Raw genomic sequence first — 57,358 nt, 5'->3', positions numbered from 1 at the left:
TTGCTCATTTTGTAACTGTATGAATTTTCCCTTCTCCAAGTTGGGAATGTCCTATTTGTCTGTAGGTCAAACCTAACACACCCACCTGGCCTGTAAGCAATTCGGTCCTCTTGTGTGTGGTGCATCTAGGTTACATATTTACACTTTATTTTATCTTTTCCAGAATGTGTCTGATCAACCAATGGAAATATGTAATATGAAAATGGGGCTGTGGGGGCTGTGGGGGCTCTAGACTCACCCTGTGCCTGTGCAGTGCAGTTCTTCCACGAAGGAGCGAGGGCATCTCAGCATGCAGACTCCATACTGGACCCATGTGGGTCAAACCCTCCAGATCTACACTGTGCCACAGAGACTCATCAAGCCTCACACACACACAGGGAGGGTGCGCAGTAAATGAAGACACTCCAAAGTAAATAACATGCAACTCCTTTTAGCCTTTCACATTTACCATGGTCAGTACATATATAAAGATTCAGCTGTGGAAATCTATTTAGACTCTAGAAGCTTCTTAGGGTCAGTTTCAGTGTTAATGGACTTTGAACACAAGGATGCATCACTTCATGTACTTATCTTTTCTTTTATCCAGACGTTAGAAACCAGATTGCCACAGAAAGCCAAAAGCTTGCCATCACTAGATGGCACTTAAAAGTGTCCACGAACAAGGACAGTGGGTCTAAGTTAAGCAGAATGAAGTATAAGGTGCAGCAATCCTAAAATGTAATGTCCTCATATGAGGACGCAGGGTCTCGGGGCTAATTATGTTACGTTACAGCAAATGCTATCGCATCAGGAGAAGATATACATCTGTTAATGAGCAGAAAGGCACATGCTTCTATAAAGGGATAAAGAGGACAATGTTATAATCAAGAGAAACAACAATAAAATGAGCAAAAAAATGAGTTTCATAAGGGCTTGTGTACGTTTGCCTTAACTGTATATATTGCTTGACTTTTATGCATCACTTGCCAGAGCCTAAATTCATAAATCTGCTTGTCACGTTGGGTTTGCTCCATCAGAGTAAGAGATTTTTAAAATATTTGGTGCAAATCCCATCAGTGTTCTCCCATTTTCTCCCTCTATGCATATCAGAATCCAGCCACTACCTACCAGCTGCACTTAATCATCATGGAAATGCATGGAGAAACTGGTTCTTAATACCGTGCTGCCAGCAGAGCTGGACTCGCACCAATATGCCTCCAGGGCCAAATGAGGGACATGCCTTCTCCACTTCCTCCTCCAATATCTGAAATCACCAGGACACATCACCAGAATCATCACTGTGGACTTTGAGCAGCTCTACCTTTGCCACCAGATGATCATGAAGACACTCGAGCCTCAACATCCCTCCACTCCTCACTTCATCCAAGTTTCCCCAGCAACAGACCACAAGCTATAAGCATCACCATAGCTAGGCAAGATGTAAGACATCCCTTCTCCTTTCGCTGTCATCTGCAGAGCTACTGTATGGACAGTGCAGGATTTTGGTGGGCTAGTCTGAATCATAAGTACCCTCTTATAGGGGTTAACAAATGTAAACATGTAACTATTAAGTAACACATTACTGCCCCTATTCTCAGATAAAAATATTTCCCAATAAATCCCTATACAGATGCCACTATTGTGATCTTCAGTGTCCAGATGTGGATCTGTGTTAGAGCAAGAGTGCTTTGCCTGTCAGAACCCCCGAAACCACCCCCACCCCCCACCGATGAGGATGATGATGACGATGAAATGCAGATGGGAGTTTCTGGGAGTCACACTGATGGGTAGTAAATAGGACATTGTCCAAAAGTTGACAGGTTACATTTTGGAAAGATTTTTATTGTGGATCACAATGGATAGACAAGGGTTGTGTCTGTAATCATAAAACACATTTGATCAAGTTGGAGGTTCACAAAGGAGAGACCAAGAAATATTCAAAAACAATAGTAGATATTTCCATACCCACATTTTAAATCAACTCTTATTTAAGATGTCAGCTGATTTCAACTTCACTACTATGAGTGACAAGTTCCATTTAAGTGTATTTTGTGTCTTGATGGGTCCACATTAACAATAAGAACAGTGTAGTTTATTTTATATTGTAATTGAATTCAAAACTCATTCAAGGTCACAGAGTGACTGGATTTGTCTGAAGCACCTGTGAAGCTCAAGACCTCAGTTAGTTTCACTGGGTGAATACCCATAACATTAAGACCCATTTGACAAGTTTATTTCATACAGTTTCAATATCTTTCATCATTTTACATAAAATAACTGTATATACATCAGATAATTTAAATATCATTAATTTGCATTAGGACCATTTAAATATGACTAATTTCAATGTAAAACAGATTACACAGAATTTGATTTAGTTACATCTGATTCCAACACTAGTGTTGAGTGAATATTTACACTCCTACAAAAGAGAAATTAGAGGCCATGTGTAAAAAAACACAGTCAAATCCAGACAAAATAAAATTAGAAAGCGTGCAAAATGGCTTTCATTCAAAAAAAAAAAAGAAAGACTGAAATGTAATAGTCAAGTGTTGCAAATAGATAGTAAAAACCAGAAAACTCATCCAGTGGCACTTCCTTGTGCCAGTAATCTACAGTTTTTGTATAAATGTAATAACCACCACACCACTGACCACACCGGTTCATCCTGGTGGCGTTTGTGATCACTGAAGCTTACATACAGTTCCAGTTTAGCCAACTCGGCTCACATTGTGGTGTACATGAATGTACCCTTTGTAAACATATTTGGCTTCAAGTAAAACTGAAGACGGGAGCTCCACATGTTTGTGTGCTCGTCTGTAAGGCTCTGGGTGAAGCTGGGGCTTAAGAGGCCTGGAGCTGCCTTGGTCCAAACTTACGGGCTCCTACCATAAGCCACTATAGGGAAGCTACGAGACAATAACAATACCCGGGTGCAGCTAAAGCCATTCAGGTCAACACCTAATAACAGTGTTCAAAAAGCTAATGCCACTATAACCTCATCTATACAGACAGAAATTATTTGAAGGTAGATGTGCATGTAGGCAGAGAATCCCATTATTTAACGGTTTAAATGCATTAATGTAACTTCACATGGTCTGTTTACTTGGAGGAAGCCAGGTCAAGGTGTTTGAGTACTCCTCCCACCAAGTGGAGGCTTCCAGTGACAAGGATGTGTATCTCTGCTGCGTCGCAGAGCGGAGCAGCTTTGGCCATGATGCTGGGTTTTACCGGTAAGACACTCTTGGCTGGGTCTGCCAGCACTGAATCCCTGCGCTGGGTGATCCACTGAAGGGCACTGAGGATGCAGGGGAAGACCAGGGTGTCTGCTTTCTTCTCAGGGACCAGGGGCAGGCTGCTCTCGATTAACAGCTGTGGACCTTTGTTATCCCCCATTCTGTTATGGAGATGCCAGCTCCTCTCGTTGTCCAAGCAGCGGGTCAACATGTTCTCCACTGACACATTGAAGTTCTGCTGGTCTGAGAAGTATGAGAATAAGAAGGACCATTTTCAAATCTCTTCTTAGTGTAAAAGCAATAACTCAACATTATAGGGAATGTGCTTATTGTCTTTCTTTATTGTAGTGTAAATAGAAATGTAAAAATGACAGTTTGTGGGGTTTTTCCATGCTTCAACTATTTTTCCGGCAAACAACAGTTGGGTGCAGTGACTTAGCAGTTTCCTCAACTTTTGTTGGCAAACTGAAGCTTGTGATGAAGAATAGCAGAGTGCACAAGTCCAAAATCTTAGACAATATAAAAAACGTGCACAGTACTGATGAAAATCAAAAAACAGATAAAACACCGGCAACTCGTTGTAGACTTCACTTATTTAGTATAGGCAGCAACGGGAGCAATGTGGCACTGTCAATCAGTGCTTAATTTGTAAAATTAGAAGTAGGGGAACACTTTGGGCCTCTGAGAGAGCAGTGTTCCCCCACTCTCAAAAGTGGGGGAACACTTTTTTAGGTGGCACCCGAGCTGCCTCACTGCGCGACTCCAAATGGAATGGTTGTGACATCTAGTGTTGTCACCGTACCAAAATTGGGACCCACGGTACGATACCAGTGAAAGTATCACGGTTCTGAGTAGTATCAGGATACCACGGCAAAAATGAGGCAGATGTGCCTTTTGTCATTTATAACAAGATAAATCACTTTTCTATAATACATCAATGATATTTCAATGGAATAAATTACTTATTGTCTTATTCATACTTCAAAAACAGCATCAATAAGTGATTAACATAGGGGGGATCAAAATAAAATAAAATAAATAAATAAATAAAATAAAAATCAACCTGCCACCCTCCTCCCCTGACAAGTAAAGACCAGTCCCTTCATAAGTAAAGAACAGTCCCTAAAGTGCGGTGAGGTTTGTGGGCCATTACCTGCCACAGAGAGAAATGTGAATGGCTCGTTTCTCCTCTGACACGCCACATACCTGTGTGCCACCACGGCTCGATTGCCCAGGTACTACTGGGCAGTCATGACACTAAGAAGAGGAAATTACTGGACCTGGAGTCGGACTCGCCGGTAAGCTGTTATGTTGCGACGCAGAGCACTATGAGCCTCCGCCGTATTTGACCGCCGCATCCTGTCTGTGACCCCCGTTCAACCCACAACCTGCATGATTCGCCTTTCGTTTCTGCTGCTGGTTGAAATCTGTACTCACACAGTGAGCTGAATGATTTAATTTGTGTGCACAAAACTATGTTTAGTCGCAAATGCGAGTAAAATGCTCGCACGTAGAGCTCTGTGGAAAACAAATCATTGCCGACAAGTAAAAATAAATAAATAATAACTTTCACTGCTCAAAGATACTCACATGCCTGGAAAACAAACCACTACAGCAGCATATTGAGTGCCAGGTGGCCAGCGCGTGCCGTTATTGACCAGCGTGCGCCGGGACGGCGCATGGACACTCACCGTCTTGCGATTGGACTTTGAACTATCATATGTAGGCTACTGTGGAGTTTTAGTACCACGGTCTACCATTACCAGTATACCCTGCAACACTAGTGACATCAGCCAATACTGTATGTAGTTTTTAGATGCGAAAAGTTCTAGACCCATGCAAATTTGTTCCGGAATGCACCAGGGCCTTTTCTGAAAAGATCCTGGTACGCGTTCCAGTACGTTCCGGCTCAAATTAAGCACTGCTGTCAATACAATAACATGAAAAATACAAGTAATTCAGAAAAGTATATACTTAGCTCTTAAATTACTTTAATACTTGCTACATATCCCAGTCTTTGTCTTTTGAAGAAATTCCTATAAGAAAGGTGTCTTAAGCTTCATTTCTTGGTAGCATTTTTCCCGATAAGGGTCATAAATATTATATACTAGGAGATTAAGATGTTTTTTCATTATTCTATGAAAGTATTCAGGGCTCCTTTATACATATTATATTTACTGATACTATACTATTTCTTTGTATTTATGATTGTTAATGTGCATTCATTGATTCATTAATTAATGACTCTGGATCCTATAGCTCCTTATTTATAGTTTCTCGTTATTGTTTCCAGTCCTGTGCATCTGTTTTTTACCCCTCAGCCTGTGTTACTGGCTGCTGGTGGTCTTCTTGGTTGTTATGGACACTCCTCCCATTTGTGAGAGGCTAATATTTTGCAGGTCATTCATACACAGATAGAACTTATCACTTAATTATGTATTCTCTATCCTGATTGGGGTTTGAACCTCACCTGTGGGTATATAATTTGCCATTCATTATTGTTTTGTTATGCTGACAATGGGTCTTTAGCTGAAACATGTCCACACAATATTTTTGCCCATATTAAATAAGTGAATTCTACTATGAGTGCAGGTATTCTGTTTTTGTCAAACTGGGGTTGCCGGGTTTATCTGGCAACCCTTCGCTACAGAGACAATCGCCAAAGAGCACTGGGGGAATGGATCAATGTTTGTCAAGAACTAGTTCCAACACATAATCTCCTGAAACCACAGACATTTTTACATTTCAGTTTGTTTAAAAAAAAAGAGATATGATATGTTTTGATCTTTGGACAGATTCAGGCTTGCGATTTCCCTCTGCTTCTAGTTATTATGCTAAGCTAGGCTAACCCTGTCCTGACTCCAGCTCTGTCCTTAAAGAGATAGTTTAGGGCTGTATGAGGGACTTATCTATAGTCAGTGTATTACCTACTGTAGATGTCATTCAGCATGCCCCCAGTTTGGAGTAGCAGGCTGGAGCACTACCATGGAGGCTAAGCAATGTCCTGCTGAGGAGGGGGGTCAGCAGCAAACTAACTTTAACCACCTGAAAAAAGTCTCATCTGAAAGAATAAATAACAGTTTAAGCTAACACTATACTGGGATTATATTTACCACTTCACCTTGTTGCAGACAGGCCTTTCTGACAGGTTAACAGCTTCAGTTCCACATCTATGCTCTTGTCAAAGCCACCAGATATTGACCAAATCAGTCATTTTAAGTCGCTGAACAAGGGAACTGCTGATCTGCCACTGTCTAATTCAGTTAGTTTGTTCGTTATTGTGTGACTTTGGTGAATGCAAACTAACCACTTTAAAACACCAAAATCACACATTAACACAAACAAACTAAATGATATGGGCAGTGGTGGACCAGCAGCTTCTGTGTTGAGCACAATAATGTTTTTGTCAATGGAGCCTGGCTTTGAAGAGAGCAATCTGGTGGCTTTAGTTCCCTGTTAGAAATCCGTCTGACAGCAAAGTCAAGCGGTAAAAATATTCTAAATACAGAGTACGCTTAGACTGTTCATTTCTTTTAAGGGGGCCAAAATACATGTTGTTGCTGACCCCTCCACAGCAGTACATTGCTTAGCTTTGTGTCAGACTCCAGCCTGTTTCACCAAACTGGGGGCATGCTGTCTAAATTACTCTGTCTAATGATCCAATGATTGTTGTCAACAGCAACAGGTTAAATGACCTCACCTGCATTACATGAAGCAATGGCCTCAGTGATGTTTGGGCAGAACACAGCAAAGTCAAAATGACATGGCTGAAAAGAGACAGGTAAAAAAAGACATGAATAAGTAACAGTAAGTCCATTCAACCACATGGATACAACCCCAAAACTGTAAGAATCTTGCAGGCATGTCAACTTCAGCTAATATTCTTAACTGCGGGGCGTCGGTGGCTTAGTGGATAGAGCAGGCGCCCCATATACAAGGCTGTTGCCGCAGCGGCCCTTTGCTGCATGTCACTCCCTCTCTTTCTCCCCCTTTCACACTTGTCTGTCCTATCCATTAAAGGCTAAAAATACCCCCAAAAAATATTTAAAAAAATAAATAAATATTCTAAACTGCATCAAGTGCTGCCCATATAAATAATGAGAGATGTTTTTATGGGTCAAGGGGCAGTCTGAATATGTGAGTTTTCAGTTTGCTACAGAAGATGATTATTTTCATTTTATTTGTGTGGAATCCAGTAGCCATTAACATGACAAATAATCTAAAATATTACTAATCTATCTATATAAACTGCAAAAAGGTATGAAAAAAAAAAGAATTGGCTGGACTGGAAAAGAAAACCAAGCTTTGCACATTTCCTCTACATACACACTGCAATACCCACAACAGCATTGTGCTTATTAGCTTTAAGGACAATGCCCCTTTTCCCTGTGTTGCTGAAAGCAGATGTACTTACCACCAGTAGTTTAAGCATGGCTGCTGAGTCTCTCTCTCCTGTGGCATTGAACAGCAAAACTCTAGCCACAGGTCCACTGCAACACAAACATGCCAAGACTTTACATCACCACTGTTCAGCTGTTTGAGAAAAGGTCTCAAGTGTCTCTATAAAAGTAAAAGTTATGAAGCACAGGGACCTCCCTGTCACATCTTAAAACCAATATGGATGATTATCAGCTTAAGCCAGGTTCACATTACACGATTTTCACCCTGATTTTGCGTCACGGAGACTTTCATAATCTTTTGAGTGTTCATACCTGGCGACGTGCGTTTCTGTCAGGGGGAGTCTCACGAACTGCGTTACGACCTGTGTGTGCACACCACAAGATTTCTCCACCGAGCCCTCGCCAACAGAGCCCCAGATAACGTGGTGACGTCACCAAACTACGTTTTTTTTTAAACTTTGAGATGACACATCCTAAAAAGGCATGGATATGATTCCCACTGTTGAATCAGATCTGCCTCCAGGGCCTGGGTCCAAACACAACATGCTTCCCGTGATCCCGTGGATGCCGCCATTGTTGTTGTTGCTTGCCGGCTTGTCAGTGTTGCCAGATCTTGGGAGAGGAACAAGCAACCAGGGCTATGGAAACAAGCCCAAAAGACGCGACTATCATGTAGGGATGCACGATAACTTTTCTTTTAAACCGATACCGATAACCGATAACACACACACACACACACACACACACATATACATTATATATATATATATTTTCGAAAAGATATCAAACAAAAAAACTATTTGATATCTCAAATGAACATCAATTTAAATAAGGTGCATTACTTACTGATATAAAAATAAAGGCCCCTTGAACTGATGCAAATACATGCATCGGGATTACAAACTGAAAAAGTTCATTCCAGAAGTTCAAAAAAATAAATATATATAGAAAATGATTGCACTGAACAAGTTAGACTTGTCTATGTAAACAAACTGAAAAAGTGCATTCCATAGTAACAAAAAAAATAAGTTTAAAGAATTTTGGCTTATGGTTCCATTCAAATGAATACCTTTTCACTAAAGCCCAGCATACACTGTACGAATTTTTGACCGGATTTGACCCGATTTTTGAGACGCACGACCTGCTGACGCTCGGGCCAGATTTCCGCTTCGTCGTGTGTCTTTAGCCGTGCAGTGTACGGGGGCGGGGGGCAAGGGCCGATCATCTGTTCCAGAACCACGGTCGGACGGTCAGATGAATTTCTGACATGTCAGAAATTTTGGTCGGCCAGCACAGACATTCGCACAGTTGAAGCAGACCCACGAGCCGATTCGCCAACGTCTGTGCATTTATCCCTCACTGCGCCTGCGCGAAGACATAGATCACCATGGCGACGCGTTGGTGGACTGTAAATATGGAGGCCAGGTTGGTTGAGCTGTGGCAACAGCATGAGTGCCTGTTCGACGTTTCTTCTTCCACCTACCACGACCGCTATCAACGAGAGAAACGCTGGCAGGAGATAGCCAATATTCTTCAGCTGCCTGGTAAGTTTTTTCTGCTCTCATTTTCAAGCAAGCGCAACAAACATACAAGCTAGCGCGCTAGATGTGGTACAACACACACACACACACACACACACACACACACACACACACACACACACACACAGAGGGTGCACCCGGCTGTAGCCGGCTTACCTCCAACTCTCGTTGTAAAATGGACAAACCATACTGTCCACGTCTCTCAAGCCATCTGTGAGTCCATATGTGCCGACGCCTCTTCTTTTTGGACGTTTCGGCACACAGTATAGCGCAAATCACCAAAGCAAACCGCTTGTCCTGCTTCGTTGACAACAACGGCACTTCCGGAACAAATCGGAGATTTCAAATGTATCTTTATTGACAGCTGTCAATGGGCAGGACAGTCAGCAGGGGCCGACGAGCCGTTTTCACCCGTACAGTGTGAGCTCTTTGATCGTGCTTGATGATCGGAACGTACAGTGTGAGCACATAAATCGTGAGCTTTGGCCGCACATTGCAGACGATTCACTTGTACAGTGTGAGCTGGTATTAACAACAAGATTTTAAAAATCGTACAGTATATGCTGGGCTTAAGGTAAATGAGGTTCAGTTGTTCTTTTATCTCATATTAGAAGAGAGAGAGAGAGAGAGAGAGAGAGCAGAGAGAGAGAGAGAGAGAGAGAGAGAGAGAGAGCGAGAGAGCACGTCTGTGTGTGTGTGTGAGATAGTGTTGTCACGGTACCAAAATTGGGACCCACGGTACGATACCAGTGACAGTATCACAGTTCTGAGTAGTATCACGATACCACAGCAAAAATGACGCAGATGTGCCTTTTCTATAATACATCACTGATATTTCAAAGGAATAAATTACTTTTTGACTTATTCATACTTCAAAAACAGCATCAATAAGTGATTAACATAGGGGGGATCAAAATAAAATAAAATAAATAAATAAATAAATAAAATAAAAATCAACCTGCCACCCTCCTCCCCCGTCGCCGGTAAGCCATTAAGTTGTGCCGCGGAGCACTATGGCCGCTGTATTTGACAGGAATACGTATTCCTGTCTGTGTCTGTGACCCCCGTTCAACCCACAACTGGCAGGATTCGCCGTTATTGGACAGCGTGCGCCGTTATTGGACGACGCATGGACACTCACCCTCTTGCGACTGGACTTTGAACTTATCCCACAGCAGTGGTACCTGAGGTACCGTAGTACTATGGTACTCCAACATTATGGTATCATATGTACTGTGGAGTTTTAGTGCCGCGGTCTACCGTTGGTACCAGTATACCGTGCAAAGTGTGAGAGAGAGCGTGCGCGTGCGTGCGTGCATGCGTGCGTGTGTGTAGAGAGAGAGAGAGAGAGAGAGAGAGAGAGAGAGAGAGAGAGAGAGAGAGAGAGAGAGTGTGTGTGTGTGTGTGTGTGTGTGTGTGTGTGAGAGAGAGAGAGAGAGAGAGAGAGAGAGAGAGAGAGAGAGAGAGAGAGAGAGAGAGAGAGAGAGAGAGAGAGTGTGCGCGTCTGTGTGAAATTATGACCGACTTAATGAGTTGTTTTCCGACATGAGGGAGTATTCTTGAATTTTCCCAGTCAGAAAGAGTTTTTCTGATTATGCCGACGTCACTTGAACGCAGCATTCACTGCAGGCCATTCAGGTCTCATAGTGGGAGTGGGACACTGCCGTGCTGACAAAATTATATATGTTATCGGGGCTATTCGTCATGTTATCAGACTTATCGGAATGACGTAATAATTTCCTGTTATCTGCCCGATAGTTATTGTGCACCCCTACTATCATGCGTTTAAATAACTTATTAGACAGATATACACAGAGAAAGGTGACGTTTAGAGAGCAAGCCCAAATAAGCAACTCCACTTAAGAAACAAGCCCTAAGTCACGGCTCATCAGCGGACCTGGCAAGTGGCAACCCTGCGGCTTGTCCTCCTCACATTTCTTCCGTCCTCCTGCGTGCTGACATGGGACGTATCCCGCCTCTCATTGGCTGATGCTCTTTGTCAGTCGTGTCAGACTTCTTCAGTTTACTAGCATGCCAGATATCCAGTCCCAGTCACAGATGAGGGGGCGACTTGCTCGTAGGCTCGTTCACACACGAGGACTCGTCGTGGCAGACTATCTGCCGATTCTACTCCAACCCAAGGTGGCTCTCAAGATCCTTTGCGATGTCAAAATTGCGGTGAAAATCGTGTAATGTGAACTAGGCTTTAGACGTGCCGTGCCACGCAGAGCTGCACCAGAGATGGACCCTCTCGAGAGTAGGTCCACAAGCCTCAAGCAGGTAGTTGTGATGTCCTGCTGACAGCAGGCAACCCCCGACGACCTTGCTTTTCCCCCACAAACAAGCCGTGTGTGTTACGAGACTACTCACCTCTGTCTGCACGAGACCAGAGAGAAGGGCTTTTTTAAAAGTCTGTGTGCTCAGCTCTCGGTACTTTTGTAGATTCTAACTGAATCTCTGTGGTTTGGAGTTTAGTTTCTCTCCTTATTTGAACCCTATGTCCTGTTTTTACTTAAGATATCTGCTTTATTTTATTGCTTTATGTTTGCTATCCACCGTATTAGAAGTTGTGTGAAGTTGCTGCTCAAAAACTCAGTTTTTACATAACAAAATAACAAGGGACTTTTATTGTGAAGAATCTTTAGGAAATCAAATGTGTTTATCACTGAATTAGCGGAACTTTGTTAGCAGCTTTTCTTCAATAAAGGCAAGTCTAATAATACTGCAGGGAGGAAGAGTCCAGGCAGAAACAGTCACAGTGAGATGTTGATGAAGAGCTGCAGACAACAGGCTCTTACTGCACCTCTGCAAACAGCTCACTGCCAACAGGTAAACTTCTTTTACCTGCCCTGCTGTGGACAACACATGCAGAAAAAATAACAGGGGGCTTTAGCCGTTTATCAGCATGCAGCTTTAAAACGTAATTACCCAAGATAAGCCATCATCAGTTAACGACACACCTTCAAGTCAGTAGCCCTCTTGTAATAGAAATGCAAATCCCTGCCATGCTGGGCTGATGGCCTTTGCCAAACCAAGCCAGCCCATGACTGCTGAAAAGGCGTACATGTATATTCTCTGATGTGATACTGCCAGGCTCAGCACTGTCAGCTACTTCTGTAATAACTGTGTGTAAAGTGACTCTTATGTTATTAGCAGTGAGCACTGTATGGTCGCATCGAGCTGCTTGATGGATGCTAGAACATTTCATGTCATAAGAAGTCATGTTCACCTTGCATTCCTTTCATGCTGGGCTGCAGTCTCTTTGAACCAGTTTACACAGGCCTGCATACTGCGCATGGTGTGAGCTCCATCCAAGAAGTAGGTGACTGGTCCGTGTTTCAGAGTCTGATTCCTCCCGGGCCACTCCGTGTCGGCCAGCCCTGAGACAAAACACACATAACCTCACTGGATGATGTCACATTAAACCTGCTAACTGTTAAATGTTGGATTTCTATAAAACCTGATTTACAACGATCACAACTACCAGTAGCACTGAGGCTCTCTGACATTCGAAGAGTTTTACTGTGTATTTATCACAGAAACGGGACAGGATGTTTTTACATAATCAAGATGTCAGCTGTGGTTGTTCTTGGCTGCACAGTGACGTACTTTTTTATCAGGTGGATGGATTTCAAGTCAAACTGATTTTGCTTATTTGCTGCTAATGTTACAGAAACATTTATGTTTGCAGAAGCCCAAATGTGTGCATTGGCTGTTTACTCCCAACTGTTAGTTTTAATTGTTGTATGTTGAAGTATTGAATTAGCTCAGTCAGAGATCTACAGCGCAGCATAGGAATGATCTTCATCCTGATCTAATTTTGACAGTGACTGATTGTTCTTTAGGACTCACCTTTTACCATGATAGGGCTGGGCTTGAAGGAAGTCGCCTGCAGTACACTTGTGTTCTCAACAGTGGTGGAGGGAAAGCTTTTAACTGTTGAGAGAGGACATGTTGCTGTGAAAACTTTTCAGACATGGAAAACACAACACTGATGTCTGTTTGTGTTTTGTTTCCCCATTCACACACAGGTGTCAGTTATGGCTGTTTTTTAGACATTACAGGACATTTACAGAAAGTGCCACAATACTTACATGATATTTAGCACCTGGTTAACTGTGACTGCACAAGGGGTTTACTTTAACTTTCTTTTGCCCAACACAGTGAGGCAGGAAATTATTTTTACAGCCTGATCTGATTTGAGAAGAATCTCAAGAGCAACATTGGCTCATTAAAAGGACAGTTCACCTAAAATCAAAAACACATATTTTTCCTCTTACCTGTTGTGCTTTTTATAAGTATAGATCGTTTTGGTGCGAGTTGCAGAGTGTTGGAGATATCGGTCGTAGAGATGTCTGCCCTTTCTCCAATATAATGGAACTAGATGGCACTCAGCATGTTGTGCTCAAAATGCCAATTTTTTTTTTTTTTTTTGAAAAGCTCAACAGAAATGTCTCTTTCCAGAAATCATAATGTGGTAACTCAAGATAATCCACAGACCGTATTGTGAGCAGTTTCATGTAGGAACTATTTTCTTTTTTTTTTTCTATTTTCTACCAAACTACAATTGTCTCCCGAATGACTGTGCAGAAGGAAGCGTGCATCTACTCATGGACAACAGGTTTGTGCTGGTGACAGACCGAGAGGTAAACAATAATGGCAACCTCCTCAGCTAAGCTGTAGCATTAGCTAGCTCAGTAGTGCTAGGTGAGCTAGCAGTAGGTGCATATTTCCTTCTGCATGCGGTTGGCGGTTATAGTTTGGAAGAGAGAAAACAGCTCCTTTGTGAAACTGCTCACAACAAGGTCTGTGGATTATCTTGAGTAACTGGGTCATGATTTCTGGAGAGAGACATTGCTGTTGAGCTTTTCCCAGATGTATTTTTTTGGTGCTTTGAGCACCACAAGCTGAGTGCCATCTAGTTCCATTATATCAGAGAGAGGGCAGACATCTGTATGGACGATATCACCAACACTCAGCAACTCACACCAAAACAATCTAGATTGATGCATAGCAGCTAAGGTGAGAGGAAAATATGCTTTTTTGACATTGAGGTGAACTGTCCCTTTTGCGATGTTTTATAAGTTGATAAAGTTATTTTGTATTTCATAACTAAGTTATGACAATTGAGAAACACATCTATTATAGTGTTTCTAAAAAGGTGGACCAAGGCATGTGTTTAATCTCTTTATATTTAACCTGTGCTGCTGTGGTCTTTATGTCTAACTCAGCCAAATTGCTGTTTAATATGAAAGTGATTCAGGCATTTATTCAGTCTTGAGACCAACATAAATTGCTACCAAATTTGCACAACAAGTTGTAATGGTAGCCACACCAAAAAGATTTGTCCTGATTCACAGAGTGGTAGCCTCTCATTTGAACCAATAGAGTTTAAATGTTAGTAGACAACCCATCCTACCTGGCAGGCATCTTTTCTGCAGCCAAGTGTGACTCAGCTGGAGAGCCAGGGAGGCATTTGAGCGCTGATGCTGCCCTGCCAGACCCAGACGCAAAGGTCCACAGTCTGCCTTGTAGTCCTCTAGCTCTGGACACACCCACAGAGGACACTACAACAACAGGTCAGACGGCATTACAGAAAACTGAGCAGCCAGAGGACAGAGATTATTTAAAGCTTAATTCACCCAGGGACATTTCATTGAGCAATTCCTGACTGAAAATACTGCATTAGTCTGAATGATCACTTACTCTGATCTCTTTGGCCCTGTTCCTGAGCATAGACATGGCGTCTTCTGGCTGTCTGACTGTAAAGGCCGGAACACCAGGCTGGAAAAAACATCATTTACAGCCAGTGAGATGACAGAGCAGAGGAGAAGTAGACTAATACTTTACAATGAGTAATTTTATTTGAAAGAACTTGAATGTCACCCCGGTCTTAATTCAAGTATGAAGAAATCTATAATTCCAATGCACATCTTATGTTTTTTCTTAACCTTGAAAATAGTGGTTTCACAAATAAAAAACAAAAAAATCCCAAACAAACTAACAAAAAACACTTAACTCAAGGTCTTCTTGCAAGCTTTTACTGGAATTTCAAAACAAATCTCTGTCTTCCTCAGTGGATGGAGTTTGCTCAGTTTTCATGGAGATCTAAGCGGCTGGGTTCTACTAAAAATCATGGCTACATGACTACATCAACAGCTAAACATTCAACATCATTTCTATCTCCATGACAACAGAGCAAATCCCATCTGCTGATGAAGACTGTACAATTAAGCTGAAAGCACAAAATGCTGAAATAGTTCAATAACAGGGACACATTACTGATGTTTACACCCAACATAACTTGAAGTAGGGATATTCCTGACGACTAAATGAAAATTTAAATTAAGACTAGTCAACTAGTCTAAAAAAAGGAAAACACTCAGAAAACGTCAAAAGTCAAAATATATTGTGTGCACTAAGAGCCCTTTGAATCCTTTAATCACAATCTTCAACCACCATGTCGGATTCTAAACACCACTTAAGTATGAGACACTTTTTGCTGTGCGGTATAAAACCGTGAACCACTAAAATAACATCTAAAATAAATAAATTGCCTCTGAAATGTGGGGCACATTGAACCTTGCAGATTATCCGACAAAAATGACAGCAATTCACTTTAAAGTTAATAAAACAATATCTAAATCAGAATTAAATTTTGGCTGAAATGAGAGGCATTTTGCGCCATGTAGTACTGCCAAACCGTGCTGGTTTTGCATGAGGACATCTCTCTTATTTCCCACCATGCCATTTTAAAACTCCAGTCAACTTGAGCATTACCGCGGGAAGGGGGGACTGCTGTCTTATGGCTGGCTGCATGACAGTTAAGCGGCATTGTACATTAATAAAACACTAATTGGTTTAACCAACTACAGTTGCAATCAAATTTATTCAACCCCCATTGCATATTACGCTTATTGGCAAAATATACAATTTCTCAGCTGTTTGCAATAAACAAATTACACAAGAACTGTTTAAGTAGTTCAATGAAACTAATATTACAAGGGTTTTGATCCAAATTCAACACAAAATGCTACTTTTAATGACTACTGCAGTCTCAAAATTATTCAACCCCTTCATGACAAGCATCTTCAGTACTCAGTAGAGCACCCTTTTGCTGTTATGACCTGCTGCAAACGTGATGCATAGCCAGACACCAGCTTCAGACAGCGTTCCTGAGGAATCTTAGCCCATTCCTCATGGGCAATGGCCTCCAGTTCAGTAATATTCTTGGGTGTGCGTTTTGCAACCGCCTTCTTCAAATCCCACCAGATTTTCTCTATGAGGTTCAAGTCAGGCGACTGTGACGGCCACTCTAGAATCTTCCATTTCTTCTTCTGAAACCAAGCCTTGGTGGACTTTGAGGTATGCTTGGGATCATTATCCTGTTGGAAGGTCCAATGACACCCAAGCTTCAGCTTCCTCACAGACGGCACAACGTTTTTACCTAAGATTTCCTGATACTTGACTGAATCCATCGTGCCCTCCACACGCTGCAGGTTTCCAGTGCCAGAGGCAGCAAAGCAGTCCCAGAGCATCACTGAGCCACCGCCATGCTTCACTGTAGGCAGGGTGTTCTTTTCAGCATATGCTTCATTCTTCTTCCTCCAGACATACCGCTGTTCCATAGGCCCGAAAAGTTCCAGTTTTGTTTCATCACTCCACAGAACAGAATTCCAAAACTTCTGTGGCTTATTTATATGGTTTTGAGCATAATGGAGCCGACTTTTCTTGTGCTTTTGGGTCAGTAGTGGTGTACGTCTTGGAGTCCAGGCATGGAGCCCTTCGGTGTTTAGTATGTGCCTTATTGTACAAACTGAAACCTCAGTGCCTGCTGCCACCAAGTCTTGCCGCAGGTGTTTTGCAGTCACTCGAGGGTTTTTGACCACTTGCCTCCTCAGGAATCTGGTGGCAGCTGCTGATAGTTTCCTCTTTCTGCCACGTCCAGGTAGTGTAGCCACTGTTCCTTTAACTTTGAACTTGCGAACTATGCTTCCAACTGTATCTCTAGGAACATTCAGAGCTTTTGCTATCTTTTTGTATCCTTTTCCTTGTTTGTGCAAGGCAATGATTTCTTCTCTCAACTTTCTGGACAATTCTTTTGACTTAGCCATATTTCTAACATGCAATCAAATGTCACTCTCAACAAAACCCTAGCCAGTCCAGGTATTTATGTGTTCTGTCTCAAGCACACCTGAACTAATGAAGCCCTTGATTAGTTGCATCAGGTGTGCTTGAGACAGGGGGTTCAATAATTTTGAGACTACAGTAGTGATTAAAAGTAGCATTTTGTGTTGAATTTGGATAAAAACCATGGTAATATTAGTTTTATTAAACTATTTCAACTGTTCTTGTCTACTTTGTTTATTGCAAACAGCTGAAAAATTGTACATTTTGCCAGTAAGCCTAATATGCAATGGGGGTTGAATAATTTTGATTGCAACTGTAATGTTTCTGGTGCCGACTAGTGAGGGAGCGGACGTTTAATTGTTTAAATGTCTAATCGCGTGCATCCCTACCTTAAAGATGCCTCCTTTTTGCCAGGCGATCTTTTCTATGGTGTCTCCAAGAATCTGAGTGTGGTCTATACCCAGGGAGGAGATGCCACACACCCACGGCCTCCTATGTAAACACAAACAAAGAGAAGAAAAGGCACTGGTCAAATTTTATTACAACTGATAAAGTAAAAACACAACTTTATGGTGACAGTATATCAGTAACTACAGGTGGTCATAAAGCATCTTGCTAAGCAACAATGTGACTTGGTGAATCCGATCTAACCCTTTAAAATACCAAAGTCACACAACACAAACAAACTGATCGTGGTGGTAGTAGACCAGCAGCTCCTGTGTACAGTGAGGTAAAATTACTGTTTTTGTCAATGGAGTTTGGCTCTGAAGAGAACATATATTAAGTTTCTCTCTCTGTACAGTACAAATTATACAACTAGATAAATGAGACTTGGATTTTACTGCACGAGTTGGGTGAGTTTAAAAAAAGATGTTTTGATATAATTTTGCTTTTGTTAAACTCAGTCCCCTTTTTACTCCAATTCATCAACAATTTTCTCATTTTTTGGATTCTTAGTTCACTGTGAAGGGCTAAAACAAAGTTTTCTTCATGTATTCCACGTAATATAGGGTGAGTAATTCATACACAAATGGTCATTTGTGAGGTGAAGAATTACTTAAAGAAGCCTCTACATCCAATATCACCTTCAAGTTTGCATCTGTATCTGTTGTGGAGATCTACTAATATTCATGGATAAAACAAAAAGTGCACATTTAGATTTTTTTTTCTCTTGTATGTGGTTTGACACTGAAAATTAAAATTCTGTAGGATATTTTTGCTAAATTCTAACAACTGCCTAGGTTTTTGCCGATTTAGTTGGGAAGTCTTATTTTTGTACACTTCAACAAAGCCATTTTTGGGGTTCAATATCTTTATAAATATAACTCCTAAAGCAATAACATTTGGTAGGGGCACAGGTATAACAGTGTGCATCAGATTCAAATGATTGACAGGCAAGCAGATGTTATATTTTTCATTACTGGCCCTTGAAAATGGAAAAAGGACAAAATGAGTGGTTTTGGAGCCTCAGGCAATCCCCTTAAGTGTAAAAATATGGATGTTTCAATATTTTCTGCTAATATTTATTTTTATTTAACCTTTATTTAACCAACTGCTAATATACAGTGTTAGACTGGTGTTGTACCAAATTTTAAGGGCTCCAACATCAGGTTTCCCACACATTCATTTATTTGTGGTACAATTACAACATCTACCACCACATTTTGATTTTCTATTTTTGGAGCCGAACTGTTCATCGGATGCGCTATTGGAATATGTATACTGCTCGGTTATTTATTGCTCCACACTCTCAAAGTGCGTGTGTAGTCTGGCCACAGACGGAGCAGCAGAACACCAGGCGCAGTGAAAGTGAAACCTAGCCGTTCATTGCGCTGGGTCTAAGTTTGCTTCCACTGACAAAAAGCTCATCCATCAATCTCATCTGATCAGCTCTGATGGATCGACTGATCAATTCAGTCATGCACAACCAAAGCTAAAGTGTCATTCTCTAATATGTAAGATATTAATGCTCTTTAACAGACAGTCTTTGATCACAAGTGTTTGATTTGTCCTCTGCTCTGAAACTTGAGTCATTTTACAACAAATGGATATCAAAGATAAATGTAATTTGTGATGTAGGAAGTCAGTCTTACCTTATGATGTTGGTGCAGTCATATGCTCCACCAATCCCAACTTCAATTACAGCTAAATCCACCTGAACAAAGAACACAGTTGTTTTAAATCAGGCAAAATAGTAACACTTTTTGCCCTGCTCGCCGGCTTGCGAATGGTGATGTCAGTTGATCAGTCTTTCGATCAAACACACTGACACTGACAAAACATTTCAACAATTACAGGCCATAAAGCCAGGACGTTTACCAAGAGGAACCTTCTCCATTTTGGACAGTCTTCAAGCTTTTGTGACACTGCACACGAGTGAAAACAAACAGCCAGAATGACTCATCTCTGATGAAAAGTTTTCTTCTTATGTATATGTGTTATTCCCTAGAAACACTGAGTTCCTATTTTTTTGTGTGCCAGCGTACCTTCTCCTGAAGAAACACATGAAAGGCCAAGATGGTGAGGAAACGAAAGTATGCCGGCATCGTCCCTCCATGAGCAGCCTGAAGAGGTTAAAGAAATAGAGTTACTATATCATTTGTTTGCAGAGTTTCTATGCAAATAGAAATATATACCAGTAATGCTAGGTTAATACCAGTTAATGCTTTTATGTGTAGAATATTTCTGACTACAGCACCTTAGAAAAAATTCCGCTAGAATATGTTCTTGTTTGTAGAAAGAACAGTCCTGTAGTCTATCGCTTTGCTTTCAGCTTATTCATCTCAGTGCCAGTGTCTTTGTGAAAGCACCACTGCGTCAAAAACTAAGTTTCAAATTCAACACATGGTGCTTTAAAATTGCACAGATCAATATATTCATATAAACAGGTCAAATGACTGTCTAATGTGAAGGGCGTTTGTAGTGATGAACACAGAGAACGATCATTCCCCTCAGCTCTTCAGAGGTTACTTTCAGCATTCAGCATTTTAGTTTTACAGCCCACATCTTCACTGTTTAGCAAAAGCCCCAATCCCACTGCACAAAAAACTCACCAACACCCAACATCTGGCTTTTTTATTAAACAGGAAAAGATACAATTGGCATTTGCTCGCGCGTCAAATGACTCTGAAGTAGTCACAGGTATTTATCGGCTCCAGGTCTGATTGGAAGTGATGGAAATATGACAACCAAGTGGACACTCTAAATTCAGCCCCTTTGCTGGCACAATGCAATGAGACACAGCTACAAAATACCGCCCGTCTCCATCTAAGCAGCGCTCAAAAATCAATCCAAATTACCCGGCACCAAGTTTGATAGACTGAAAAAGTAAGGGATATAAAAAGAAGTAACCATCATAAGGGCATGTGTCTGCATAGCATTTTTTTTTTAAGCGCCACCATCTTTTATTAATTGTTCCCAATGAAGAGAGTGTATACAGATGCAGACGGCCACTTAAAGACAGAGCGCTGCATCCACCTGTGTTTTTCCAGAGCGCTTTGGATTTTTTTGTGCAGCCTCTCCGAGCGCTTCTATTTGAATATCTCTGAAGTTTTCAGAAAGGTGCTGGTGACATCACTACCACTTCTTCAGCTAGACCAGCTGTCCACTGTCACAGCAAAGACACAAATGCCTGTTAGTGGGAGCAGATCCGCCAAACAGTGAATGTTTATCACCATGTGCTTTGTAAGCTTGTTAACTGTGTAGTCATCCTTCAATTAATGTAGCATTACATTAGCTACCTAGCTAAAATTAGTGTCAAGATATTGTTGTCGTAGAAACAAAACCTGCAGGACATAATTGAAAACAGCACTGGGAGAACTTTTTTTTTTACGAAGGGCTCCCCAGGACCAAACAACCTAACAATTTTGCTGGCCTCCAAAGGCACTGGTGACGTCACTACTGCTCATTTAGCTACTGTATGATGTGTCAGACAGAAACCATCACAACAAAGATAGAAAAGCATAGAAGCAGATCCGCCAGACACTGAATGTTGCTAGTGAGTGTTGTACTTTTATCACTGTATATGTGACATCAAACGTGACAAGTTGTGTTACAAAAAAATGCACATTCATACACCAATTTTGATGAAAGATGCAGTATAACTCTCTGCACTCTTTTTTTTTTTTAAGCCACGGATGTGTTTGGTGAAAAAGCTCTGATAAACCAACAGTACACTTGCTGTCAAGCACCCAGACAGACACAGTCAGCGACTAGCTAGTGAACATAGTGGAGCATTTAGCAGCTACAGAGTCAAATATTTCCCTCAGGAGATGATAGAGGCCCAAACAGAGCTGAAAGGCCAGTTAATATTGGACTTCTAACTATCAGGTGGATAACCTGAGACACAACTTCAAATGAATGCTTATGTTACTCTGTGTCTGATGAACGGCAACTGTGTGCTAGCATATTCCATATATCGACTTTAAACACTGATAATGTGTCAGATGTATTTATAGCTCTGTGCACTCATCCCACAGGGCATAAAGGAATCCTAAAAAGAACACCCAACTGGAGTAAACTTGTGAATGGACAGTCCATCCATCATTGTAACTGCTCAAATGTCCCATTTCCAATTACAGTAAATACAGTCATTTTCACAATTTTCTGATTATCTCAGCTGTGTCACTTCTAAATGGCATGATTTTTTTTAAATGACTGACCAAATGTGTCTGAAGCATTCAGGGCGCCTTCATATTAGGTACGATTGATTCATACCACGCCTGAGTATGACTGCCGGGGCAGTTTCCACTCCCCTGCCAGGCAGCGCCCCCCTTATGTAATGGTAGGGGAAACACTGCTACTATTGTTTACTCCTGCATGTATACAGTCAGTCGGACCCAAACTGGCTGAGGCGCTCTGCACATGCTCCACAGTTTTTGTCCTGGGCTATCGCCACCTATTGTAGCAGAGTCAGACATACTTCGGTCAATAAATCAATTCCCCTCCTGTGCCTGTATACTGGGACAAGGGCAGTAGTCCAATTGAATGACCCAGTCGAGCTATAACCGTAGCTCAACGTAACTGTAAGTGTACACAGTGTTCACACTGATCAAATGCTCTGGACTTTGTGGTCAAGTGCACTCTGCTCCGGGCCTGGGGCCCTGATGTGAAAGCCTCCTTAATGAGTCAAACTGCACACTGACCGCTGGTAATGTGATAAAGCACACTGTCACATGAGGGTCATGCTCATCCGGACATGAGGAGTCTTATTTTCTACTGACTGAATTACAACCTGTGACAGTGATAATCCAGGCTGAAGCTCTACTCAGGCTGGGAATACAAACAGGACGCACAGTCAGATAAAATGCCACAGACATCACTCCTCAGAATGCCAGCTGTCACTTTTAGAGGATTAAAGATTAATCTGTTGAATCATTTAATGAAGTCAATGAGTAGCCATGATTATTCTGGCAGTCAGGTTTCTGTCCAACCAGTCCATTTTCAGTTAGAAAACAGTTAAAGAGCTGTGTTTTAATACGATGCATCTTTGCCATGACCTACCTTAGTTTCATCCAGCCGTCCATAAACCTGCCAGAAATATTTAGTGAAGAGCTCTTTTCCAATGGGCTGTCCGTTGATTCGGATCCTCTCCCTGACTTGTACCAAATGTGGGGAACTACGACCAGAAAATAAACATCAAAAGAGGTTGTTAAGCCACTTTTCACTGGCTGAGTATAAGAAAATAAATACCTTGGCAAAGTGCATCAATATAGATGTTAAATCTGCATTACACATGTAATTATGAATTTTGTTATTAGAACGATGTTCTATCTCAAAATGAATGTGTCCATGTATAGTATTCTAAATTAAATGTATGTAATGATACATGATGTTAAACAGTATACTCTACAAGGAAACATGCTCAGTCTCTCCTCCTGCCATTGATTGTTTTTTCCAGGCTACTCAGACTATTTCTCTATTTTTACCTGCAAGGATCTTTACTAGGTGATCGAACAATGGATTACAAAGTACAAAATGTATTGATTATTATCAGTACTGTTGAGGAAGTTAGCCTCATGTTTCACTGTGGAAGTGGGCTTCCAGTGTAGCTGGGTGATGTGAAGGAATGAATAACTTAAAAACAAGCCATACCACTGTATTGTTAAAATAATAAAATTTCACTGCTGGAAAGATGGTATTTTCATAAAACTGAGCTGTCAATGCAGTAGAAAGATGCAAATACTTTTGAAATTGGTATTAATGACCAAAGAAAACAGAGGAAAAGGACTGCAGCATTCACTTTTTCTCAAGAGCATTACAATAGCAATTTTCATTTACATTTTTCTGAAAACATGAGAAAGTGAGAAAGAGGCAACACACTAACAAAATCTTATATATCTCAGCACTGCTTAGTTTTACCATTTGATCTCAGTGTTTTCAGCCTCCGTTTTCACTATGCAGGAAGCAGTATGGTGCCGACTATCTCTTCAAAAACTCTCGTATTGCAGCTAAACAGCACTAAAATATATTTCTGAAAACATTTTGGGTGAGAAATAGGTGGTGCAGTCATAGAACCTTGGTTTTTATTTGATCAACACATTTGATTAGTTTTGGTTGGAGTTTGAGAGACAGAGACAGAGAGAGAGGGGTGGGTCCGTCTCTTGAACACCTTCTATACTCTGTTTGTGGTGGCAGCAAGGTTGGTGGGCAATACGAATATGCTTAAGTACAGCCTGTAGTTTGAATAACAGCTGGGAGCGCCAGCAAAATGTATCATCCAGTGAAGTTTGGCTGGGAGGGGAGCAGGGAGATCTAGGCACTGGTTAGATGGAGGGAAGATTACTACAGTTCTTTTACACATACTACCCACATTGTTATGATAAAAAGCTGGTTGAAAAATCAGCAAAGTACCCCTTTAAGTATTCATATATTGCTTAACCCAAGCTTTGAGCACTGTTTTGCATAATGACCTTTAAACTTCAGAATACCAAAGGTAGGATGCACAGGCTACAGAGAAAATATTTTCACAATCTAAATGAGCAAACTGGGAAAAATAATTATAATAATTTGAGTGGACAAGTACAGATAAAGAAACACTTCAATGTGTTTCAAAAATAGCTTTTTTATTCCATATTCATTAGTGATAATGTGAATTTGGATAATTATCTGTATTGAAGTTAGACCCACCTTAACATGTGGCTGATACCAACTAACAGCTAGTTTTGGACTTCTTGTGTGTCTTGAACAGGTTGTCATCTAAAACCAAGGTATTCAAAGAACTGATCCTCATCAAGGCCTGTCTGGGTTTAAACTGACCAACCCTGGGATATCCTGGTGGATGAGTGGTTTGGGACTTTTGCCACGTGACCGCAATGTCGACAGTTTGATATCTTATTCCGCTCTATTCTTGTGTTTCTGTAACTCTATCAAATAAAAGGCAAAGCAAAGAAAATCTTGATCCATCCTAAACCCCATTCCATTTTAGTTCCTGTAGCTATGTTGGACAGCTTTCAATCAACAATATGGTGGTGCCTCTTCTGTAGAGAACCTGCTGTGGGGTGATAGCCTGGATTTTGTGAGAGAAATGTAACATGTGATTCAGGAACGAATAGGAGGGGGTTCAGAACGCCATTAAAAGGATTTATTCATGATAGAAGACTCACAATCCGCAAAACAGAGCAAAAAATAACTAAAAGCTAAGAGCAGTCTGCTGTACAGTAGAGACCTGACGATGGTTATACAGTGGAAACTGCATAAAGTGGTGTCATGTCTGTCCAAGTCAAATCGGTCACTATAAGTGGATGATTATTGTAACTAATTTTTTCCTTCTTTTTTTTCCATTTCTTGTGCAGATTACCATCTAATTGACTTTTATATGTTTACTATATGAATATAAAGTAATGAAACAGACAGCTTAGCTATTAACTAAATTTTGCTGACTGGTTCAAAGTACACTACAGCTGTTTTATAACCGGGATATAATCGGCATTATCAACCTACGTCATGAAGGCGGCTTTCGACCACCTGTGGACATTCTAGCTGTCTTAAGCTTCAAAGAGACTATGTTTTTGACTGAGAGAAAATTTGTTGTGTTTTCTTTTTCCTGTTGTGAATCAGTGTGCAGACAGTGCATTCCCCTTGGGTCCTTTCATGTATGACACGACATCTTGATTACTATATGCTAATTATTTACACAGCATTTGTATTGGAACAATTCTGTCTCCAGCTTTTTGATCACTATAAGCAGTTTTTAGTGTTCTGACATTTCTTCTCAATGGCTGCTTTTTAAAGACCCTGCACAGTAACGGTCTAACCACACAGGTGATTTAACGTTATTTGGATTAATGATTACAGCTCATCTCAGGAGTGTGTGGGTGAGTGCCAACAGTATTTCATTGGCATACTCACTCTCATGTTTTGTTGCACTTGCTAGGGTGGGACAAATTACACCTTTATCAATCATTCTTATTGGTGCATGGAGTTCAGTGACCTCACATAATCCCAAGCATATGCTGCACTCATGCAGCATCAGCGAGAACAGGTAGAACAGGAAGAACAACACTGCCGCTGGGTGATATAGCTTAAAAATAATATTGTGATATTTTTAGGCTACATGGCGATACACAATATATATTAGGGTATTTTGAAAATCACTTCAAAGTAAAAGGTCTGTGCCGGAATTTCACTGCACTTCAAAATAAAAACAAACTTGACACGTTTGCAAGTCACTTGTGGTCCATTCAGAATGGATCTTTGACCCAATTTTTGACCGTGACCCACCAGTTGGGAACCACTGAATTGAAGATTTATTTTAATTAAATTAATTGAGGCAGAACCACTGGTGCTTTCATTTTGAAGCATTCTGCTCATTTCGGGCTGGAAGTGATGATGTTTTGTAAATTTGAAGTCCCCAGTCAATAGTTAGATGTAAGCAGTTAGCACAAATTTAAAAGGTTTTCTCTGTGCCTTTGAACGTGATGTATTTATCCACTGTGAGATGGAAACAAAGTAACAGCTCTACAGTTCATATATTAATAGTATTTTCAAGTGGCACTGGTGCTCAATGTGACTGAATAGTCACGGTCTGGAGCCTACAGGTACAAAGACAGACGCTTCCACTTCTCACGCTACAGTATGGCCTATAGTAGTAATCATATTTGCAACAAACACACCTCGCCTGCTATCACTCGGGAGAAAGTGATCTGGATTGGCTTAGGAGTGTGTGTGATGTATCATGTTCCTGCGTCTTTCTTTGTGTGTGTGTGTGTGTGTTTGCGAGAGGGAAAGCGCCAAAGGGGAGAGCGAGAGAACCGAAACACCGAAATGAGTCCCATGCTGGTGACTTAAAAAAACACAATGTGACTATTTATACTCAATGTTCGCTATACAGCCATTTTATACATCGCACATGGAACAAGCTGCGATACACAGAGTATATCTGATATATCGCTCACCTTTAATTACATAAAATGGCTAAATTTGAGCAGAATCTAAGCAATCAAAAACAGTTGATTGTTGAAAACAGTGACACTCCATCTGTCTATGGTTTCAAGACAAGAAGTAGAGACTGTATTGGCAATTTCTTCCCTCTGGGTCAAATAGTGTGAAGTTTGTTCACAGACAGCAGTTTTACCTGTAAAATCCTGTGCGGAAGCCATAACTTCTCAAAATCTGCTCAGTGAACGCACATGTTGACCCCTGAAAGACAAACGCAAACAGCTAGAGGCCTCGTAAAGCTGTCACAACAGTTTGTGTCCCTCAGTGAATGAACGCAAAGTTGCAAACATGTTTTTATGACCTTTTGTCAGAGCTTGCATAATGAGACCTAAGAGGTCAATACTAAAAAGGACAGTCTATGATCTCAATGCTAACTGCAAATTATTATAGATCAATCATTAAGTCTCTTCAGTTCTATGTGTAAATACATCTGTGTGTGACTTGTATGATCAAAGAATTACTAACTGGGCCTTTAAAAATGCAACATACATCACACACAAGCAGCTCTTGTTAGCTCACCTTGCCCTTTGTCCCTGTCACATGAATGATATTGAGGTGGTCTAGTTCCTCCACCTTTGAAACACAAACACACATGCATCAGATAAATCAAAAGCTGTATCACATCAGACAACATTCTTTGTAATCCTTTAAGTGGTCACTGTTGTATGCATAGTATTTGACCTAGCTGACTCACTGTGAGACCGGATCTTTCCAGGAAGCCTCTCATGGCCTGGAGCTGCAGCTGAGGGTTGCTGCGCTCCTGTCGTACCTGCTCCAGACAACTGGCATTGGTCTGTAGTGTGTTCAAAGTGCAAATGGCATCCTGTAGCAAAAGCAGAGAGTGAAATTTTTCGAACAGCACGACGATTTAAAAAACAACAACACCATAATCTACACAGCATGGAACCAGAGGTCTGTCACAGCCTTTGACTTATTACGGTGTGTAAAACACAAGTCCACCATGGAATTAATCATACAAGCAGCTTTTTGATTTTACATGCACATGCTCAGTTGGAGCAACATGTTAAAGGGAAATTTTGGTTTATTTCAACCCATCTCCTATCGTCCTAAATTTGGTTCAAGTGACTAGTGACATAAAAATAATAGTTAGCATGTTAGCCGTTAGCCTAGATACAACCGGGGCGCATAGTAGTGTCAGACCTGTTAAAACGTAATTGAACGGGCATACCTTCAAGTGCAAAGTTAGTCCACTAAACAAGCTTTTTTTCCACAAAGACCGCCTCATATCATTAGGATAAATGTCAGAGAACATATAGAAAATGACATGTAAACATGTTGTCTTACCTTACCGGTGTGGTGCCATGTTTGTTTATCCCTCTAGCTCTGCTTTCCAAAGCGCAGCCGAAATATATCTCGCCAGCTCTAGATAAAGCCCAGCTGGATACTAACGTTATTCCAGGTGGAGGTGTCTCGTCCTCGGTCACATCCAGACCTAGAAAATAAGGCTGCAACCAGTCCCATTCCTTGCAACAGAGGCATTCCTCTTCTGTGGGCACTGGGGCACAGCATTCACAGGCACACCACCAATCTCCAGAGCTATGCAGCCTTGTGGCAGCCATTCCTCCTCTCTCGTCCTCTAATGTTACCTGTTGCGCCTCTCTCTCTCTCTCCTCCTCCTCCTCCTCCGTTCAGGCAACCATCCGGTTCTGCCTTCCAGCTGTTGCTGCTTGTTCAGGGACACTATGAGATCGCTGCTTGTTCTTGCGATATTTTGGCTGCGCTTTGGAAAGCAGAGCTAAATGGTAAACAAACATGGCACCACACCGGTAAGGTAAGACAACACGTTTACATGTCATTTTCTATATGTTCTCTGACATTTATCCTAACGATATGAGGCGGTCTTTGTGGGAAAAAAGCTTGTTTAGTGGACTAACTTTGCACTTGAAGGGATGCCCGTTCAGTTACGTTTTAACAGGTCTGACGCTACGGCTGTATCTAGGCTAACAGCTAACATGCTAACTATTATTTCTATGTCACTAGTCACTTGAACCAAATTTAGGACGATAGGAGACGGGTTGAAATAAACCGAAATTTCCCTTTAAGGTGTGTCAGGGTATCATGACTTGCTGTCTGATAGTATACTGTATCAAAGCCCGCTCATATTCATCAGTTAACTGATGAGATGACTCCACTGGATTGGTCAGCTAACATAGATCAAAATGTAATTTCTTTTCTTAAGCTGGGCCTTGAAATGCAGAAATGACTTTTATATCCATCATTTAATCTATTGACACAAAATAACTCATTTCTAATGCACCATTTTCAACTGGCAAGATGCTGAATTAACAGTAGGTATTTTTATTACTATTTTCTGAAATGAAAATAATAGAATAAACAATTATGAAAAGCATGATTAGTTGTACCCCAACTCTCTTCTAACTTCTGCAAGCCTAAAGGGTAAGTGTGATGATATTCTTTATTTTTCGTCAACAGAGTGCTGCGGGAGTCCTAAAACCTAGAAATGAGTTAGCATTTTGAAACTTCTGGTCCCCTCATCTTGAAGAAGTCAATGGGTTTTTTAATGGGTTTTTGGTTAGATGCCTGAAATAAGGTCTGTGGTCAACACAAGCTCACGAGACATTCAGGTTTTGTTCTATGAAGTAAAATTCGTTAGTAAATACTCTGCTGTGAATTTTGAAGTTTCTATGCGTCTTAAAGAAGGTGGTTGCTAAATGAGACTACAGAACGTTATCACACCGAATGTGGCTTTACAGCCTCGTTGCGGTGGTGATGTTAAGGGATGTGACTGTCATGCAGTTTCTCGCATAACATTACCTTTTTACATCTGGCATTGCATTTAAGCATCAAAAATCATAAAAGTGGTGTTCATTTGTTAAGATTATCTTGCTGAACAAAACATGTAAGTATCAAACATTTGTTTGCCACTTTTTGGCAATAATCCAAAATCCAATGAAAAAATCCATAGGCCTTTTGATGAGGGAGGGAATCAAGGAGTTGCTAACTTCTGTGTCAGTGTACAGACAAATGTCATCCCTACAGCACTCTAGAAATCCCAACAGCAAACAAACACCCCCAATGACTGTATCTAATAAGTAGGCCTACTGTGTGCATATAAAAGCCTAATATAGCTTCTTCCTCTGCGCCATAGAGCTCCATTGTTATCAAAAATGATTAAAACACATCAGTGAGACACAATGTGTCACTGGTTGACGTGTTCCTTCATTACCATGAACTAGGCTGGGCAATGTAACGACTATGTGCGATATATCGATATATTTTCAAGCAAGATATAGATTTAGACAACACCGTTCATATTGATACAGGGTCAAGTTTTGTTACATAAAACTCTGCACAGCTCTGCCCCACTCACTCACAAGTTCTCCAGCAACACTACAATAAACACAGAGCTGCTCCTCTGTTCAATCTGTCTGTTCATTAGTCTACAGTGCGATATCAGTCTATATGTTGCACGTGCTACGCTAAATCTGTGAGATGAATAAAATTACAGCAGCACATGTGCAATCCAGCGCTGCACTGTTAGTTTGTGTGTGAGGTGGATCATAGCGCTTCACCATTCTTCTTGGTAGTTGTAGTCTAAGATTAGCCTAATAGCCTAAATATACACAAATGTTGAAATTGTTTTCCAGCGCTAGATTCATTTGAAAGGCCATGGAAATTGACTTTTTAATTCCCCCAACAAATATTTTTAATTGTTCTAAACTACAATGGATTTAGGCCTGCTTGATACTTTTATACTCATGTAATACTTTTGTGGCCTGTGCTGTACACCTTTTAACCTCTGGAGCTCCAGTGCTATGTCAAAAAAGTTAACACACAGCCCTGATATTTATTTTATTTCATTTTTCATATTAGGTGTGAGTCTGTGTACACGTTTACATGTGTTTGAGATCATAAACGGTTATGAAAAATTAGTACACGAAAAACGTTTTGCTTTTTTTTGGGGGGAGGAGGGTGATACTAATTGTTGACTAACTGTGATAGACTGTGAATATGACAAGAGATGGTGTTTGGCAACAGGTCAGTAGCCTACGTGCTCAGTTCTATTAAAACAGCGCAGCCGTTAAGGGGGTCATTCGACAGTGGGCTACAATGAGTACCGGGCCATCAAATCACAGCATTCTCGGTGAGAGTACACGGAATTGTTTGCGCTTTTACGCACGGGTCGGTGGTGAAGTGGCGCACATGACTCGTGCTACGGACGGACGGACAGACGAGCCATGTATCTAAAACAGGTAATACATCTGGCTACATCTTTCCCACATCAAATATCCGTGATCGCCTACCCGCGTGCGTAAAAACGCACACAATTCCGTGTCCTCTCACCGCGGATGCTGTGATTTGATGGCCCGATACTCATTGTAGCCTACTCTTATAAGACCCAATAATAATAATAATAATAATGATAATACTAATAATAATAATAATAATAATGATAAGTTACTGTGGACCTATATGCCATGCCTTTTAATAAAATTACCAGAGGAGTTCGCTGAAAACAGGTAAAGTCAGCCTGAAATACTCGCATACGTCCCCGGTGAAAATCGCTGACATGCATGGGAAATGGCTTCTACAGGCTCGCCATAGCTTACTGTCAGGACTCAGGGACCAGAATTCAGGATGGCGGACCGTCCGTCGGAATGGCGGCCTGTAACCGTTGGTTAAATGGCCCGTTCGGTTGGTATTTGGATAACTGGGGCTTTACTGGTATAATGCAATAGCACCACCCAGCGGTGAAAAAAAGGACCCACTCTAAACGTTTAGAGATTTTTGTAGCTACACGAACTCACCCCTATTTCATATACATACTGTGCGGCTGTGTATTTTCAAACAGGGAAATAAAATGCATTTTATTTTGATCAGTTTGTTTTTATATAACTGCCTGTGACATCTCAGATGTGGCTTTGACTTGTAAAACATGTAGACCATCTCATAGAAAATATGGAGACATATATTGTGTATCGCCAGCCTGTAAATACCCACCCAGCCCTACCACGAACACACGCACATGCGCACACACACACAATAGTTTTCTCTGAGTCAATACCACATTCACCGTCCTTCTGCCACAAATACTCACTAGAACAAATTTGGACCAATCCGCCTTAGAAAACAGTCCCAAACAAATGCACTATTTCAGCAACATTAGCTAAAAACTACAGTGTCCAGCTGTTTTAGAAAATTACTAAGCCATTTTTAAAGATTTGCATATTTTTACATATTCTGCACTAACCAAGGAGCATTGGACTGAAAACCAGACAAGGCAGGGAAGTCAGAAAGTATTAGATGGACTAACACATTGGTTAGTTTACAAAAACAAAAATACAGACTAACACCAGCCTTGTCTGTCAAGCAAGTTGACAAGAAGTGGAGTCATCAAGAGACACAATCTGAGAAAGCTCCACAGACAACAAAACAGAACAGCTGCTATGAATGGGGTCCACTCAGATGAGCTTGTTTTAAATAGTGGGGGACACCACAGGGCTGTGTGCTGTCATCACTGTTGTTTGCCTGTGTAGCCAACACATACTTGAAATAGCACACGGAAGCCTGATTGAAATCATTTTATCATTTAACATTACAGCACAACATTATAGCAACCTGAGTGCAAAGAGCAAAAACAAGCTCTCCAAGATAGTCAACATTGCAGGGAGAGTGATTGCCAATTTCACAGGAACAACTCAGCAATATATGATTACACAATGATTACACTCAGAGTTTGAGCTGCTTCCGTCTGGGTGTCTATTTAGGGTCCCAAGAACCAGTCGGAACATTATTCCCTATGCCATACAGGCAATAAACACAGAATGTACCTTTGTATGTACCTTTGATTTTTAGGAGAAGCCAAAGACAAAAATTTCCACTGAGGTGGACAATAAAGTTATCTCTCTATCTATCTCTCTATGACAGAAGTCATGATGAATTTACTAAAGGACATTTTCATTCAAATACAACACATTTACATGTAGACTGAGTATTTCTAGCTGGGCCTCCTGCAAAATTGGTCTCAGTGCTTACCATTTCTGTCAAGCCTCCTGAGCTAAATACCCATGGCAAGATTATCTGCAGTAAAGTCTAAAGGCCTTTACACACTCTGCAAGAACAGAGAAATTTGTTCTCTCTCCCAGGGCTAGCAGCCTGAGTCTGGGAGTTCTTGCAGCTTGTTCTAGACACATCAACTGGGCAAAACTTTGTGGTGTCCAAGAACTATTGTGTGATTGGTCAGAAATTTGAAGAGGACATGGTTAATGCGGAAAGTGCGGCAGTGGGAGGGGCCTATGAGGACTTTCCAGGAGTTCTGCACTTGAGTTTCTTGTGAAGTATGAAATGTACTAGCCAGAACGAACTTTGTTCTTGTTCTTGCCACCTCGAGAAAAAGAACAAATTTCTCTGTTCCTGTGGAGTATACAGGGCTTAACAACGCCGCATCACCTTTTATGGCAGGTATGCTCTCAGCCACCTTCATTACAGACACTCCCCTGACTCGACCTCACTGCAGCACAGACTCTCCTGCTCAAGATGTTCATGTAATCTATTTTCTTAAAATACAATTAATGCTTTAATTTTAGACCTCTGGTGAAACTGCAGGAGCAGCATTAAGAAACTCCCAACATTTCCTGCTTTTAGTGGGTCCCTCAATTCCTTGTTTCTTATTAAGAATCAGATGAGAAGATTGACACAAGTGCTGCTTGGCTGCCAACTGGTCACGGTCAATAAATTGTTTGGAAAGTTGCATAACAGTGAACTGTGAGACTTTGGTTATTGCACTGATTAAACAAGATCTACTATGTTACATGATAATTAATGAGCTTTGAAAAGGTGCTGCTGGTAGGTGGATTTTGTTTCCCCTTGTGTCCAGTCTTTATACTTACTAAGCTAAGCAGCTGCTCATGGAAGTTTAATATTCACCGCACAGGGTAGAAATGATAGTGGTATCTTGTCATCTAACTCTCAGATTAATCAATAATAAAGATCATTTTTAGTTGCAAACTTAACTAGCAGGAAGGCATAACCCATCAACATTGGCCAAGTCATTTTGGAATCAGTTTTATTGGCCAAGGTGCATCATATTCAAGGAATTTGACTCTAGCTTTTCGTTGCTCTCAGTGTACTTAGACATACAGCTAAAACAAGGACAACAAAGCTGAACAAGGTTATCAAACATTTAACCGCTATGTACAGTTATAAATAAATGATATCCTTATTGAATATAAATCAGTGATAATGATTTGTAAACAGGAGGACAATAGTGCAATGGTGCAGAGTGCAGAGGGTGCTGAAATAAATATGATTAATATAACATGATTAATGATTAATGTAACTGGTTGCTTTATCTACACGAGGTGACGGTACTGTGGCACATATGTCATTGACAGTGACTGTGTCATCTCCATTTGCATTAATGTAAGCTGCAACAAGTGAAGAAAGGTCAGTGTATTTTTACTGACTGTCTTAACAGTTCCATTTTTATACAGCTCTTAAGATGTAGTAGTTTTACTTATGCTGTGTGGAAACAAAACAAGCCACATAAAAAAAGGTAAACAATTCAGTGTACACTTAATGTGAAACTGGTCCAAGTCCAACTCCCATATGGTATCAAAGCTTTAGAGCACGTGTTTGTTCACTGGTTGAACTTTGACGTTGAGTCAGCAGTGTGGCATTAGCAGAAGTACAACTGACAGTGTGCTGCGAGCTCTGTCCACGCCGTAACTTTTCATAGCACAGTCACTCAGCAACCAACAGCTTCTCTGACAGCTTGTAGCCGCACCGTGTCGGCTAAAGTTTATGTATCCTCATAATGGCCTGTCAGCCATGTTCTATCCATGTCAAAACTGTATCAGTCACTCAGAGCAGTGTGACAAACTTATCAAACTAGTACTAGCTAGCTCGCTAGCAGCCGGGGAAAGATAGGGAGAAGAGACTGGAACACAACGTACCTGGTACTCCATGCCTGGTATATGAGGTGCAGTCTTGGTGGTGCTGTAGTACCTGGATGAAAAACCCGCCAAACCATACGCCCTGTGCTTTCGGAGCCGCGCGGCAAACACGAAGCCCCGCTGCCACACGCTGGACATGCACACCATCATGGGGCGTCGAGCTGTCACAGGAAGCTATAGCCAAATATGGGAGGTTACGTACACATACGCAATGCGTCACGACACGCCCCCATTTTCACAAGCCAGTTATAAAAGGTTCCATCTTTTTCATAATTAATGAATTCATAAATATAATATATCATATATAAATAATGCTTACATAAAATGTAATTTTGTCTTTTTATTTTATTAGGTCCTTGATATTATGGTGCATTTAATTTGTATTTTGGTGTCTGATAAGTCCATGTAGACTGGGCATAATATAATAGATTATATTATTATATTCCCTGAATATTGAATATCATATAAAACATTTTATAAATCTAAAGATGCTCCTAATAATTTACACAGCCAATGTTAGCATTTCATTTTATTCAGCAAAGAAAATAAGAAAATGGTTCATTATGAAATAAAAGGGAAGTTTCACCTGGTTTGCTCGCTATAGTTATAGCCACAGATATACTCACAGTGACATTGATGATAAATTAAAAAACTGTATCATTTGCTCACCCTTTAACTTTTTTTTTTTTTTTTTTACAAAACCTTTGACCACTTTGACGCACTGCACATCAAAATAAGTAGTGCCTCTACATTTTAATGTGCACATTTTGGCAGGCGGTATTACTCCTCCCGGTCGCCAGATGTCGCTGCCAGTTCATTCCACTAATATTGACCGATGTTGCTGCCTTCAAGTACTGTTCTGATGATCAGTTTCACAAAAACAGTTAGACTACAAATAATATTTTATTCATTTATGTGTTATTAAATTGCACTATATATAAATAACTTCAATAAGAGGTATGTGTTTCTATGTCATTCTATGACCATTGTTTGCTTTACTGATTAAACTATTCCTTACACTGCTGAAGCCTAGGAGCCCGAATAGAACTTAAACGCATTGGGTTACAGATGGTGGAAGAGGTCAGACCAGATAGGGTGGTGGTATGCGCCGTAGTGGAAAGTATTCAATCAACATCATCCGGAGGAGAAGACTTACTCATTGACATTTATCACAGTTTGTTCAGAATACACAGGGGCGGTACAGAAGTACAGTTCTGCAGGGAATGAGTGTGCTGATAAATTAGCAAAAACAGCTCTGGGAAAGGAAATAACAGTACCAGTTCCACTAACGAAAGGAGAAGGGAAAGCGGTGATAAGGATGAAGGGAATGGAAATATGGCAGAAAAGGTGGAAGGAAGACCAGAAAGGACAGGGATACCACAAAATACAAAAGTCTATCATAATAAAGAATTATAAAGAAAGGAACAGAAGGGAGGAAAGAGTCATAACAAGACTCAGATTAGATCACACAGGACTAAATGGCACGCTGTATGTTATGGGGAAAAGGAATAGTGATAAGTGTGAGAACTGTGGAGTAAAAGAAAACGCTGAAAATATTCTACTGTACTGTCACATGTATGAAATAGAATGAGAAAGGCTGCAGGATAAAGCCAGAGAGGCAGGACTTGTGAGTGGGATTCTGGGAACAGAGGGAGAGGGGGTTAAAACCACAAGGAAGGCACTTCATTTCTTAAAGGACACTAGGCTGATGAGTAGGATTTAAGAAACAGGCTAAATGACATGATGTTGCACACTCTTGTACAGTAGGTGGCGGTATGCACCTGGAAGTTGTTTGTGATCCGCCAATAAATTGAGAGAAGACGAAGAAGAAGAACTTGAACGCAGCAGGCGTAACAGACATCCTGAGAACTGGCGAGAATGCAGCGAGAGAAGACAAGCAATGCCGGCGGAGCTGAAAAGTAAGAAAATAACTGTTTACACTTGTACCTACAAAACATTTGTGTTTTCATGAATTTGATTACTACTACTAGAGACGTTTGATGAAGCTCTTGTTCGAACTTAGGAGTCCTAATATGATACGAAATGTCTCTTCAGGCCCGACCGAGAGGCCGCCATAATGTCGAAATACTACGATGGAGTTGAATTTCCTTTCTGTGACGAGTTCTCCAAATATGAAAAGATGGCAAAAATAGGACAAGGAACTTTCGGGTGAGTAATACACAAATATTATATCATGTGAGTTTATCTGTGAATACGTTTTGAGTGTTTGTTTGGTTAACGTAAGCTGTGCTAACAGCTAACTTAAGTCATAAGCATAAACGTTAGCTCTAGAGGCTAACGTTACAAGAGAACAAGTAGCTGGACATAAACAATGTGCTTTTCTTCGTGTGGGCAGCTGTGTTAAGGACCAGATATCTCTTATATGTTCAGGAGACTCTTTAAAAACGTAGCTTACATAGTCAAAGAACTGGATGCTAGTAGAGGGACGTTGTAGTCCGTAAGTTAGTTAATATGCACTAACTACCCACAAAGAGAAAAGGAGAAGGAGGTGAGAATATGACAATAAAAAAAAACGTCATGACGCATCAATTCTGGGGCTTTTTTGAGATCAAAAGACCCTTAAATGTGCAACTCAGTGTCTGAGTGAGTCCCTCTTCTTTTAAGTCTCATTTATGCTACAACAAGAACTAGGAATCTACCAGTGTATCGTTGTAATGTAGCGTTATTTTGTTCTTTTCCTGTGAGAGTTAAAAATAAAGTATTTATGTCAGTTGTCTCTTATGATGTAATGACTTCTCAGGGAGGTGTTTAAAGCAAAGCACAGACAGACTGGGAAGAAGGTCGCGCTGAAGAAAGTTCTGATGGAAAATGAGAAAGAAGGGGTAAGAGACCATTCAGAGTCACTTATGGTTTGGATACCTGTATTTCACTGATGGCAACTGTTGATGTGGACTCAAAGTGTTTTTATCCATTTGACTGGAAAGTCATATTAAAGGATAATTCTGGCTTGATACAAGTAAAGTCTTATTTTTGTATTGCTATTGATATAACTATGGTATTATGTAGTGCTGATTTCTGGAATGTCAGAAAATTAAGTCAGATGGAAAATGAGACTGAAGTTGTAATAAATTGGAATAATCCTTTTAAAAACTGTTTCTTATCTCAGTTATGTGTTTGAAGTCTGAGGTTTATCCAAATTGCAATTACTGCTCATTGGCCAGGCCTCTTTCACTAATGTAGTTTCAGCCTCTTTTACATATCCTTACTTCAAAATGTAAAACTCAACCAACAAAAAACTTGACAGTGAAACATCTGTGTTAAACTCTTAATTAACTGCTGGATACATCCTGTGCTCACAGTACTGCATGTCTTTGCTCTGCTCGGGCTGCATAAATTGACACCATGCTGAATTCATATTGGTGCCGCAGTGTTTCTACACATTAATTAAAAGAATTTCCTCGGACTGCTTTGTTTCAGTTCCCAATCACAGCTCTGAGAGAGATCAAGATCTTGCAGCTGCTCAAACATGAGAACGTGGTCAATCTGATTGAGATCTGCAGAACCAAAGGTTGGTGTCACAAGTTTCCAGTCTATTAATTTGTCATCAGTTTCTGACTTCATCTAACCTTGATGAAGGCAGACATTGATTGTTATGTGTTTTTACTTTTAGGTCACTTGTTTGCTCTACCGTGTAAGAAGTAGCAAAATATATCCTGCTCCAATGATCAGAGCAGGAAGCATATGTTGCAGGAGGAAGCATTGACGGACCCACTAGCTTCTTTCCTTGTCGTCACTGCACTTCTTGTCAAAACCACAAGAAGGCTAATTCTTTCGTTAGCCACACCACTAAAAAAACAATACAAAATTCAGAAATTCTTACTTGTCGCTCTATTAATGTTATTTATCTGCTTTCATGTCCGTGTGGCCTACTAAATATAAATATATATATGTATATATATGTATATATATATATATATATATATATATATATATATATATATATATATATATATATATATATATATATATACACACACACACACACACACACATATACACACACACACACACACACACACACACATATATATATATATATATATATATATATATATATATATGTGTGTGTGTGTATATGTATGTATATGTAAAACCAACTGCCAACTCAGAATCAGAATCAGTGAACACAGAAGCTCCATCCACAGGTGATCCTAAATCCCCTGTAGCTAGACATTTCCAGGAAGCCAAACATCCAGCTACTGAACTTAGATTCTGCGGTATTGATGGAGTGAATCCCAGCTGTAGACACGCAGACCTTGAAACAAAACTCCTTCAGTCTGAAAGCAGATGGATTTTTCTCCTTAAAACTGAAAAGCCTCTAGACCTTAATGAAACACTTAATTGGTCTTGTTTTCTGTAGGTGGCCCTTTTCCATCCCAATCTGCATGTGCCAGCATGGATCTCCTGTACCTATGTAGATGTTTTTTATTCACACGCATGGTTTAGTGATAGTATTATTGTTGTTGTACATATCTTCTTTCCATATAATTTACATTTGAATATCTCTGTTGTAGGGTCTTTTTATTACCAAGAATTGTATAATCATCACTTTTGTGACATTGCTTCTGAATATAGTAGTTGTATTCACAAATATGTCACATCTCGTTAAGCAATATCAGCTTCAGCTGCTAGATTGGCCACACCTGGTAGGGTGTGCCTTTCTTTACCTCTGTTGTGTGTAATCAATAGCATTTGCACTTGCGTATTAAAGTTTTGGACTTCTTTATATTGATCTCAGCCTGTGGACTCTTAATGTGGCTTTTTTCCAGCCCATTTCTTTGGTGTGCAGGTTACTCCTTTGTGGTTCCCCTCACCTGTTTTCTCAGTACCGAAGCACCCAAATGAAAGCTTTTTGATGCCTCAAGTAGGCGCAGGGCCACAGCATCTTTAACTCTCGGAAGCATGTGTTGCATAAAATTAATTTGTTGGTACAAGTTTTCATTCTTTCCTCTTCTGTCTACCCCTGTTATTGTTCTTTCAGCTACTCAGTTCAACAGGTACAAAGGCAGCATCTATCTGGTGTTTGACTTCTGTGAGCATGACCTGGCCGGGCTGCTTAGCAACTCCAACGTAAAGTTCACCCTGGCAGAGATCAAGAAGGTCATGCAGATGCTGCTTAATGGATTGTACTACATCCACAGAAACAAGGTGAGGCAGCATTAAGGATAACCATCCACTGGTTCCATTGACAGGTAAAGCAGAAGTATATGTAAATTCTATTACAGAGAGCTGAAGAATTTCACTCGCAACTAAAATATTAAAATATATACTCCCATTTACATGCAGTCGTGCATACTCCACTTAACGTGCCCGAACGTGTTGTTTAGCACATCAAAATATAGAGAAGTGGAATGGCTGGAGCTGCTTATCATTTTGCTTCTTTGCATCAAAACAGGATATTTTTTACTGGTTGCACACTTGTTCAACCTTGTGAACACAGCCTTCCTCTTTTATTTGTGTAGTCACCTTTTTGAAAAGGTCGGTGTTGTGGTATTTACGTGTTTCCAAAAACCTGTAGATATCCAAGTCTTTCACAATGTTTAAAAGTAGGTCTGTTTCTCCTTCCGACTGCAAATGTTGGCTTTTCTTTTGGCCATGCATCTGCAGCCTCTGCAAATTGTTGGTGACTTGGTTTGTGTACAATGTATCTATGACAACGCACATAGCCGACCGTAAACAGACAAGAGGACGTGTGTTATACTTGCCCAAATAATGCCATTAAAACCCAAATCATACCGGAATATCCTACATGTATTAGTAGAAAAATGCTACATTTGGAATAAGGTTTAATTCAGGAAATCCAATTGGATTATGTTGTTCACAAGACCCGTATCAAATTCAGAAAAAAAAATGTAACAACAACAATTGTCCTATTTTAAAAAAAAAAAAAAAAAAAAAAAAAAAAAAGTGAATATGCATGTAAATGTTCCTAGAGCTTTGTGTTCTCTATCATAATAATGCCTTCTCTTGGATCAGATCCTTCACAGAGATATGAAGGCAGCCAATGTGCTCATCACCAGAGACGGTGTCCTGAAGCTGGCTGACTTTGGTTTGGCTCGAGCCTTCAGTCTGGCTAAGAACAGCCAGGGGAACCGCTACACCAACCGTGTGGTCACACTGTGGTACAGACCTCCAGAGCTGCTGCTAGGTGAGAGACAACCATAAAACTCAAGACAATGCACAAATGCAGAAATATATGCATATGCACTCGTTTGTCTTATTGTCATTTATAAATGGATGCAGTGTAATTCACTGAGTGTTGGCAGGGTCCTGCTACAGCCCCAGAGCTGCCCTAAGTATAGCCATTGCACACAGCTGCTGCTATTCATATTACTATGTCAGTTCCTAAATTAATCACAAATGAACCGTAAACCTATTGTTGGCAGTTATACTGTTATCTCCGTCATTGTCATCAAATGTCAGAAAGGCATTCAGTAATGTACAGCACTCACTGATGCTGAGTTTACAGAGTGTTTCGTAATTGATTGAATCAAAGAAGACAAAAGAATTGCATTATTTATTTTATTTGTTTTTCATAGGTGAGCGAGACTACGGTCCACCCATTGACCTGTGGGGAGCAGGCTGCATCATGGCAGAGATGTGGACCAGAAGTCCTATAATGCAAGGCAACACTGAACAGCATCAGCTCACTCTCATCAGCCAGCTCTGTGGTTCCATCACTGCTGAGGTAAGGTGACATCACAATGAGAACGAAATGTTATGACTATAACTTCTGTTCCCTGAAGGAGAGGAACGAGGTACAACACACATAGTATGGGATATCACGCCCCCGCATGGCCTGACTGAAGAAACCTCTATTCACGCCTTTAAGGCAGATGATCTGTGTTGACGCATGTGAGGCCCCCTGCCCGCACATACACCTGCGTCACCACAGTCATTCTTCAGTTCGATAGCCGCTCTTCACCGAGCCCAGCTGCGCAGCGGGGCAACCTAGTGTTTTACCTCGTTCCTCTTCTTCAGGGAACAGAAGTTATAGTCACAACATTTCGTTTCCTTTCAGTCGATTCACTCGGTACAACACATATAGTATGGGACATGTATACACGCCCCGCAGAGCAGCCACCGAACCAGAGTTCACCTCCAGCACTTCAGTGCATCGTGGACCCAGCAGAAAGGACAGATTGAGCCACCGAAGGGGCTGTCACATCCAAACGATAAAACCGGACAAAAGCGTGCGGTGATGACCAACTGGCTGCAGCACAGATATCACTCACAGATACCCCTTTAAATAAAGCCCATGATGCTGCCATGCCCCTGGTCAAATGTGCCCTCACACCGTGAGGCAATGGAAGACCCCTGCTGTTGTATGCTAGGGAGATAGCCTCCACAATCCAGTGAGAAAGCCGCTGCTTAGACAGAGCTTTACCCTTAGCCGGATTAGCAAAACAGACAAACAATTGGTCACATAAACGCACACTCTGTGTGCGGTCTATGTAAGTACGTAGCGCATGCACGGGGCACAAGAAATGTAACCTCCTCTGCTCCTCGGAAGCAAACGGAGGGGAACAGAAGCTCAAAAGCTCAAGCGACATAGAGCTATAGGCTGCAGGGATAATCTTAGGCAAATACGCTGCATTTGGGCGCAATGTAACCTTAGAGCCATCCGAAGTGAACTGAGTACACGAGGGATGTACAGATAACGCATGCAGGTCACCCACCCGCTTTGCAGAAGCCAAAGCGAGAAGTAGTGCTGTCTTATATGAAAGAAACTTCATATCTGCAGACTCAGTAGGCTCAAATGGGGGTACACAAAGCGCCTCAAGCACCAAAGCTAAATCCCATGAGGGAACGCTGGGTTTAATCACAGGCCTCAGCCTGCGGACTCCCTTTAGGAAACGCATGGCAAGAGGATGAGCGCCTGGTGTCACTCCATCAAAACCAACATGGCATGCAGATATAGCGGCCAAATAAACCTTAATTGTGGAGAAAGAGAGACCCTTATCCAGCAGTTCCTGGAGGAATGTCAAAACACCCACAATAGAGCATTGAAATGGGAGTACATTTCGGTCTTGACACCACTGCTCGAACGCCCGCCATTTGTAAGCATACAAACCCCTAGTTGACGACGCCCTCGCACTCTGGATCGTTGCCACCACACTTGGGGGCAGACCCTTAGCTATTAGATTGGACCTTTCAACAGGTAGGCATGCAACCGCCACAGCTCTGGGCGCGGGTGAACCACCTCCCCTCCCGCCTGGGAGAGGAGGTCCCTGCGGAGGGGAAGCTGCCAGGGCCTCGCTGCCAGCAGACTTATTATCTCGGCATACCACGACTTCGCTGGCCAGTGAGGGGCCACCAGGATCAGAGAGAGACCCTGTCGGCGCACCCTCTCCAGAACTGACAAAATCATCTCCACTGGGGGAAACGCATACAGAAGCGTGTCGGGCCATGTGTGCGCTAACGCGTCCATCCCTAGGGGAGCGTTGTGGTCCGTCATGGAAAAGAACAGGGGGCAGTGGGTATTTGCTCTGGAGGCAAAAAGGTCAACTTCCGCCCTGCCAAACCGGTCCCATATTTGAGTCACCACAAATGGGTGCAACCTCCACTCCCTCACAAGAGGACCTCCCCTGGAGAGGAGGTCCGGCCCCAGGTTCAGGTGGCCCGGGACATGTGTGGCTCTGAGAGACAGAAAGTGAGCACTGCACCATAGCAACAGAGAGCAAGCCAGTTTCAACAGGGGAAGTGAGCGGGTCCCTCCCTGCCTGTTTATGTAGGAAACTACCATTGTATTGTCTGTCCTGATCAGAACGTGATGGCCTGTCAGAACCGGACGAAAATGCCTTAGAGCTAAGAAAGTTGCTAACAGCTCCAGGTGGTTGATGTGGAACCTGCATTGTACCGACGTCCACACCCCTCTCACCGCTGCACCTTCGCACAGAGCCCCCCACTCCCTCAGGGAGGCATCTGTGGACACCACCTTGCGAAAAGACGCCCTCCCTATAGGGGAGCCCTGTTGTAGTAAACTGGGTTCCCTCCACGGGAGGAGCACCGACAAGAAGGAGATATAGTCAGCCTCCTCTGGAGGTGACGCGGCGCGCACAGCCGATGAGATTGAGTCCAGCATTGCAACGCTCGCATCTTTAACAGCCCGAATGGCACTACAGCGATCATAGATGCCATCATGCCTAACAGCTGTAAGATCGTCCGAAAACGTAGTTTGCATCCCAACTGAAACTGAGTGAGGCAGCAGTGAAATGCTGCCACCCTGTGCTCTGACAGACGTGCTCGGTTTGAAACCGAACATATTTCCAGCCCGAGAAAAGAAAACTGCTGACTCGGGATCAATGAACTTTTCCATAAATTCACAGAGAAGCCCAGCGCTTGGACATGTGACAGAGTCAGCAACAGGTGCGCCGCTGCCCTCTCTCTGGAGCTCGCGATCAAAGCCCAGTCGTCTAGATAGGCTAATATGCAAACGCCTTTCTCCCGGAGCGGAGCTAACGCCGCCTCGACACATTTTGTGAAGGTGCGGGGGGCAAGTGACAAGCCGAACGGCAGCACCGGGTATTCGTAGGCCGTGCCCTCGAATGCAAACCTTAGAAACTGCCTGTGGTCCGGGTGTATCGCTACGTGAAAGTAAGCGTCTGTAAGATCGATAGTTGTAAACCAATCTCCCGGTCCGATCGCGCTCAGTAGCTGTCTGAGTGTTAGCAGTGTTTGTTATAGAGTGGAAACGGGGTGGCCGGGCCCTGAACTGTAACCGGTAACCCATGGCAACAGTCCTCTCTACCCACGGTGAGACTGCGCATGCGCGCCATTGAGAGAGATGGACAGCTAGCCGACTGACCTGCAGCACTGTAGGGAATGGGCTGTCGCCCCCTGGCGTGCCAGAGGGGAACGGCACCACCAGTTTGACCTGGTTTATTTGTTTGGTATTGTTTTGGGTACAAAATGGAACCTTTTATTGAGTTCAATAAATGCACATTTACAACATTCACACAGTGAACAGAAGGCACCAACACTGGGGCACTTGTGTGTGTGGGGGGGTTGTGCTTGGGAGACTGTGTCAGGGGAGTGCAATGCTTCTCGCCCAGAACTAAACATGAACGCGGCCTCTTTGGCGGCAACAGATGAGGGGCAGCAGTGTCTCCCTGCTGCTGGAGCCCCTCCCGGCCCACTCCCGGAGCTAGGATGAGTGCAGCTTCTTCCTCCTAGGCGCTGAACCCTTCTGGAGGCCTGGTGGCGGACCCTTGCTCCAAGCCGACTGGCGTGGGGTTTGGCCCGGCGCTTGCTGCTTCACCGGCTGGGAGCCCAAACTCGCAGGCGGCGCTGCCCTCTTGGGGGGAGGCGGCGGTGTCGGCTTGGCAGGCCGCTGCTGTTTTGCATCACGTCTGGGGATGATGCTGCGCAGGGCTTCTGTCTGCTTCTTTCTCAGCTCAAATTTTGTCTGAATAGCGTTGAGCGACTGTCCAAACAGGCCTTCAGCAGACACTGGCTCATCCAAATAAACAGCCCTGTCCCTCTCCGGAACGTCGGAAAGAGTCAGCCACAGGTGCCTCTGCGCAATCACTGTAGAAGCCATCCCTCTGCCCAGGGAGAGCGCTGCACAGCGGGACACGCAGAGGATGTAATCTGTAGCGACTCTAACCTCGTTGAGAAGAGGGCCAGTGAACTGTCGGAAGGCATGAGTGACCCAAGCTCCGCCAGGCATATGGCTTGATATGTCTGGAGCATTGTGACCGAGCTCAGCGCACGGGCCGTGCCTGCCTGTGCCCGGTAAATCTTCTCCAGCTGCGACGCGGAGAACCTGCAGTGCTTGGATGGGAGCGTAGTGGGGCCGCCAACACCGTGGTTTTGGGCCGGGGCCAGATAGGCTGCCAGGGACGGCTCCATAGGCGGAGGGTTGACCAGACCCGCTTTTTCGGCTCCATCCAGGTCCAAATACTGTCCATAGCCGGGCACCGTGACGCGGGTAGACAGCGGCTTGTTCCACGTCGAGGTTAGCTCCGCGACAAAATCAGGGAACAAGGGCAGACTATTTTTAACAGTCGTTGGCTGGGGGGGGGGGGGGAGGAAAAATCCCGCAAACCGCGACGGTTTCTGAGTGGTGGAGAGGGCCACTCCACCTCCAGCTTCTCGGCTGCACGGCAGTACAGCGAGAGGAAGGATGTGTCGTCCTGGTCAACTGACGCAGCAGCGGCGGCATACTAGCCCGACGACAAAGCCTCCTGTTCATCCTCCGACAAGCCGTGCACGTCCAAACCGATGTCCAGCACGTCATCGTCATCATGGCAAGCGGCTAGCTGAAGCGGCGGCTGGCTAGCGCCCTCGGAGGGGTCCGTTTCACACTCGGCTAACCCGTCAACATACTCCATTTGGTCCGCCCAGTCACCAGCAGGGACTTCGGCCAAAAACTCCTCGCCGTCGGACTCAGACGAAGCTGGGTCCCTCAACTCGGAGAGGAGGGGGTCCTGCCGTGAAACGGTTGTCTTCCCCAGCACTTTCTCCACAAACGTAACCCGCCTCTCCAGGGTTGAGCTCCGGAGCTGGCGACAAGATGCACAAGACCCGGGCTCAATCAACGCCCTCCTAGCATGGAGGACTCCCAGACAGACGGGACACGCTTCGTGCTGGTCCTTGTCGTGCAAAGAGAAGCCGCACCCTTGAGGACAGGGGCGAACAGAAGACTTCTTCTTCGCCTGTTTAGGCTTGGTGCTCATACCGAGACACGAAACCCTTCGATGAATAGTACTTGAAAATACACAAGAAATTAGCGCTCTGCGGGTAGCCGATGGCTAACACCAACAGGGGCTGTTAAGCTAATCTCGCGTCGGCAGTAGCCTATAGAACAGAGCTAACTAGCTGCAGCTAGCTAACCCACTCGGTAGAGGTGTTCTTAGTGAGGTGAAGAGCGTAAGAACTGAAGAATGACTGTGGCGACGCAGGTATATATGTGCGGGCGGGGCCTCACATGCGTCACCACAGATCATCTGCCTTAAAGGCGTGAATAGAGGTTTCTTCAGTCAGGCCATGCGGGGGCGTGATATCCCATACTATATGTGTTGTACTGAGTGAATCGACTGAAAGGGAACATCAGTTCAGTAGAGCTGAAGCCTACTAGTGGGTTGGTCAATATGCTCTGGTCTGACCAAATTTTCATCGGTCAAACAGTTGCTGGTGTTGCTTTTACAAGGCTGTGTGTCCACCAAAGTGTTTGCCAGGAACTCCTGTGATGTCCTGCTGGGAGCCAGGGTTCATGCACATCTATTCAATAAACACAGATAATATTTGACCATAATTTCTCCTGTTTGTCTGGGACATTAGAATCTTCTAGGACACATGGGCCAGCACCATTTTTTTTCTAACTCTGCTGGGAGCACTAGAGCACTTTGGAAAGACAGCATTTTTTTTTTGTCAGCTGAGATACTGTTTGTCTGGTTGCAGTGATATGGAATATCAGTGGGAGTAAAAATGTCGGCACAAAGTAGACGACATGCTTTGGCCCTTGCTCCACATCAGGGATACTCAACTTGCTTTGCCTTGGGGCCATTTTTGCAAAATGACACAACGCATTTGGCCCACAGGTTGTAAGTTGAGTTTCAATTCTATAGATGAATGGAAGGCTTAAGCAGGTGGAAAGGTGGACCAACCTGTCGGTTATTGTGGGTTCACCGTTAAGCCCTGATCAGACCAATGATTCGTGATTAGACAAAACTGTTTTAGAACGTTGCAGAGAAAAGTTTCAGTGGTGTGAACTAGCTGGTCTGAGCTCACCCCAAGCCAGCTGATTCAACATCCAGGCTTGTCAAGTCAAAATGACCACAGATGGCATGTGTGCTTGCTGCAGCAGGTACTCGGTCCCCACCTAGCCCTCTGTTTCTGTCCTCACTGTGTGCCGGTGTCAGACAGTAGTGCTGCTGCTCACTGTATATGGTTATTCTCATTGACTGATAAATATTATTGTGGCATATTTAATATGAATACAGTCCATCTGATGCTTGTTTTGTTTTTCTTTTTCGCCGTTTCATCACGACTACAAATGCAGTTGTAGCCAGTATGTCCCTATCACTATCCTCATTCATATTTTATCAAGCTACAAATTACATTTGGCAACAAACTTAGCCTGAAAAGCTGGAAATTAGAACAGAAGTACATAGGGTTGTTGCGTAGAGATGATACACCATCTCATTTAGTTGCGTTGTTTAGTTGCAGAATGGCACATTGCAAGTAGTTGCCTGTTTCATTAGGCTCGTTCGAGATGAACTGCGCCTCGCCTGAAAAGTACACGAGAGCAGGCGGCCGCAGCGGGGGGCGGTGACAAAAAGCTGCGGTGAAGTCGGACAGTTTCCCGACAGTTTCCAGCAGCCTTCAGCCCATACAGGAAGTCACAGACACACTTACATCCTGTCTGGAATGATGTCAATTCATTAAAAAAGTGATCAGACCCATATATCAGTTTGTTTTCAGTCTCAAGTTGTTTTAATTATGATAGATTAATTTATTAAAATGCTTTACAGGTGATCTGTAGTTTATGTTCATGGTTTATCCTCTATTTGATATGAATTCTCCTGTAAATCAGCATTATATCAGTTTGACCTGTCCCCTCAACTACACAGGCTGAATAAACTGTGTTTGACTATAAGGTTCATATTTTCAGAGGGAAAAAAAATACAAGACAACTTTTTTCATTAAGGCTCAGTCAGATACAGTCAGGGCTTCACATCTGATGTTATTTTAAGAATCCTCACATCCCACTGACCACAAGTCTCTGTGTTGCTAAATACTTAAATAATTAAACTGTCCAATATTAATATAGTACAGTAGACTCTGTATAGTTTATGATGAATGTATTAAGTCTCTGACAACAAAACTTCACCATCAGTCACACAACATGTTTTCTGTTCACAGAATAAACCTTCAGATCAGACAAATACAATCTTAATCTCTAAAATTCAGCAAAAATGAATAGTTTATCTAAAACGTCATATTGTTGAGTCGACATCTAAACCAATCAGCTGTTAGATCAGGTGAGAGCCAGGCGGTGCAGTAGGTGGAGAGCAACTGCAGCGCCTGGCACTAAAAACTGCAGCCGCCATGCTCTCGTGGCTTTATCGCCGTCCACTTTTGTAATACGTCAGAGCAAGTCAGGATGAAGTCGGACACAAAACTAACCAGCATGCATTGTGCGCTGATCGCCAGTGATCGAATCTGCGCAGGCCTGGCTCATCTCGAACGAACCTATTGTCTTGTCACGAATCTTTGGTCTGAACTGGGCTTTAATTTCTCCTGTTGTTCAGCATTTGTAAATGTAGGATGTGATAGTTGGTCTTTTTAGTATTTGTCCTGCCCCTTCTCCACTGTGATTGGACAGCTGGGTGACACTGAGAAGCACAGTTGAACATCTTTTTAACTCTCTGTGAATAGAAAAAAAATCACCATACGCACAGCCCTCAGAATAGACATTTAAGTGCCTCATCACAGTGCTGGCATTCATATTCATATAGGAAGCGCTACCATTGCAAAGAATTTCAAAAAATACGCTGGCGTCAGGGAAAAAAAAAAAACTTTGGATACACAACACTACCAGACCAATCGATTGGTAGACCAAGATTTTCTTTGGTTGACTACAGCCCTCAAGTTTAGACCAAAGTTGTATCACTAAGTGGCATACTTGTCGTCTTTGTCAACTGGATAATGAACCACTTTCTCTTTCCATCAGGTGTGGCCTGGCGTTGATAAGAAGTATGAGCTTTACCAGAAAATGGAGCTGCCTAAAGGCCAAAAGAGGAAAGTGAAGGATCGTCTCAAAGCCTACGTCAAAGACCCATATGCGCTGGATTTGATCGATAAACTTCTGGTCCTGGACCCGGCACAGCGCATAGACAGTGATGACGCGCTCAACCACGACTTCTTCTGGTCTGACCCCATGCCATCAGACCTGAAGAACATGCTCTCCTCCCACAACACCTCCATGTTTGAATACCTAGCACCACCCAGACGGAGAGGCCACATGCCGCAGCAGCAGCCCAACCAGAACAGAAACCCAGCCACCACCAGTCAGACAGAGTTTGACCGAGTGTTTTAGTGGTTGAAAAACTTAATGGGCAGGAGTTTGCCTGGTTTGACTTGTTCAGTCACAAATAAATATTTAATTTCCCAACTGACCTAATATTGAGGAAAGCTATACATTCCCTTTTTGGTTGAGGTTTGGCGGACATGACCTGGAGAGCTCTACAGTGTTTTGTATGATCGCTGTCCTGTGTGAGTTCATGGCAGAGGATGCAAGTTGACCAGGGACCGGACTGTAATTCAGTTATCCAGAGCCTGTTGCAAGCCAAATGGTCATTGTTCCAATTTTTTTTCTCCAGGTTATAATGAAGAGACTGTTAAACTCTGTAGACATGGCTCAGGTCTATTTGCTTGGTTGCCTTGATGGAACAAGGCTTTGTTAGTTTAAATTGTCATTAGTTTGAGTGTCTGGCATTTTAGTTTTGTTTTTTTTTTTTAATTTTCACACTTATCAGTTTTGTATAAAAAATAGTTCTCTTTATAGGCTGTGCAGTATTTTGAGGTTTTATTTATATTAAACTTTTATTTAAACTATTTTACAAGGATTTCACACACCTCTGGACACATGGACAAATGTGGCATTCAAAATAAAATTGTTTTTACCCAACTTATAGGACTTTGTGTGATCATGGTAGTTCCTGGAAGTTACACTCATACAAATGTACCCTGTATGTGAGCTGGTGTTCTTGTGGATTTGTTCAAAGAAACATCAAGTGTAACGGCAGACTCAAAACTCACTAAAGCTTGTTTCAGTGTTAGTGATATTTGTTAAAGGCAGGACTCTGTGAGAGGGAGAATGTTAGATATCTTGATACATTTCCATTTGGACACTGAAAAGGCCAGCTACAACCTCAGTTCCAAAAGGTTGGGAAGTTGTTTAATACATAAAAACAGAATGCAGTGATTTGAAAGTATACCTATATTCAACTGAATACGGTGCAAAGGCAAGATATTTGATGTTCAAACATAGAATGTATAGTTCTTTTTGTAAAGGTACACAGGTGAATTTGATGTCTGCAACATGTTTCAAGAAATTTGACAGGCATGTTTACCACTGTGTGACATCACCCTTTCTTTTAACAACAGTAAGTGTTTGGGAACTTGGAACACAAATTGTTTATGTTCTGAAAGTGAATCCCCCCCTCATGGATTACAGTAAGTTTGTTGTGTTGATCTGTTCTGTACACACATCTATTGCACATCTGTCCGTCCTGGAAGAGGGATCCCTCCTCAGCTGCTCTTCCTGAGGTTTCTAACATTTTTTCCCTGTTAAAGGTTTTTTGGGGGAGTTTTTCCTTATCCACTGTGAGGGTCCAAAGGACAGGGATGTCGTGTGCTGTAAAGCCCTGTGAGGAAAATTGATGTTTGATATTGGGCTTTATAGATAAAATTGAATTGAATATAATGTTGGATTTCAGCCTTGTAATGGTAAATGGACTGCACTTGTATAGCGCCTTTCTAGTCCTCCAACCACTCAAAGCCGGGGATCAAACTGCTGATCTTTAGATTGGTGGGTGATCCATTCTAGCTCTGTGCCACCACAGCTGCCCCATTTCCCTCACGTGCAGAGATTTCTGATCTTTTAATAACATTATAGATTGTGGGTGGTGGTATACCTAACCTCCTTGCGACTGTGCTTTGAGAAACATTGTTCATAAACTGTTGGATTATTTGTCCAAATGGTTTTTCACATAGTAGTAAACCTCACACTATCCTTACTTGTGAACAACTAAGCCTTTTTAAGATGCCCCCTTCATACCCAGTCATGATACTTTCACATTTTTCAATTTACCTCTTTACCTGTGCAATGTTCCTAACAGGTGTTTATTGAGCATTCTGCAACTTTCCCAGTCTTTTGTTGCTTCTGTCCCAACCTTTTTGGAACATTTTGCAGGCATCAAATTGAGAATGAGTGTATATTTACAAAAAGTAATACAGTTTATCAGACTGAACATTGAATATGTTGTCTTTGTACTGAATTCAGTTGAATATAGGTCAGAAAAGATTTGCTAATCATTGCATTCTATATTTTTCCTTTTTTTTTTACACAACATCCCAACTTTTTTGGAATTGGGGTTGTAAATGATAGTGAGGATGGAAAATATATTTTCCATATTTACAGATACCTTTAAAACTCGGGGAAAAAAAGGTTGACCAAGAGTTGTACAAGATAAACTACTTTACTTTTTTTTACTTGTCAGCTGTCCCTAAAATGTTAAAAAAAAAAAAACACAACCAACAACCAAATATTATGGAACACTAAAATGTCCTTAAAATTTGACCTGTGAAGAAGGTGCTTTAAGATTTTATATTCAAATATATGAGATTTGACATGTACATGTGACAAATTACAATGCATTATTATTCATAAATCTAACAAACATATGTAGCTAGAATGTGCTTCATCTCAGTCATACAAAAAAAGGTTCGCATGAGTATAAATATAAAATCAATAAAAATAAATCATATAAAAATATAACAGTGACAGGGTTCACACTGCATAATTACTTTTGATACTTAAAAATACATTTTTGTGAAAATACTCTTATTTACTTTTTATTTAAGAAAAGGCCCCTGAAAATCAAAGGTTGCACTCAAAATTATGTTCAAATTCCAAGCTGGTTCTAAATGGTAAATAGTCTGCAGCCTACTTGTATTCCAATTTTCTACTGAAGCAAGACAAAGCACTTCACGATGGTTCTCATTCACACGCACACAGACACACTGGTAACAGTAGCGCTGCCATGCAAGGTGCTGGCCTGGAAATGGGGAGCAGTTTGGGGTTCAGTGGCTGTTCAAGGACATTTTGGACATGTGGCCAGCAAGAGCCAGGATCAAACCACCAACAGTGTGATTAATGAATCACAGACTCTGAGCCACAGTCACCTCATGTAACAGTCACACAGCACAGAGGGCAGGATGCTGTCTATTAAACCCAGACCTTTGAGCACCACTGTGGTTCAGCTGTGAAGATAAAACATGGAGACTGAACCCATAACACTAATGAACAGACTCCAGTAGGTGGCAGCATCGTATTAATGTATCATTAAATAGTGGCTATACCTTGCTTCCTACTGAATCCTTGACAAACTTACAGTTACAGCAATAATGCAACCTTGAGAATGTTCTGCACTGTCTCTCTATGCTGGGATAACAAATGGTAAAAACACTTAAAGGGTCCTGTGTTTGTCCTCACTGACTTTTGTTCTTTCTTGAGGTTACAACTCACACGTGAGGTTGTTACACCATGTGAATGTTCTGCTGCAAACTAATGGGTGTCATGTGGAACTTCCACCTACGGTTGCATCAAGAACCTTCAGAGAGTCCAGGTAAGAACCTGCTATTGATTTTAAAGCAGCATTCATATATTTTTTTTACCACAAAAACCTCAGGTAAAGACACACTGAGTTTAGTATAAACAGCCAAAACCACAAAAGTTGTATAGGCAACGAAAGGTTCTGTGAATCCCTGGATGATGTACATTGGCAGCAAACGAAGTAGATAATGTTTCTTCACACACATGACAGCTGTGGGTGGGACGAAGGCCAGAGCCAGAATTTCTCAGTGAGAAAGAAAGACTAGGTGTGCTTCCAGCCCCTTTTCCGATGTTCAACTTTTCACACTGGAAAACCATTTAAAATTAAATATTAAACATGTCTAGAGGGGGACTTTAAACCTGCATTTCTTCTAATGGCCAGCAAAAAGAGATCTGTTTTTATAGGAGTCTATGGTAAAATGGCACTACTTCTCACTTGATTTATTACCACAGTAAACATTTTCCCAATAAGTTTCTGTTCTTAGTCTTCTTTAATACAGCATGATGTTCGTTTTATAAATGTTGGTCCCATTTAGATTAAAATACATGATAAAGCAGGGTATGCATTAGGGCATGGCTACTTTGTGATTGGCACGTTGCTACCATGGCACTGTGTAGTGTCCTCAGGTTCTCAGTCACTCTGCATTTCATTTGTAGCTCTACTTGTCTTCATTCACTTACCTTCAGCCCCTGGTATTATGTAACAGCTTACGGATGGAATGCACCTTCCCTCGTTCACTTTCAGCCCAACTATTATGGATCAACCACCAGTTGCAGGATTAGCACTACACTGCTTTTCCTTTTTACATATCATCAGATAACTGCAGACTCCCTTCTGTGAGGTGAAGGCATATTCTGCAGATAATTGCAATATATCGGCAGGCACTGGTAATTAGCTACATCAGTTTCTGATTGATAAATTTCTGTTTATCTGTATTGTCATAATTATTATTGCTACAGGTTTATGATATCTTGCAAAACAGCAACATTTCCATGAGTCCACAGTGAATATTGGAAAAAAGAAATTACACAACAGTACAACAATCACAGTAAATATTAAGCAAATATTAGCAATTAATTGTATGACATTTTTTTCAGTCAAGTATCAAGATATTTGAAATTTTCTTGAGAAATTATTTGCTGATAGACAAGTGAATCTATGCACCTGTATGTCTACCTATCCTTACAGACCTATTAGAAAAACTGATACTGAAAAGCATGTAAACATGTAAAGCATTTAATTCTATTTTAATTTATTATTTTAGTTATTTTCCAATTTATCATTTCTGCCCCCTAACCATGGATGTACTTTCTTGCATCAAATGCGTAATTGCAATGCATTGTGGGTGATACAGACCTCTGGAGTGACCATTGTTGTTCACTCACTCCCTCAGCCCTCCGAGAGTCTGTTTCACCAAATTCGCTTCAGTGCTTCAGACAAATGGAATGACACTTATGATGGCAACGGGGAGTCCCCCATGAGGGCAAGTGCCGTGGGGAAGTCAACGACGGCATGTTGAAAGACTATCAAAATGCAGGGTCAGTTTCACCCCTCACTCCTCCACAGCTCCATCCTCCTCTCCAAATATGGTCACTTTTGGCTCCAAAAAGCCAAGATGGCTATGGCCAAAATGCCAAATTTAAGGCTTCAAATGGGAACTCTTCAAACTACAGAGCCAGGGATTATTCTTTGTGGTTTTATTACCACTAACTGCCCCTTTTAGATTACACTTAGTCATTTGATCTATTCATATTATAAGAATGTTGATCATGACCATTTTCACATAGATTTTTCTGCAAGTGAAAGAGCAAGTAACTCCATGTATGCCTCTTGTGGCTCAGAATTATGTACCAAGAAGTTTTAAGTTGGTCCAGATCAAAGTTTTGGTGTATAATTATGATCATGTCAGTTTAAGTAATTATGATGTGTTTTTTTGAATCATCTCTCAGCAATTATACTGTTAAAATTATTCATTCCAATGTTATGTTCTATCTCATATGGAAAGAGACTTTCAAGTTCAAGTCCTTCACTTTTTGACTGCCTGAAAATGAATGTAACAAATACAACTAAAACATATGTAGAAATCATATTCTTCATCTTTCTAAAACTCTAAAATAATTCCTCTGAAATTGATTGTTTGAAGGGAAAATCTTAATAAATGCAGTTTGCTCTTTTCCAGAAAATGATGGCAAAAAGCTTTCTTAAGTATTTGAAGCAGAGCTGCAGAACAGTAGTGCTATCCTGAATACCAGTGTTTGAGCTTTGAAGCTTCAGTGATAACTACTTGTGAATATCTGAAGCTTTACTGTGATGCAACAAGACCAGGGGGAGTGGGCGGTGTAAAAGAACTCAATCATATTCATGTATGCTAATGGTAGGACTTAGTGCCGCTGCGCGTACGTGAGAGAGCGTGATAGAGAGGGGGAAGAGAAAGTGGAAGGTGGACTATTGCACACAGTGTTTCTGTAAGTTATTAATAACTTCAGTGCCACAGGTTGGCCCGCATAACTACAAAGTCAAAGCAGGCGCTTTACTACAGTTTACAGCTGCGGATAACCGTCAGCAATGAAAAAAAAAAAAAAAAAAAGGAAGCACTGAAATACTGATTTGGACATCAATTGTCATGGCGATGATTGAAGCTTCGAAGAATTCTGGTTAGCTCTACAGAGCATCTAAGTATATATGCAGTTGACATAAATTATACATCAAGGAAAAAAATGTTTTGAGAAGGCATAAATGAATATGCATATAGTGCATGTATTTGTCAAGAATCACCTCAGGCTCATAGTTTCACTCTCCTCAGCCTAACAACAGTCTGTGTGTGGTGTCAAAGTGGAGCTTTACTCAGATGATGGATTGCTCTTTTAGTTCCAGAGCTCCTCCGCTGTCACTTTTATTGAAGAGGAGGGTGTGTGTGTGTGTGTGTGTGTGTTTGTGGGTGCTGAGTGTTGACAACGATGACAACAGCAACTAACAAAAATTAGAAAGCACTGGCCAGATGGGCCTCTGACTGCAGCCGCCTGCATGCAAATGGACTCCCAATTCTTCGCCACAGAAACAATATTGTTGATTATCTGTGTGGACGAGAGGCCAGGATGCCTCTGACGCTCAAAACTGTGCCAGCTTTGGGCCACAGAAGGACACACTGTGAACTGGCTCCAAAGGGCTTATTATGGTGTTCTCTCTGACTGATGTGATGGCACTCGGCTTCAGTGTTTGTTTTGGGCAAATGCCATGTCAGATTGGGATAAATGTCATTTCAGATTCACAGGGGTCTTCCTCCTGAGTGCTAGAAAAAAGACACTGCTGCTATATTTGGTGAGGTTCTGCTCTGTGGAGGTCATTTAATCTGAACAGCCTGATACATGCTCAGCATTCCTTCAGTTTACATGTCTTAATATCTGCAGAGGAATGAGAAGCAAACCCTCATCTACACAGATAAAACCCTTCATCTATTTCCTCTTTCCCAAAACCATCTCCATAGCAGCAAGCGATCTGCACACATTGTAGTTCTGTAAAACTGTTGCAGGCCATATTCTGTTGTTCTAGCACTGGCAGTGTTAGTCAGTTGGTCCTTCACTTTGGTCCAGACTGAAATATCTCAGCAACTATTAGATGATTATCATGATTTCTTTTTACATTTATGGTCTCCAGAGGATGAATCCTGTCATGTGTGTTGCCATGCTAACATATCAAACTAAGAGAAACCTGGTTTTATAGAAATACGCGAAATGACCATGACCTCTTACAACGGCCTTACCTACATGGCGGTGGCGTTTATTGTGTTGAAATTGCACACGGAAACAATGCCAATGGAAAGTCAATTAGGATCCTTTGTCGTGGTGGATACGCAAACTCCCTGGCTCAGCATATGCCCATTCTTGGCATATATGCCAGGTGAGCAACTTTATTTGAATAAATAGGTGTCATCTTGGCATCTGGTATCTTGGTATTATTAGAACTTTATGCCTTCACTACACTACTGGTTGCAGGAAAGGAGAATTCATATGAAAGTCCATTGAGAACATACATGACAATGTATTGCGCCACTTTTCTGCCCACAAACCTTTTGTTGCTGTAATTTTTTCCTTCTCTACCCTATAGAAATTGATTTTAGCCCCTCCATCAAACCTTCCTTACTGAGTCACCTTTGGATCTCATGGATGATCATGATGAGACACTCCCCATAGTGTGTCCTTTTTGCTAATTTGCTAATTATAACCAAATACAAAGTACAGCTATAGTTGATGGCAATGTTTAGAGAGGACCATGAATGTCTCTACCAAATTTGATGTCTATATATCCAATGCTCTATAAGTCAAGGAATCA

At 41.8% G+C, this 57,358-nt stretch overlaps 2 protein-coding genes across 2 annotated transcripts; one reads left to right on the top strand and one right to left on the bottom strand.

The window, feature by feature from the left end:
• Positions 1–1,800: 1,800 nt before the first annotated feature.
• Positions 1,801–34,840, bottom strand: fpgs (folylpolyglutamate synthase). Its single transcript, XM_033647477.2, has 15 exons — positions 34,662–34,840; positions 27,419–27,547; positions 27,244–27,297; positions 26,861–26,925; positions 22,789–22,903; positions 19,773–19,850; positions 19,380–19,441; positions 17,676–17,778; positions 14,863–14,940; positions 14,576–14,723; positions 13,009–13,092; positions 12,386–12,536; positions 7,630–7,705; positions 6,916–6,982; positions 1,801–3,458 (listed from the first exon to the last, which is right to left on the bottom strand). The coding sequence occupies exons 1-15, from the start codon at positions 34,809–34,811 to the stop codon at positions 3,082–3,084; spliced, it is 1,737 nt and encodes a 578-aa protein (XP_033503368.1). The 5' UTR covers positions 34,812–34,840; the 3' UTR covers positions 1,801–3,081.
• A 1,584-nt stretch (positions 34,841–36,424) lies between these two features.
• cdk9 (cyclin-dependent kinase 9 (CDC2-related kinase)) lies at positions 36,425–50,319 on the top strand. The gene is made up of 8 exons (XM_033647483.2): positions 36,425–36,580; positions 36,717–36,830; positions 37,423–37,504; positions 38,100–38,190; positions 39,664–39,830; positions 40,659–40,830; positions 41,222–41,370; positions 49,363–50,319. Exons 1-8 carry the CDS (start codon positions 36,540–36,542, stop codon positions 49,726–49,728), a joined length of 1,182 nt encoding a protein of 393 aa, XP_033503374.1. The 5' UTR covers positions 36,425–36,539; the 3' UTR covers positions 49,729–50,319.
• The last annotated feature ends 7,039 nt before the right edge of the window (positions 50,320–57,358 follow it).

The sequence above is a fragment of the Epinephelus lanceolatus genome, chromosome 19 (genome assembly GCF_041903045.1).
Source record: "Epinephelus lanceolatus isolate andai-2023 chromosome 19, ASM4190304v1, whole genome shotgun sequence".
Classification (NCBI taxonomy): domain Eukaryota; kingdom Metazoa; phylum Chordata; class Actinopteri; order Perciformes; family Serranidae; genus Epinephelus; species Epinephelus lanceolatus.
This window is presented reverse-complemented; position numbering and strand designations above follow the sequence as displayed.

What these genes read in the sequence shown, in the direction of transcription:
- fpgs (XM_033647477.2), bottom strand. Translation starts at nt 34,811, where the DNA reads ATGATGGTGTGCATGTCCAGCGTGTGGCAGCGGGGCTTCGTGTTTGCC. An exon ending in GACTGCACCAACATCATAAG is followed by an intron (nt 17,779 to 19,379) that starts GTAAGACTGACT and finishes GTGTTTACATAG; the next exon opens with GAGGCCGTGGGTGTGTGGCA. An exon ending in GCAGAAAAGATGCCTGCCAG is followed by an intron (nt 13,093 to 14,575) that starts GTAGGATGGGTT and finishes CTCTCTCAACAG; the next exon opens with TTAAAAGCTTTCCCTCCACC.
- cdk9 (XM_033647483.2), top strand. Translation starts at nt 36,540, where the DNA reads ATGCAGCGAGAGAAGACAAGCAATGCCGGCGGAGCTGAAAA. An exon ending in ATAGGACAAGGAACTTTCGG is followed by an intron (nt 36,831 to 37,422) that starts GTGAGTAATACA and finishes ATGACTTCTCAG; the next exon opens with GGAGGTGTTTAAAGCAAAGC. An exon ending in TGAGATCTGCAGAACCAAAG is followed by an intron (nt 38,191 to 39,663) that starts GTTGGTGTCACA and finishes TTGTTCTTTCAG; the next exon opens with CTACTCAGTTCAACAGGTAC.